This window comes from Lycium barbarum, chromosome 6 (genome assembly GCF_019175385.1).
Source record: "Lycium barbarum isolate Lr01 chromosome 6, ASM1917538v2, whole genome shotgun sequence".
Lineage (NCBI taxonomy): Eukaryota > Viridiplantae > Streptophyta > Magnoliopsida > Solanales > Solanaceae > Lycium > Lycium barbarum.
This window is the reverse complement of record NC_083342.1, coordinates 107,776,544-107,846,329: the sequence shown is the minus strand read 5'-3', so window position 1 is coordinate 107,846,329 and position 69,786 is coordinate 107,776,544. Positions and strand designations below refer to the sequence as shown.

General features: G+C 35.4%; 3 protein-coding genes across 8 annotated transcripts; 2 read left to right on the top strand and 1 right to left on the bottom strand.

Annotated features, from left to right (window-relative positions):
- Positions 1–13,688: 13,688 nt before the first annotated feature.
- Positions 13,689–30,993, top strand: LOC132645323 (protein RBL). 6 transcript variants are annotated; one of them, XM_060362248.1, is made up of 6 exons: positions 13,692–14,068; positions 14,677–14,775; positions 15,384–16,471; positions 16,569–16,830; positions 24,540–24,647; positions 30,470–30,993. In XM_060362248.1, the coding sequence occupies exons 1-6, from the start codon at positions 14,050–14,052 to the stop codon at positions 30,472–30,474; spliced, it is 1,581 nt and encodes a 526-aa protein (XP_060218231.1). In that variant the 5' UTR covers positions 13,692–14,049; the 3' UTR covers positions 30,475–30,993. The 6 variants fall into 6 exon arrangements, with proteins under 6 accessions (XP_060218229.1, XP_060218235.1, XP_060218234.1 ...); XM_060362249.1 differs by having other exon boundaries at positions 13,694–14,068; positions 16,569–16,827; XM_060362250.1 differs by lacking the exon at positions 13,692–14,068 and adding an exon at positions 14,129–14,477.
- On the bottom strand, positions 30,932–32,647 carry LOC132645324 (inactive protein RESTRICTED TEV MOVEMENT 2). The gene is made up of 2 exons (XM_060362253.1): positions 32,324–32,647; positions 30,932–31,934 (listed from the first exon to the last, which is right to left on the bottom strand). Exons 1-2 carry the CDS (start codon positions 32,478–32,480, stop codon positions 31,096–31,098), a joined length of 996 nt encoding a protein of 331 aa, XP_060218236.1. The 5' UTR covers positions 32,481–32,647; the 3' UTR covers positions 30,932–31,095.
- Positions 32,648–63,711: 31,064 nt separating this feature from the next.
- LOC132645322 (vacuolar protein sorting-associated protein 9A-like) lies at positions 63,712–69,151 on the top strand. Its single transcript, XM_060362245.1, has 5 exons — positions 63,712–63,919; positions 64,668–64,815; positions 65,589–65,759; positions 66,580–66,753; positions 68,051–69,151. The coding sequence occupies exons 1-5, from the start codon at positions 63,810–63,812 to the stop codon at positions 68,879–68,881; spliced, it is 1,434 nt and encodes a 477-aa protein (XP_060218228.1). The 5' UTR covers positions 63,712–63,809; the 3' UTR covers positions 68,882–69,151.
- The last annotated feature ends 635 nt before the right edge of the window (positions 69,152–69,786 follow it).

The following is a 69,786-nucleotide window of genomic DNA, read 5'->3' as shown; positions in this document are numbered from 1 at the left end:
ACGTAACATATTTTCTATTAAAAAATAAACATATTATTATTTTTCAGACCAAAAAAAAGTGAGAAGTACTAATAAGTATATAAGTTAATGACGTTCTATAATGAAATAAATGAGCAGAATAAAATAAATTAATTTTATTTATAGTAATCAAAACTCTAATATCGATTTATACAAGTGAAAATTATAACCGGTAATAATAACTCTAAACACATTTCAATGCAGGTAATACAAAAACAATCAATAGAAGTAGAGATATAATCTATAACAAAATCCTAACAGATTATCTATTTATATTGTAAATGAATTAAATCATAATTTCTTAAAATATTGTATTATCACACAAAACTGGTTTTTATATATAGAGACAATAGAAAATAAGAGAGAATTGAAATATGCACCTATATACCTATAACATACTCAATACATGTAATATTAAAATAACATAAGAAGTAGCATTAATTTTTGTGACGAATTCATAAAAAGGATTATTTACTTATAGATTAAATAAAAATATATAAATACTTAGGTTGAGACAAATAAATATTATGTATAACATAAAAAAATAATACATAGATGGAGAATTGAAATATAAGGGTAAAATAAATATTGCATAAGATAAGAGGGAAGAATATCTATTGTTCATAATTGAGGGGAGAAGTTGATTTTTAAAATAAAGTTGGGTAGGGTAAATGATTTTCACCCATCAATTTAGTTAAAATACAAATCATGCATGGGAGGCGAAGTCACGAGAAAACTACGCAATGTTGCTTTTTTCTTTATTTCCTACAAAGTCTTCCATATTTGCTTTTGGCCCAGACAAATTAGAACTCACGTGTCCCTTTTTTGTTTAAAAAGTTACTCCAAAAATGTTTTCAAGGGACTAAAAGTGTTTCTGCAAGAAGAATATATTTAATTTTCAGAAATCAAATCCGAATGTGAAAATTAGGTGGCATGATCGACTAGTTTTTGAGTCGACAATAAAATTTAGTCATTATTTCAAATGTAATTGAACATTAGTTTTTTTTTTTTATGCAAAAATAAATTCTAGCTAATATTAGTCACTTTCTAATGCAAAAATAAAATCTAGATAACATTACTCTTGGCTAAAACAAGGGAAAAAATTCCAAGCATGATTCGTGAAGTTCAAGCTTCAAAAACGATTCATGGAATCTAACTTTTATTATCTTAGTATAAAAATTTACTGAAGTTTCAAACTCCATGAACAATTCATAGAGTTCAAATCCGAAGAATGATTCCTAGAGTTTTTTTGGTGCTTAATTGTGGATATTTTTGTTAAAAATTTATTTTTGCATTATAAAGTAGCTAAAGACCGAAGAGGTTTGAAACGTAGTCTAAAACATAACTAACTGTATAAAAATGTCTATTTACCTATTTCGTTCATCTGAAATACTATTTTGCCGAAATGAAAAATGACCCCTATGGGCTATGGCTATGGTAAATTTGTTTTTCCCTTTCTTTCTATTTTTTTTATCTTTGTTTTTTAACAATTGTTTTCTGTGTTGATGTGTGGAGAGGAAAACATGAGGTGTACGTTCAGCAATAAAAAGCCTATCAAGAAAGGGGAGTCCTATCATTGAGGCCATGTCACATTTTTCGTCAGTATCTGAAAAAGGAACATTAGGAAAGTGACTATAAGAAAATCTCGAATGAGAACAAACACGTCATACACCAAAACACTGTTCCTTTAATTGATGGTTTCCACATAATAGAGGGACCTCTTTTTTCCTTATACTGCAATTTTTTGTTTTCTTAAAAAAGATATTTTTAACAAATTCATCTATTCTGGAAAATACGTCTGTAATAAATATAGATTTTTTTCTGGCTTTTAATCTGTTATTACCTTTTCTTTTGTTTTTGACTGCTTAACAATTTTCCAAATGTGCACGTTTAGTGGTCAAATTTTTCATTACCAGACCAACTCTTATATATGAATGGATTTATTTCAATACACTAGCTACATCTGAATGCTTCCACGATCAATTATATAATCTTGAACCACTCATGGTGTTATTCTCCGTAAAATTTACTCACGAATAACAACCTCTAAGTTTTTAGCATGCAATGTGATTCTTAATTAGGCCTGAAAAACGAGATAGAGAGTCTAATGTACTTTAAATTACTTTTCGAAATATTTGATCCTATATTCAAGAAGACTCGGAAACGATCGTAAACACCAATTTTATATCAATAAAATCGCACAATCTCACTTTCTCTCCATTTACTTTTTGCTAATCAATCCACAGTTCAATTTAGATTACTTTTGCTACTAGTGCCCCATTCCCAATCCCTTCGTGAATTATATATAGCATTTTTACATTGTTTTTCAAAAACTAAGATTAATACCAGAACAAATTTAATCACATATTTGGGGTTTTGATATATTAGCTTGATGACTTGAATGATATCTACTTCAACAAGTATCAAATACTGTACCATTGTATACATCTACTATTCACATGCCGACATTTGTTTAATTGGACCAAATATATATAGACAGAACACTGGTGGAGAAAGAGGGCAGAGACCAATATTGTGATAATGTCCAAAGTAGTGTCACAAAAAAAAGTACCCGTTTGGTCAAGGGAGATACAACTTGATGATTGAGAGCAATATCATAGTTGTCTTTTTCTCTCTGTTGAAGAAGTTATATCAGACACAAGAGTCACGGATGTGCTAGTGAGTTGTGAATATCAGTGAAAACCTAACATTCTAATATAATATTATAGAAGACACATTATTAGCCACATGTTGTCCCTTCATCAAGATTTCAAGTGAAAATCAACAATACAAAGTATAATTTAATACTATTATTCTGAGTGAATAGAATTGTTTGGGTTGTTGTGATGCTTTCCTTTTGGAAAAATAAAAAACAATTCACATAACATGCTGCTTTTCACCCGAAAATAAACATAAAAACAATAATAAGATGTGATACATTCCATGGACATATGAACTTGGGGTTGTGGTTGTGGTAGGGTAGCAGGTACTTGATCCAGCACTTGGATAGGCCCAATAATATTGATCATCCATACATGAAGCAGAATAGATCGTAGCTGACATTCTAGCAAATTATAGACGTACAATGAGGGTGTCTTCGGTATGGACTATGGAGAAAATGTTTTTCATCTTCGGTTTGGTCAAATTTTTGAAAAATATTTTCTCCACGAAAACAAGTTCCTTAGAAATGAGAAAAATGACTTTCGTAGTGAAAGTAGGAAAACAAGTTTCACAAGTGACATTTCATATCGTTTGTGTCTTCCCCACCCTCCAACACACCTCATCTTCAACCCCCCTCCCCCCCCCCCCCCCCCACAATCCCCATAGCAGCCATCCCCACCAACCCACACCCGAGCTCTCATAGTATTTGTCTAGATTATATACAAATGCTTCTAAGATAATATTTTTTGTTCACGTACCGAATACAAAAAAAAAATGCACTTATTTTCCTGAAAAACATTCTTCATATAAAATATTTTCCATTCATACCGAACACACCATGAATGTTACTGTACTTTAATCATATATGTTTTATCTTTCGTACCAAATAAATTATGAACTTGAGTTTAGTTTCACATATATACTACAATAACAAAATTCTTTTTACACTAATAATCGCTGTTAAAACCAAACATGCGCATATATAATTCTATATTAAACTTGAGTTGATAACTGTAAATAATGTGTTACAACTTAAAGCCAATTAATTATGATGATAGAGTTAAGAAACTATACTATTGATACATAGGAATTAAAATCCCAATCACGATGAATAGCAGGTTTTGGGGTTGCATATATATTTGCTTCCAGCTTTGGGTTTGCATGTATGACTTCGGTACATTTGAATGGAGGTTGATTTCGGTAGGAACGGGATATTCTTATGCCCAATGGCCAACAAAATTTTGTCTAGCGAATTTTCTATAGTAGAGGCTATTCTTAAAAAAATCATTAAGGGGGCCAAAAAATCAAGAGCACCCCTTAATCCTTATAGGGGTCATTTGTGAACTTAACCCATTAGAGAATTTGTGGAACTTAATATAATCAGGGCAATTTGCAGGATTGCCCTTCGTGGGGGGTGGTCTTTAACTTTTGGCCTTAAGGCAAAATTTGCAAATTTACATGGACGGTTTTGCAAATTTTGTCCATGTAAATTGGCCTTAAGGCAAAATTTTGCCTTGTGAAATTCTATTTTGAGATTTTTTTTTTACTGAGCTGAGATTCGAACCCACAACCTCGAGGTATTAGTCGAAGGATAAAAATTAAAGACCACCCCAAATGAAGGACAATCCGCGCAAAAAACACGATATAATCACTTTGTTGGACCTTTTACTAAACCAACAAAGTGATGTTATTTGGCCCAGCACAAAAGGGCAATACATTGAAGTTCTTTCACATGAGCTAGCTCAAGTGGATCCAAGAACCAACAAAAGGACTCTTGACAACATTTCTACTTCTACTATATTAGAAGAGTGGGTTTAGTCGTCAACCACCCACTCTTCTAATATAATTAATATTAATTAAAATAATTTTTTAAAAAAAATAATAAGGTAGGGTCCACGTGAAGAATTATGAGACAATTAGAAAAAGAAAAAAAAAATAAGGTGAGGTCCACGTGAAGAAGTACGAGATAATTGCAAAAAAAAAAAGGACATTTAAATAATGATAATAAGTTCAGAAAATGGTAAAAGTACGCTTAGAGAAATTTAGGAAAAAATAAATAACGATTTAAATTGAACACAAAAACTGCTAAGAAGTCATAAAACCAAAAGATTTAAAACTTATACCTTTGGGTAAGGATATCTTAAAACTTAGACACATCCGTCTCACACAAATAATGAGGAATAATATCAAGAAAACGAAATATAAACGGTCAAGAAACGTATACACATATTTTCTTAAAATTATGAAGTTGGTCTATACTTAAAATTTTAAGACTACAATATATGCTAACACATGAAAGCGCTTTTTAGTGTTGTTGAATAGAAAGAGATGATGGCATGAAACTCGGTAGGAGAAGGTGTATTTCAAATCTTTCAATTGGAGAACAAACCAGGAAAGTCATCTATGGGAGAAGCGGACTACGTAAATAATTTATTGTTATTTTCAATTAATTGAATTATAATACTTTCTATAATAAAAATTTCATAATTATATTACTAAAAGGTACTCTCTCTGTCCCAATTTATGTGATATAGTTTGACTAGGCACGAAGTTTAAAAAAAAATATCTTTGAAACTTGTGGGCTAAAACAAGTCATAGATATTTGTGTGAATTTAAATCATTTCATTAAAGGTAAAAGGAGAAGTTTCAAGTTAAATGATTTCTAATTATAAAAATATATCATTCTTTTTTAGAAGGACTAAAAGAAAAGTGATACTATTCTTTGTGTTGGGCCCGTGCTAGCACGGGCTTTCATCATCTAGTATCATTTAAATCAAGAGAATTCTTGTTAGACAAATTTTTACTGCTGAAAAGATTCTAGTCCTATAAGGGGGCAAAAAAACATGGACAAATTACGCTAGGACTTGAAATCAACTAGAAGGAGCACACATTATATCTTCACCAGAAGCTTCTTGCCAGTAGTTTGAACAAATAATAATTTGATTCTGCATTGTTTCTACATATTTAAAAAGAAAAAACCAAAAGCCAAAATATCAAACACTTGTATTCAAATATCCCCATAAATTGGGTTCAAATTCAATGTAGAAAAAACTGTATGATCCAAAAGAGATAATAGAATGAAAAAAATAAATAGAAAAGTGAAGCTTAGATTGATCCATAAAGAGTAGAATTTATTGTCCCTAAGTGAAAAACTCTAAGAATTAGGATATGTAGTTAATAACAAACATAGGCTCAATAATTCCAAATTGGAATATGTTCGTTGAATAGCCTACCTAAAGGAGAATATCCCTCGACTTCTATGATGCCGGGATTATGTCTAAAAAACTTTGCAAAAATGCTTGTATGATGCCGGGATTATGTCTAAAAAACTTTGCAAAAATGCTTGTATAATATAGCTAGGTTTTCATTAGGCTGCCATAAAAAGGCATTGTGCAATTATAATGTAATAACTAGGCCCCTCATCTTAAGTGTTTTCCTTTTTAGATGGTCTTTTGAACATGTCATATTGTTGATATAACTATTTGGCGATATGTATAGACGATTTGGATAGAGTTTTGAGGAGTTCCTACGCTTTTTGGATAATGTTGAAGTTAGAAAATCTATTGCTAGAATCTACTGTTCAATATGGAAAATCTGGTATAGGTTTTGCATGAATGGGAACTTTTTTTAGTTATCGTAGGATGTGTATGAACTCGTGATCGAGGCTCTTGCAGAATGCTTTGGTTTTGGTTTAGCTTACATGTAACGAGTCTTAATTATATTGATTAAAAAAAAAAAAAAATTCGTAACCAAGTCAAATGGAGGGCAAAGTTATTCTATTTCTACGAGTTGAGGGGCAAATCTGAGCCAATTCACCGATAATAAGAGCATATTTGGGACCAAGTTCATATAAGGGCAAATTTGCTCTATTTGAGTATTTCCCACAGTTGAGGGGCATTTTTGGCCTTTATCTCATAAATTTATTATTAAAAAATACAATTTTATGTGACATGACATGCCAACTAGGTGAGTTTTGTGTATTGAGTATATTCTGAGGAAAATAGTTGTAATAGCCCAGCCCATTAGTGATATTGTCCGCTTTGGGCCTAGGTTTGCACGGCTTTAAAACGCGTCACTAGGCTGTAAGGTCTGTTTACTTATATTCCCAGCATCTCTCTTGTGTTTTGCCAATGTGAGACTTTCCTCTTAAGCTGGGGTGTCACAATAGTGATAGTTGGTGATATTTTAGTTCTAAAAAAAATGATATTTATAGGAAAATCTCAATACATGAAAGACCTTTTAGGGAATTTACTCTTTTTCCTTTAACAATCGTGTTAAATGAATTTGGAATGGGCACTAATAGTTTTAAAATATAATTTAACTACTATGTATATGTAGGGATGAGCATGTTCTTGAATATATGATGGTTTTATAATCTTTTTGAGGTATATAATTGTTTTAACACTTTTAGGCCCCATTTGGACGTGGTTTCAAACCATGGTTGGACATGCAATTTGGATATTTTGAGTTGTATTTTCTCTTATAGACATAAAAACCCCACAAATTGTGAAAACTATCAAAACATTCGCAATTCTTATACAATCTTACCAAATTAGCAAGTCATAGTTCATAACAAAATTAGTACATTACTAAAAGGCCTTTCTAAAAAATACAACATCAATTAATAAACTTTAGTTCAATAAAAATAAAAATTTACCATGAATAGTAATGTAACTACTCTTTAATATAATCCTCCCACATAAATTAAAGGTTGGTGGAAGCTAATGAGATTGGTAAATGATTGATGGGGGTAATTGTTAAAAATATCTACCAACTTATGGTATTTTTTTACAAAAATAAACTTATGGGTTAAATTTTATATTTAAAAAAATTGAAACATGGTTTGAAACCATGAGTGAAAACGCATGTCCAAATGCTGGTTTGGGGTCATGGTTTGAAAACGCATGGCCAAACGCCTACTTATATCATTTTCTGCAAAGATATATGACTTGATTTTGATACTAGTTGTGTTTTACTACATAAACTATTTCGATTATTTACATTAGATATGAGCAAATTAAATGAAGATGCATGAAGTATAACACGTGATATAGTCCCTTAAGTAAGCACTTAAAAGTTTTGGTCCTTTAAGTTCGTCAAAAGTTAATACTTTTAGTCTCCGATAAAATATTCATCGAACTATTTTGTTAGATTGACGGCAATTATGAAAAAAGGGGAAATGTCACATTTAGAGCTACACATTATTAAAGAAAAGGCCAAATACCTTTGGACAAAACCGACGGACGTCACTCGGTTAAAGGAAAAAATCGAGAAAAAACCGACAGAGTTGATAATGTCAGAAAATAATGTCTCGGAACACAGAAATCGAGGGACTCCCTCGGTTAAACCGACATAGTTCATCGGCTAAGTAAAATACACCAGACTTTAGAAATAGCAGAAACTATAAAGATTGTCACTATTAAAAACAATGAAAAATCGTTGAACGAAAACTGATGAATAAAATCGAGGGACACTATCAGAAAGCCAATGTTTTGTTTTTACTTTTTAATTCTTATTTTTTTTAATGAAAATTGACGGACGTCGGTTGGTTATTTTCGGGCAAAAATGCGCCGAATCTATATATTTTTTAAAATCACTACATTGGAAGTATTTAATTTTATGCCGCGTTTTCAATAAAAAGTGAGTTTAGTGTATTTTACCTAACTGATGGACTCCCTCGGTTTAACTGACAGAGTCTGTCGGTTTTGTTCTGAGGCACTGTTTTCTGACATTATCAAGTCTGTTGGCTTTTTCTTAGTTTTGCACTATAACCGATGGACGTCCGTCGAATTTGTCCCGAGGTATTTGACCCTTTTTTAGTAGTGCGTACTACTAGATGTGAGTTCTCGCTAATTTTCTTGCTTTCTTCATAGTTTCCATCAAATCTAATGAACAAAGTTCGATGAATATTTTGCCGGAGACTAAAAGTGTTTAATTTTAGCGAACTTAAAGGACCAAAACCATTAAGTGCATGCTTAAAGGACTATTTTTAACCGGGTCATTCACACAAATTCCCTATTTTTGGGGGTGGTCTTTAATTTTTGTCCCTCAAATACCTGGTCTTTAATTTTTGACCCTTGGCACTTTAAGTAATAAAAAAGTGGCCCAAAATACCCCTGACATTCTGGGTTTGAACCCTTGCAAAGCACCAAAAAAAAAAAAAAAAAAAAACGCAAGGCAAGATTTTCATAGAAATTATGCCTATTTGGGCAAAGTTATGCTTTAAGGCATGATTTTGTAGTATGCCTTTCCCGGCATAGTTTTGTAGTATAACTTAATTTCTACAAAACTATGACGGACAAGGCATAATTCCTTGTCCGACATAGTTCTGTAGAAATTAAATTACATAGAAATCATGTCTTGTCACGGCATAGTTCTGTAGAAATTAAGTTATCTTAGGATACTAAAGAAGTATGCCTTAAGGCATAACTTTGCCCCGAATGGGTATATTTCTATGAAAATCCTGCCATGTGAATTGTTCTTTTTTATTCTGCTGGGGTTCGAACCCAAATCTCTGATTTCATAGACCAGCGAATAAGGGTATTTGGCCCACAAATTTTCATTAAATGAGCAGTAGGGGCAAAAATTAAAGACCAGCGATTTGAGGGGTAAAAATTAAAGACTAGTCCATATGAAGGACAATCCACGCAATTTTTTGTTTTTAACTTACCCTCATAATTAAGCGACCATTTTTGTTAACTTGTGGCAAACTTAAAGGACCAAAACTGTTAATTGCATAGTTAACGGACTATTTTGAACCTACCATCATAGTTAAGGGGCCAATAATGTTATTTTCTCACTAACGATACAAACGAGGTTCGAACTTATACATTGTAGTTATGCGTTTAGGTCCTCGAGTATATATTCATTACTTACGATACTTTCAATGCTAATTCAAGCTCAAAGCTTTTGAAGAAGTGAATTTCACTGGGATTGTCGTTGGCTATATTTACTTGATTGATAAAATCGACGTCTCTTTCTGTTCTTGCAAACGGTATATCAAGTTTCATCTATAAATAGAATAGATTGTTATCAATGGCTCGATTTTTTGGTCAGTGATTTTTAGTTACATTGTTATTTTTAGATCTGGTCGATACTACTTCTATTTGTTTATGAATTTCCTTTTCTTTTATATCATCACATAAATAAAGGGGGGAAGTCAGTGATTTCAAATAGACAAGTTTGCTCAAATTTATGAGAAGGTTAAAATGAATATAATTGATGAACATATCATACCCCAATTCATTTTGTCGAATCAAATTGATAAGGCTAAAGGAATATCTAGAATTTAACTAATTCCACCAGTGATGCACGATTTGAAATTCGATGAATAAGGAACTTGTCCCTTTACTCTTTACAAAGAGAAAGTGGATGACCACAATTTAATTCCATTGGATTATTCCTCAACTCAATTAAACTAACCCCAACTAGAATGAATTGATCCTTCAACTGATCTTCCCAATTTCGGGGTTAACACCTATCAATCCTTTTATCTAGATTTTTTGTTAAAAAGTCATCACCAACATAGTCAATGGTTTATGTATAGGGTATATTAATGAATACTGCATTAAAAAAAATGAAAAATGATCTAAATGTCCTTAACGTATTGAAAATGACTTAAAATCACACTTCTTCAACCCATTAGGTCCTAATTGCCCTTAACATTAAATTTAAGTCTAAAAAGCGCCTTCTTTTACCAAAAGTTGATGTGAAATATATAGTTTTTACATATAATATGTGAGTAGATTTATTGGTTCACATGTAATTAGACTCATTTCAATCACAACCTGATCCCTTAAACATATTCTCTAAATATCTCAAACACTCCATCTTCTTCATTCATAATTATGGATGCAAGTGCCTATACGAAATTGCTAGATTCGAATAGAAACATCTGCAAGCGATTCGTTTGGTTAGCAACTGCTTCCATTACCTTAGGATGACAATGTCCACAAAATACTGTAGCAACCCCTCCAAATGGATCAAGATATCTCTGTCCGTTTTTGTCAAAGAAACACTACATCAACTTTCTGTCAACCAAATTCAACTGATCACAAAGACAAAAAATGAAAACGAAAATTACAAAACACACAAACTCAAAAAAAAAAAAAAAAAAGAAAAGAAAAGGAATGAACTGAATTAAACTCAAATATTCTTATTGCAGAATAGTATAAACAATCTTGATTTTACAGTAACTGATATAAGTAATATAGATGACAAGCTAATTAAAGAAGAGACATATTTGTTTATTTGATCATGCGTCTAATTACATGAATGAAAAGAATAAAGTGTTGGGAGTCTTTAAAAAAATGGTAGAGTTAAAGGATTGGATTGTCTATGCGTTGAGCCTAGTTATATGCGGATTAATAAATTAATGTCACATTTTTCATTATAAGAATCTCTTATTATTCAAATCAGTTTCGATTAAAAGAAAGACACTTTCCGGCTTAGGTTAACATTAAGTAATTAGGATTCAATAGGTAGATAAAGGACAAATTTAAGCCATTTCTAATACACTAAGACATTTATGACCCTTTCATGTTATTTCTTTAATCTTCAAGATAATAAAATTGTCAAAGTAGTAGCTAAAGTATGTCATGTATTTCAATTTAATTCTCAATGTTGGACACTAATTTGCAATTGTTTTATTGTTTCACAGACACTAATTGAATGTGTGATTTTTAACCTATTAAATTTTGATCATAAATATCTAAAAACTTTTAGAATCAATGAATGTTGATTGGACTAGAATATATAACATGATTTCCTAGCTATTATGATAATTAATTATTTAGACCGTTGTGTCTTGAATAAACAATCTCTTTAAAGATAAAACTTTTTATGCATATCACAATAGGTTGCATAAGTCTCTCTTTTATTCTTTGTCATTATACTTTTCCCTATAATCACTAAGATAAGGGGGAAAAAAAGGTACCTTTGGGCAAATATTTCTCTAACAAATACATAAATAATTCTCTACTTTGCTAATATTGTTCAAAGTCAGATCAATTATTTAATTTTGATAAGGAAGCATTAGTAGAATATCATTACTTTTGATTCCAAGTTAAATGTTTTCCTTTCAAATTGGACTATGATGAGAGAAAATTTGAAATTCAAAATTATTATTTGAAGGAAAATACGAGACATGTATTAAACTTTTGTTCATGCTAAATAAATACAACAAATATACTGGATTGAGATGTTGGGTGTGGTAGATATCTAGGAGCTCAATTGGTTGACTACCTGAACTTTCACCTTGTTAGTGAAGGTTTGAATCCCCACATTGTAATCCCCTCCCCATTTACCCTTCCCTACCCCCTATGTATTAAAAACAATTTTTTTAAAAGACGTTAGGTGTGCGAACAAAGTACCACATTGGTAGTTGGAAAGAAAAATGAGCTACTTATAAGAAGTTGAATATTCTTAATGATGTGAGGCCTTTTGGGGAAAACCGTGCGGACTAATCCCAAAGCGGACAATATCACATCATGTTAAGAGTATCTTTGGGCCGTTTTAGCCCAACAACTAGTATCAGAACTAATGGTTTAGCGGGACGAGTATGAAGATGACAGAGTGTGGCGTGGGGCCCGACTTAGTGTCTTTGCCCGTCTATGGGCCGGTTTATAACCTTTACCCATAGTTTTGAAGACCCATACATAGCCTTTGGGCTTCGGTGACCGTAAATAATCTGACGATATGGGTGGCACACAGACATGCTGAATCTCTGACCCATGAGTTATGGTAATGAGCCATGTGGAACTTAGTTCAAGGGGGAGATTGTTAGGCGTGAAAAAAGAGTTACTTATAAGGAGTTGAATATTCTTAATGATGTGAGGCCTTTTAGCGAAAATCGTGCGGGCTTGGCCCAAAGCGAATAATATCACATCATGTTAAGAATATCTTTGGGCTGTTTAGCCCAACATTGAAAAACATAGAAATTCATAACAAACAATATTTTAGAAGTCTAACATGATCAAATATTTCTTCTTGAAAAATATTTTGTTGGAGGAATTACAAAAGAATGTGAACTTTCAAATTAGGACGTATAGATTGCAAATTTTAGTATTGGTAACGAGTACATCCTCTTACTTTCTTAAACCCATGGTTGGGTCCGAAATTTGTCAGCTATTATAGAGAATGACTATTATACACCTATAATAGCATTGACATTTAAATAATACTTTGCTGTTATAGGCAAAAAAGATGCATAAAATTTAATTTTCATTTTTAATTGTCAAATTCTAAGCTTAATCACACTTTGTATAACGAAGGAAAATCGTTTAATGATGAAAATATATATATTCATATGATATTTTTTTTTATCATAAATAGTGTATTAAATGATCAAATATTTGGTCAAAATTTCTACTCTTATTATTGGTAATTATGAATATTCTATTTTTATAAAGATGATTAATTATTATATTACCAAAAAAAGAAGATAGCTGTTATATGGGAGCTAATTTTATAAAGAGCGTACTGCTATAAAGTTGGTTGTTGCTGTTATAGGTGAAATGCTATTATAGAGAAGTAAAATATAACATAAAAAATCGGTTCCAAAAAATCTTAGTTGTTATAGAAATGTACTGTTATATGCGGGTGTCGTTATAGAACTGTAGTTAAAACCTGTCTATGTTATTTATTGGAAGAAAATATTTACGCCACCTAGCTCATTTTTGAGTTTGTTAGTCGATTTAGCTCATATTTGTTAGGCATAATGTTTTCCCCAAAATATAACATATAATATTGTATATTGGGATACACGGCATGATATTTTATGTTTGAGCTGTGTACTTTTGAAAATTTTGACAAAAAATTCAGTTCCTCACTAATGGAATTTTGTCCAGATATTACTTATTATTATTATTATATATATATATATATATATATATATATATATATATATTTTTTTTTTTTTTTTTAGTTTTTCATCCTGTGTCCGGTATACTCGTATTGAAGCCCGACTATATTCAAATTCGCGCTGCTTAGAATCCCATTCGGGAGAAAACGCTCATATCAAGAATTTTTTCATACTCAAAACTTAAACCCGAAATTTTTAATTAAGCGGAGCAACCCACCTGCTGCTGCACCACATACTTTCAGATATTACCATTATTTAGTACTATGAAACTATCCCAAAAATTGAAAAGAAAAGGAAAAGACAAGAGTGATGTGTTTTAAAACCCTGGTCATAGTCTGAGAATCCCACTTCACTTGTATTCTCTCTTCCCTCTCTTTCTCCGCTCGCTCCTGTTTTGCGGTGGCGTACAGCTTCACAAGCTCAGTGTACCAACATTTGTTACATAAACCCCTTTTACCCAAAAGCCTGAATTTTTCTATAAAGAAATCAATTTTCAGCTGTTTAGCATCATGAATGCTCCTATAATTGGTAATCTTTTGCCTCTTGACATCCCCTTCTATAAAGATTATATTTTTATTTGTAATTCTCTTGTTTTTTTGGCTTCTTTTTTTTCCTCATGAAAGAACTGTTAAGTATAAGAATGTATTCTATTTTGATGACTTGTTTCGTAGAGAAAAGAGTGAATCTTCTTGGCAGAAAATAAAAGAAAAAACCCATTAATTTTTAGTGCAGCTTCAGCATTTTTAACATTTTTTTTTTACACAAAGCTCCTATTTTTTTTTTTTTTTTTTTTGGCTTCTTGATGATCCTTTTTCCTTTGGGTTTAAGTTTTTGCTATATGCTAACCAAAAGAGCTAAATTGCTTTCTTTAAAAAATAAATAGAAGGAAAACCCCTTAGCAGCAATGTTAGCTTCAACTAATTGTATCTGAGAACAAGTACTCCTTTATTTTTCTTTTCATATTATCTTTTAAGTTTTTTTTTTGGTTGAATTTTGGTTATGAATGAACATAGGTGTACATACATAGGGATAAATTTGAATTATTTTCTTCTGTTTAATTTTTGCTGCTATGTACTTAAAGCTGATCATGTGCTTACTATTTGCTTTTGTTTTTTGGCTTCTTTTCTGGGATTAAGATCCATTGCAGGGGGATTTCCCTGAAGTTATAGAAGAGTATTTGGATCATGGGATCATGAAATGCATTGCCTTTAATCGTCGCGGAACCCTTCTTGCAGGTACTGTGAATAATTCTTAACTGAACTGTTTTCCCCTTTAATTGTGCTTTTCACACAACTAACATGAAGTATGAAGTCTTGGGGTTCTTCATTTGATACTGGTTCTGTTAAAAAGATCAGTTTTTTTTTTTTTGCCACATTATTATGAAGTGTGTTTGCTTCGTGAGGGTTAGGATATTCAGAGGCAGAGGGTACAAACTAATAGCTGAAAAAGACTTTTAAGAGAAGAATTTTGTAGTACAAGTGTAATGTAGCTCTTTTTGGCATTGCGAAAGACCAATTTTGATGCTTCGTCTAATCAAAGGCTTCAGTTTAACCAATCATTCTTCCATCAGATCCTACTGAATATTCTTTCCTATTATTCTGTTCATTCATGTAGCTCTTTTTCTTTCATTCTGGTTTCTTGTTTCTTGAAGCATCGTGCTGAATGAGATAAAGATAGTCAATTGGTATCTCGAAGCCACTCGATATCTAGATGTTGCAAAAGAGATTATAACTTTCTGGTTGTTGTTTAGATTAATAACTTTTAGGAAAGATATACCAATAAAAAAACTTGTAAGAAAGATATGCTTGCTTTGTAAAAACCTAAAATGCCTTCGATTTTTCAGCTGGATGCGCTGATGGAAGTTGCCTTATCTGGGATTTTGAGACAAGAGGTATTGCAAAAGAATTCAAGGACGACGAATGTGTTGCCTCAATTACAAGTGTTTGTTGGTCAAAGTACGGTCACCGTATACTTGTCTCCGCTGCTGATAAGTCCTTGACACTCTGGGATGTTGTCAAAGGAGAGAAGATAACTCGGATCATGCTACAGCAAACCCCTTTACAAGCTCGCCTACATCCTGGGTCCTCTACTCCATCTATTTGCTTGGTGTGTCCCCTTTCATCTGCTCCCATGATTGTTGACTTGGATACAGGAAGCGTGACTGTGCTCCCTGTCTCGCCTACTGAAGGAGGAAATGGACTTGCTCCTACTTCAAAAAATAAACTTTCAGATGGATCTGCCCCATTTAGTCCTACTGCAGCTTGCTTTAACAAGTATGGAGATCTGGTTTATGTGGGAAACTCCAAAGGGGAAATATTAATCATCGACCATAAAAGAGTTCAAGTGCGTGGTATAGTTCTTGTTCCAGGCTGTGCTGTTATAAAGAATATCGTGTTTAGCAGAAATGGACAGTATCTCTTAACAAATTCAAATGATCGTACAATAAGGATATACGAGAACCTTCTTCCAATAAAAGGTGCACTTATGGGTCTAGATGAAGCAACCAATGGCCTGAATGATCTGGAAGGGGTCGAGAAGCTGAAAGCTATTGGAGCGCAATGTTTAGCCCTGTTTCGGGAGTTTCAGGATTCTGTCACCAGGGTGCACTGGAAAGCTCCATGTTTTAGTGGTGATGGTGAGTGGGTTGTTGGTGGTTCCGCCAACAAAGGAGAGCACAAGATCTACATTTGGGATCGGGCCGGTCATCTTGTGAAAATTCTTGAAGGACCGAAGGAAGCGATAATAGATCTAGCTTGGCATCCTGTCCACCCTATTGTAGTCTCTGTTTCGCTAGCTGGGTTAGTCTATATTTGGGCAAAAGACTACACCGAGAATTGGAGTGCATTTGCTCCTGATTTCAAAGAACTTGAAGAAAATGAGGAGTATGTTGAAAGGGAAGATGAGTTTGATCTCAATCCTGATGTGGAGAAGGTGATACTTGTTGGACTTCTTGAATAAGAAAGAAGTGTAGATAAGGTGTTCTTCCTACTTTTCTTTTTCTGTTTTTGATATGAACATGCTGCTGCAGGTTAAAGAGTCAGATGTCAACGAGGATGAAGATGTTGACATCGTTGGTGTGGAGAAAGATTCGACTTTCAGCGATTCAGACATGTCAGGAGATGAAATTTGCTTTTTGCCTGCTGATCCAATTCCTGATGTTCCAGAGCAGCAGGACAAGTGTGTTGGTAGTTCCTCAAAGCTAGGAGAGAGCAACCAATCTGGATCCCCTCTTTCAGAGGATGCTGGACAAAATGGGCTAGTGAATCATGAGTCCAGTCCATTTGAAGGTGGTAAGCCATTTCCAATTACTCCCTCCATTCCATATTAAGTGACCTTTTAGGCTTTTTATTTTGTTTAAAAATAAGTGACGCTTTAGAATTTCAAGAATACTTTGGATAGATTCTTCCAAAAGTGCCCTTGTTTAAATAATCAAGATTCATTAATTACTACTCAATACCCAATGTTAACTTAAAATATAGTTAGGGGTAAGTTGGTAAAAATACTCCTAATTTTCTAGGAGTGAGCAATTTCTTAAGGGGTGTGCATGAGCTAAAAGAGTCACTTATTATAGAATGGAGGGAGTATATTTTAAATAAATCAAACTATTATGAATCCTGTGATTCAAGTATTATATCCATGGTGAGTGTAAACTCCTTGTTATGTTATGTGCAAGAAAATCGTGATTAAATCTATATCCAGTTGACAGTCCTAAGTGACATCCTCCTAAGGTTACTAGCTCAAAGTTTAATGCTTAAATTTCAATATTCAGAATTTGTTTCAGAACTTTTTCTTGGATATCAATCAACTACACCTCGATCCCAATTTCAATATTCAGAATTTGTTTGATGAAATGCTATTAGGTGATTCAAGGCTCTATATTGGCTTGGGATTTGCCGTTGTTCTGTCTTTTGTTATGTTTTTGATTTATTTGTTCTTTTGGGAGTATTCTATCCTTCCCTATATTCCTTTTCTGTATGTTTATTGTGCATGTTTGTTGTGCCTGAGAGACACTGTCCTCAAACATTACACAAATAACATATTTAATTCAAAATAGAGAAATAATTCGGCTTTGTTTGTATGGCAGAGATTTCCCAATAAGTTATATTCCATAGGAGGGAGAACAGAAGATGTCTGTTCCAGAAAACATATGCAGCAAACTTGATTTTTGTTTTGTGCACATGAATGAACATCCGCTGTTCAATTTTGATTGGACTGTAAGAATGAACAAGGGATTTTGGCTTCATATGTAGCAAATATGTATTCTTGATTGCTGGTTGTTGCTCCCAAACGCACACGCAAGTATACGGGGTGGCCAAGTAATATAGTGACTTGTAAAAGTCGGATATCGTACCCAGTGAACCCACAGAGACTTGTGATCAACGATTAAACAAGAATTTACTATTACTACTAATTATGCAAATATGAATTTAGAATGGTTGATTGTTTTTGTAAACTAATGCAGAAATTAAGTAACTAGTTAATTACACTAACAATTTGGCACGAATGTTTGGTTAAGACTTGAGTTTATCACAGAGAGAAGACTATTCCAGGGTTACAACACTTTCGTAATCATGTTGCACATTCACTTTAACCTTTATTCTTTATCGAGACAGGGCTGATATTATGACTACGAATCTCTCGAGTTCTCTAGTCACCTATTCGTATTACTTTCATGCCTATATCTCTATGGTCATGAACATTCACACAAATGCATTTATATTTCCTCTATATCAACCAAGTAAGGCGAACTAGGTATATCTCTATCCTAGACGCTTATCCGCTCCTCGATGCCCAGGGTTAAGATCCCACTCTACTTAATCTTCGTTCTATCTTAGTATTCCTCTCTCGAGTTCAATCTAAGAATCAAATATATATCCTATTGGTAACAGTAAAATAGTCGAGCACAAGATTAAGTAAATAACTCATATGATAAATATAGAAAATGTCAACTCAAGTTCATACGTTGGCCATAACCCCAGAACAAGGGAATTTAGCCGCTCATTTGGATACAACAAGTAGTTTTCATGTTCAATCTAAAAGAAGATGAAACAATGAAGGTAAAAGAAATAACCCTACGATGAAAAACCTTACTCCTTGCTCTCTACGAAATAAAACGTCCGAACCCTTCAAAAACGACCGAAAGAACTATTCATGGTGTTGAGAAAATAACCCTCCAAGGCCCATCCAAAACGGGTTAGGACTTAGAAAATATCTCCCGTCAGCATACATAGCTCCCTGAGCAAGCCTTGGAGCGAGATGGGACCTCGCCCTGGCCTTCGCTCAGCGAGCTCATGGGTCTCATTTTGTACCTGGCGAAATTTCTTGCAATCTTCAATTTCGAGCAGTGCAGCTCACTGGGCGAGCATTAGAGCGAGCATACACCTCGCTTTCACCTTCGCTGAGCGAGCTATCCATGTCATTCCACACTTTTCCAATTTTCGTGAACTAATCTTTTTGCATAGCCCATTTCGTTGAGCGAGGTGGAGGTCGAGATGTGTCCTCGCTCCAGCCTTAGCTCAGCGAGGTCACTCCTCCAGTTTTTACTTGGCTCATTTCACGTCTTGTTCGTTTGCATACATTGTCGGCTTTTCTGAGCTAGCATCATGACTAGGTCTTATTCATTTTCGTTCAAATCGATGCTTTTTCCACTTAGAGGTCATTTGGTACGCGGAGTAAATTATCCCGAGACTAATTTATCCCATTTAGGAGGTGGAAATGTGGGATAAAATAATCCCAAGGTTAATGGGATAAGGTGGGATATCCCATCTTTAAGTTTAGGCTTCATTTTATATTTTGTTTGGTAGAAGGTATAACATGGCGGTTAGGCGTATAAATACACCTAACATCATTGTCAGACCTAAGAGCCGTTTGGACATGATTTGAAATCATGTTTGGACATGCAATTTGGATTTCTTAAGTTGTATTTTTTTTAATAGACATAAAAACCCCACAAGTTGTGAAAACCACCAAAACTTTCCCAATTCTTATACAATCTTACCAAATGAGCAAGTCATCGTTCATAACAAAATTAATATGCTACTAGAAGGCCTTTCTAAAAATACAGCATCAATTGATTAAAATTTAGTTCAATAAAAAGGAAAATGTAACATGATTACTAATGTAACTACTCTTTAATATAATTCTCCCACATGGTACGAACAATCTCTTCACGCCGAGCATGCATTTCCCGATCAGATGACCGAGAAGATGAACCAACATTGTTATATTTAAAAATTTTATGGGTCTTTTTTTACAAATATAAACTTATCAGTCAAGTTTTATATTTAACAACAACAACAACAACAACCCAGTGAAATCCCACAACGTGGGGTCTGGGGAGGGTAGAGTGTACGCAGACCTTACTCCTACCAAGGTAGGACGGCTGTTTCCGAGAGACCCTCGGCTCAATAAAAACATAAAAAGAGGTCAGATACGGCTAAGAGATTCAAAGCGATATGGAAATGAAGTAATGCAAGTGACACAGATAACATAGAATAATCAAAGCACAGGAAATAACAGATAATAGCATAATAGCATAAATTAGAGCACAAAAAATTATACTACGATAATGCGACTATTAATAAGGCAGGGTAATGAGACTATCTACTAGCCTTCTACCCTAATATGGGTCCTCCAAACCCTCCTATCTAAGGTCATGTCCTCGGTAAGCTGTAACTGCGCCATGTCGTGTCTAATTACCTCTCCCCAATACTTCTTTGGCCTACCCCTACCTCGTCTGAAACCATCCATGGCCAACCTCTCACACCTCCGCACTGGGGCATCCGTGTCTCTCCTCTTCACATGCCCAAACCATCTCAATCTCGCTTCTCGCATCTTGTCTTCCACCGAGGCCACTCCCACCTTGTCCCGAATATCCTCATTCCTAATCCTGTCACTCCTGGTGTGGCCACACATCCATCTCAACATTCTCATCTCAGCAACTTTCATCTTTTGAACGTGAGAAACCTTAACTGGCCAACACTCCGCCCCATACAACATAGTCGGTCTAACCACCACTTTGTAGAACTTTCCCTTAAGTTGTGGTGGCACCTTCTTGTCACATAGCACTCCGGAAGCAAGCCTCCATTTCATCCACCCTGCCCCAATACGATGTGTGACATCATCGTCAATCTCCCCGCTGCCTTGCATAATAGACCCAAGATACTTGAAACTACTTTTCTTCTGGATGACTTGGGTACCAAGCCTCGCTTCCAAGCCAGCCTCCTGAGGTGCTTCACTAAACTTACACTCTAAGTACTCTGTCTTGGTCCTACTCAGCTTAAACCCTTTAGACTCCAGAGTTTGTCTCCAATCCTCCAGCTTAGCGTTAACTTCGCTACGAGTCTCATCGATCAGGACTATGTCATCCGTGAAAAGCATACACCATGGCACCTCACCTTGAATTTGCCGCGTCAATCCATCCATCACCAAGACAAATAAGAACGGACTAAGAGCTGATCCTTGATGCAACCCCATCACAACTGGAAAGTGCTCTGAGTCTCCTCTTACTGTCCTTACCCTGGTTTTGGCTCCCTCATACATGTCCTTGATCACCCTAATGTACGCCACAGGTACACCTTTAGCCTCCAAGCATCTCCATAGGATTTCTCTTGGAACTTTGTCGTAAGCCTTTTCTAGGTCAATGAATACCATGTGTAAGTCCCTCTTCCTCTCCCTATACTGCTCCACCGGTCTCCTCACAAGATGGATGGCTTCTGTAGTTGAGCGTCCCGGCATGAATCCGAACTGATTCTCTGAAATAGACACGCCTTTCCTCACCCTCATTTCCACCACCCTTTCCCACACTTTCATAGTATGGCTTAGCAGCTTGATACCTCTATAGTTGTTGCAACTCTGGATATCTCCCTTATTCTTGTATAGAGGGACCATTACACTCGACCTCCATTCTTCAGGCATCATTGCTGTCTTAAAGATGACATTAAACAACCTAGTCAGCCACTCCAAACCTGCCGGGCCCGCACTCTTCCAAAATTCCCCAGGAATCTCGTCAGGTCCGGTCGCTCTTCCCCTGCGCATCCTACGAACAACACCCTTAACCTCCTCAACCTTAATACTCCTGCAATACCCAAAATCTTGACGCCTTCCAGTATGTTCTAGATCTCCCAACACAATGTCTCTGTCCCCTTCTTCATTTAAGAGTTTGGAGAAGTATGACTGCCATCTCCGTCTAATGAGAGTCTCCTCTACCAATACTTTGCCATGCTCGTCCTTGATGCACTTCACTTGAACCACATCACGTGCCTTTCTCTCCCTCGCCTTGGCTAGCTTGAACAATTTTTGATCCCCTCCTTTCTCTTCTAGTTCAGTATAAAGGCGTTCAAAAGCTGCCGTTTTTGCCGTCGAAACCGCCAACTTCGCCTCCTTCCTCGCCATCTTATAAAGTTCCCTATTCGTCCACTGCTCCACCTCATCCTTGCTTTCTATCAACTTCGCATACGCCACCTTCTTTGCTTCCACCTTCCCTTGAACTTCTCCATTCCACCACCAGTCCCCTCGATGCTGGCCACGACTACCTGTCGAGACCCCCAACACTTCCCTTGCTACCGCCCTAATGCAACTAGCCGTCCTATCCCACATACTTGTTGCATCCCCACTACTATCCCAGGCCCCCATAACCTTCAATTTCTCTCCCATCTCCACGGCACTAGTCGTGGTCAAACTCCCCCATCTGATCCTAGGTCGGTCATCCACGACCCTCTTCTTCCTCGGCATCTTGATCCCTAGATCCATCACCAAGAGCTTATGTCGGGTTGTAAGATAGTCGCTCGGAATGACCTTACAGTCTTTGCACAGACCTTTATCGTCCTTCCTAAGGAGTAAAAAGTCAATTTGAGTCTTAGCCACTGAACTACGGAAGGTTACCAAGTGCTCCTCCTTCTTTGGGAAACTCGAATTGGCTATCACCAACCCGAAAGCTCTTGCAAAATCCAAAAGTGAGACTCCTCCTCCATTCCTGTTCCCGAAGCCAAAGCCTCCATGCACATCATCATAACCTCCCGAAATAGGCCCGATGTGCCCATTGAAATCACTTCTCACGAATAACTTCTCAGTAGGCGGTATGCCTCCCACTAATTCGTCCAAATCCTCCCAAAAGCGCCTCTTCTCCTCTTCGCCTAAGCCCGCTTGCGGCGTATAAGCACTAATAATGTTCAAAGTGAGTCCTTCAACGACCACTTTAATCGACATCATCCTATCAGTGGCTCTCCTAACCTCTACCACCTGGTCTCTTAAATCACTATTTACTAAAATGCCCACCCCATTTCTATACTTTGACCTACCAGAGAACCACAGCTTATACCCGTCTACCTCTTTAGCTTTAGGACCTACTCATTTAGTCTCTTGGACACAAGCTATATTAATCTTCCTCTTCTTAAGAATCTTAACTAGCTCTATGGACTTTCCCGTTAACGTCCCAATGTTCCAAGACCCTACTCTCAACCTAGAGGCTCCTTTAACCCACTTACCCCTCCTAACCCTCGCCTCCGTCTCCGAACGAGAACATGACCCTAGTCTACCATCACTAACCAAAACCACGAAAATAAGTATGAACTAATAAATTATTCAAAGGTCTAAAGTCAGCAAAATATAACTACAAGTGTATAGACAAATAGTGGATATGGCAACCGGAGGTACCAACTTCAGTTGAACTGAACCTGGTTTTCGCCGGAAAACACTGTTCACGGTCGAGTACTGTTCACTGCCGGAAAAATGTTCACAAATACCTGAAAGGGAGAAGAGAATAGGAGGGAAAAAAGAAGAAAAGAAAAATAAAAGAAAAAGGGAAAAGGAGAGAGAAAGAGAGGGCTGGCCGGAAAAAGTCACCGGAAAAAGTCGCCGGCGATGGCGCAGCGGCGTACTGGCAGCGCCAGGAGCAGATTAAAAAAAGGAAAAAAAGGAGAAGAGAAGAAGAAGAGGAGAAGAAGAAAAGGAAAGAGAGAAGGAAAAGTAAATCTAGCTGGAAAAGTGGCCGGCGTTATCTGGTCGCCGGCGTCACCTGAACAGTGGTGACGTATGGTCGCCGGACGGAGTAGTGAGTGGGCAGATCTGGGAGAGAGCAGAGGAGAGAGAAAGTGCAGAGGAGAGAGAAAGTCTAAAAAGACTAAAAATCCTCGGAAAAACCCTCAAGTTTTATATTTAAAAATTTTGAAATCATGGAAATCCCAAATCATGCCTTTTTGGATGCTTTGGGATTTCATCTCATGAGATGAAATCACATGTCCAAACGCTGAGATGAAATCGCAGGTCCAAACGCCTACCTAGAATTTCCCATTGTTGGCGGAGCCCTTCCTACTATCTGTCTTGAGAAACTCTATCATGCTATTTGAACAAGTGAAGTTTCTCTTACAGATCAATTGTAAAATACCAGCTTGGTCTCTGAAGTTGTTAGGGAAGTCGCTATGTACACTGAAGCAGAAATGTTATGAGTTCAATTTGCACATTAGTTCTGCTAGGAATCCTAATACTTTTTTTTTTCTTTTTGCTTCAGAATATCCTAATAGGTATCTTTTTCTGTATGTTTCATGACAAAAAGAAGTCTGAAAACTTAATTTGACCTTGCAATGGAAGTAGAAAGTGAAATTTATGCTGATGTCTGAGCCAGATAAGGTAAAGTAGTTTCCCTTGGAACATAAAAGATAATGAAAAGGCCAATGTTCTTTCTCTGTTGCATCTCCAGTTCAGTGACAAAAGTTTTGTTGTCCTCCTTTCCTCTGCGAATTTCTAGACTAAAATATTCTGTGTTATGAAGCTGCTGATGATATATTGTTTATTGTAATTTTGTGGAGTATACAGATAATAATCTATCCCATGCATTTGTTCCATTCATCGTATCATGCACCAGTTCTGAAACTAAATTTACAAAGTTGTCTTTTATTTTAGTTAGACTTCTGTATGAATCTTGATAATTAGGTAACTCATAATTAATCTCCTCTGCTATTTTATTATTATTTTAATGCATCCATTGATAATTCTGCTGCAGAGGACACAGGCACAACATGCTTGAAAAGGAAACGAAGGCCTTCGGAGAAGGTATTGGAATTGCAAGCTGAGAAGGTTAAGAAACCCTCGCAGAAGGCAAAACCATCTGGTAAATAATCAAAACTAAAAGAATACCTGCAAAACATTTAAGATGTTTTAGATAGAAACTTCATTAATTTACAGCTATCAAGAACGTCTTCAACTTTTATTTCCTTTTTGTTGTTAAAAGACCTCATGTGGTCAACTTTCCTGTTATAATGGGTGATACATCACTCAAACCTTTATTAATGGTTATTAGAGTACCATCTTTAAGACAAGAATGACAATGAACATTCCTTGAGATGTTCCTATAAACTTGAGTTTTAATGTATGTTGTTTTTAGTTAGTTCTTGGTGCAACTCCTTTTGCTGGTCTGAAACCTTCCCCCTGCCCACTCTATCTCTCTGTCCCTTTCATGTGAAGAGAAAAGAGTTTCGTGTTACTGAACCTTAGCTATGTCTTTTGATTTCTCATTGTACACATGAACTTCACATTTTCTGCAAAGGACTAAACTAGCCCCATATTTGATGCCCATAATTCACTATATACCCTCGGACTTTAGCTTACTTTTTTGGCATTAACATATTTAGGAAACTTCCAAATTTACCAATTTCTATTAATATTTTTTGTTTATGCTATCTATTTTCTAACCATTTCTTTGTTAGAGACATCTACATCATAATGCACGAGCTTGTGAGGAAGTTTTACTAATTTTTTTCAATAAAAAGGATTAATGTTCCTCTTTAAACAGGATCCTAATTATAACTTAACTGGCTAAAGACAAGGATAGAAAATAGATCCAAAAGTCAAGAACCAACCAACTTGCCTTTGATACATCAACATAAAGTATCTTTCTTTCCTGGTTGAAATTACTAATTCAATTTTTGTCTTGATCTCCAGAGTCTTTTTTATGAGAATAATTTTTGTTGGAGATCGATATTAGCATTCTTGTTTTTTTTTTTCCTTCTTTCATTTTTAGTTTAAACCCTTCCGGGGCATTTGAGGTTGGTATGTCAAGCATCACCTTCTGATCTATAGATTTTCCTTGCTTCTAATTTAGAGATCTAAATGGGGCTGGTGTAGGAGAATCTATAGATTTTCCTTGCTTCTAATTTAGAGGTCCAAATGGGGGCTGGTGTAGGAGAAAGGGCATAACGAGAAATAAACCTTACAACTGCTCCTTTTTTTTTTTTTTTTGTTTTGGCAAACGAGATATTTGCTCTTTTCAGCTTCAAAATGAATAACGTTTCCTGTTCAAAGGAAAACTTGATGGATAATGGGTTTGCCCACTTCCTTACAATTGAGAAATTCTTTGTTTTTTCAGCTTCGAAAGTTGGTGGATAATGTGTGTCCTGGTTTACCTATCTCCACTTAATTATTAGACAACCATAGCATATATCCCTGCACTCTACTTCCTTCGCCATTGAACCAAAGCCCTAGGGGAGATTTTTGTAGCAACTCTTCCGGTGAGTTAGAGCTGTTATTTTAGCTAATTTGTTGTTAAAATCAGCTGTTTTGGGCAAAAAACAAATTGTTATCCGTTCAGCTACCTATTTACACGTGATTTTGAATAACAGTTTTGATTTTATTATAAGGTACACATAATATGGTTTTTGTAGTAGAAATGCTTAGAAGTATAAACATTTAACTTCTAGTATCATTAAGGAGTAAAAGTAAATTCTTTTATTCACTCAGATAAGAATTGGAACGACTTACAAGTGTCTGAAAACAAAGAAACAAACTAATTGGATCAGTTGAGGGAATAAAACCTGATTTAATAAATTGCTAAAGTTATGGAGTATTTTACCTGTAAAATGCATGTTACGTAGAGAACTGGAAATATATGTTAATCTTATTGTATAAAGGGAAACACAATAAATTTGTGAGTCAAATGATTGATTTCCTATGTAGATATTTCACCTATAAAAATATGTTTTCTAGAGAATTGTAAATATAACTCAACCTTAATATTTGTTTTATGGATACGGGTGCAAGTATCCAACACGGTTGTGGATTTAGAGTTCCGATTCGTTATCACATAAATTTTAGGATTTGCAGTACGGATTGGAATACGGATACAACCGTACAAGTGTTGCGATACAACCAATAAATATATATGAGAATTAACAAAAATTTTTTTTGATAAGAGATAAGAGTAATATATATCTCCTTATTAAAAAAAAAAGATAAGAGTAATATATATGAATATTAGTTGTTAACATTTTAAATATACAACATGTTAGCTTCACAAAGAAAAAAATTAGTTGTAAGACTGATGAAAATTAAATTAGATTATGTTACCATTGTCAAAAAAAAAATAAAAAAAATTAGATTATTAGTCAAGAATGTAACTTAACTCGATTTCTATTTAGGTAAGTTAAATAAATGACCAATGATTATTTTGCAATTGTGACCTTTTATTTTTTATTAAATAAATATCCATGGTTTCACTAGTAACTACTCAGTTCATTGACGAGTGCTGGGATACAACTTTCATTTTTGAAGGACCTGTACTAATGCGGCAACATTATTGGAGGATCCGAGCAACATGTGTAAAAGAGGGAAACAACAAAACAACACAATTTAAAACCACTGATTTCATAAAAACTAAGGACAAACTGACTTGGATGTCGATATTATTGACTTACTAAATTGATAACATATGAATTATTTGTAGCTAAAATAAGCATACAAGCTAATTTGATCGGAACAACTGTCAATAGCAAATAAAGTTTGAACTGACTGGAGTAATTTTACAAGGAACTTCACACAATTGAATCAGTCTTTTCTGTAGTAGAAAACTAAACTAAACACTGCGCGGATCAATTTATGGAAATCTAAATGATTTACTTTATGGAATTAAGGAAATGAATACGGATTACAGGTATCCAAAAATAAGGACATGAACTTATTCAATTGAATTTGATTGTCATAGGGAAGAAATATCTATTGAGCAAATTGTTATATGTATGTGTATTATATTATTATAGATACTGATAGTAAATAGCTTAACTAATCAAATTGATTATTGATAGTCATAAAGAAGTAAAATCCTTATTAGTAAGTAACTAACTGTGTTGAGGAATAGGTAAATTATTACCATTTCAAAATATGTTGAAGTATAGGTGTATGTATAATCTTACGCACCACATAAGGAAAGAATTAATTTTAGAGTAAATAAAATAAATTGATTTCCTAAAAACTACAACAACAACATACCCAGTGTAATCCACAATTGGGGTCTGGATAAGAAAAGGCTTGACGTCGGCTGAGAGATTCAAACTCTAGCGGGGAAACCCCATGTACTTAGCAGGTATGCGTCTTAACCACTTGGCCAAAGCGACTTTTGATAGGTTTCCTAAAAACTAAAGGATATTTGAATGATTTGGTCTCTACTAAATTAAGTAAATTAGTTATAGGTGTTTAAATGACTAGATTGGAATTGATATCTTTAAGGAAACAAAACTTTATTTGACAAAAGAATATCTATCTCGCTTCACAAAATAAGGTAACAGAATAACTTCAAAGTAGTAAATATATATGGTTTTGATTAAGAATGTAAAGAATAATGTTTGATTTATTCCACGCTATAGTGTTTGACTGAACATTGCATTTAAGAAAGAAAAAAAGGGGACTTCTGACACAACCGAAATACATATGTAACAATACTTCAGTATGTTGTTTAGGCAAAATGAGAATGCTAAGATTAAAAAAAATACCAAATGGAATGGACCAAAAAGGGAAGCTTGTCATATAAGATGGAAAAAAGGGAGTATAACAGAAGTATATTATATTGAGCAAATTGAAAGATAAGAATTCTGTCCGTGCCTATGTAGAGACTTAGCAGTATATGATATGATCAGATCTTTTTTTTAATTTCTGTTGCTAAAAGCGTTGTGTTTATTCACATTTCTGGTGTTGCTTAAAGTGTTGTGTTTATTCACATTTCTGAAGTCACAGGTTGATGCTTCATTATCTTTTACAAAGTTATGGTCTAGTCAGCTAAAAACCTCTAGATAATCATCTATATATTGTACATCAGTTTGGTTGCACCACAAAGGCATTCCTTAGACAACAACTTTTCAGCTTTAAAGTGGAACTGGTCTGCTCTTCTAAACACTTTATATTTCTCTATTTCTATATCCCCATTTCTGATTATGACTTCTCCATGTCAAACATGTCTCCACAATTGCTTGATATTTATCAGAGCTAAAAGCATATCCAATACCTTGCTGGCAATAGCAAAGTGTAAAAAGAGGAAGTTAAACTGTTTGCCCTCTTTTTAACGCATGGAATAGCTATTGCACATTCCCGGCTTTCTTCTTTAGATTTTGCACTTTTGAGATTGCTTCCTGGCACAAAATGCAGCCAAAAGTAGCCACTTTTAAAGGTTCATTAGCTTTCCAAGGGTATGGTGCATCATTTTCTTAATACTCCACCAGATTTTATGGGAAGACTTGTGGCTAGTCAATCATGGTAGGTGAGCAATATGCAAGGAGTTTTAGAGAGTATGAACAGACTCCCCTAAACAGTTAATTTATGTGGGAATAATTATAAGAACATATTGATTTTGTGATTCAGTTTGCTCTTCTTAAAATTAAATTGCTGGTATTTCATTTCTGCAATTTGGAAAAATTAGGCAGCTCATTGGATGGATGCTTAATAAAAAGCTATGGCGAAAGGAAAAACAACATTATTTGCACAAACTAGAACCCTATGATTCACGAAGTTGTGGATTAGAGCACTTGTAAGTCAGGGAGTTAAGTAAACGTGTGAGGATGTAGATGTCTCATTGGAAATTTAGACAATGAACCATCCTCTCAAAAGTTGATGGGTGGCATCACTGAGTTATATTTTCAGGGAGTTTACTGTATTTTGTATTGTATTTTCAATTACTAAGCCAGAGGACATGCAATTGGAGAAGCTCGAAATGCAAGCGCGTTTCATTTGTTCTTTTCCGCTGTATATACTGCAACTCTGTTACTTAGTCAAGTGTTGTTTGTCATGATTTAGCTTGTCATGTTAAGTTTCTGGTAGCAAATATTAAGAGGATGAATTTTAACATTTAGATTTTCTAGATTAGGGTCTCGTCTCCCGTGTGTCTTGGCGATCACAAAAAATTTCTTTAAACCATTTATAGATCCAATTGCGTTTAACCTTTGATTTTAATGCAATAGTTTCTTCCTCCATGTTAAAACTAGTAGCTCTTGTAACAACTCATTAAGGTTCTCTTTTGTGTATCTTTTCCCTCTCAAAGTGCAATCAAATGCTTTTGCTCAGTACATTTTTAGCTTTACAAGGCAGAGGCATATGCAGTGGTATCTTAATTGTAAATCTTAACGGATAATTCTGTTAGAGATTTCTCAAGTAGAAAATTCATAATTGAGAAAGGATGGGGTCCTATGACGGATGATATGCCCCTTTCATGATATAGGCAGTGCATATCCTTATAAAAATAAAAAATAAAAAATGATATAGGCAGTGCATGCCTGCTTCAGTAAGGGTAAGGGTGTTGATCAGGGACACGTCGACTATGTCCGTGCTAGAAACATTTATAAGCCAATATTCGTCTATAAAAGTTATTCACATATAACTAACACTATTTTCTTTGGGTGCGACAAAATAACTTACGAGATTGATTCTCTTCATTGTTACGAGTATTTGGAGTTGAGTATTCAATTATATCTGTCTTGAGGTAGGGGGAGGATCTGGGACGTGAAAGCTGTTCAAGTGTATCCTGTTTCCTCTTCAATTTTCTCTTTTTGTTTTTCCTTGCGCTGATATTTTTCTCATCTCTGAGAATACCTTGTTATTTTGAATCATTCCATATTATGATGAACCTTCTCAACTATGGTTTCTAAGCTTTTTACTGCATGTTGTGACATTTTGCAGGCTAATATCTGACATAGGCGAAGCAGATTAAGAAATTGCTTCAATGGAGGTCATGTCAATTTACACAACACTAAGCTGTGTATTAAGTGTAAACAAGCTAATGATTCCATCTATAAATGGTTTGTGGAGCGTATTTGATGCTGCGGCTTCTGAAGTTGTCCAGACTTGCACTCCTGAACATATATTTTTAGCTGAGTGGTAGCAGTCAATCCAGACTCTTAGAGGGACGACTAACTGTTTAACATGAACTGACATATAACATTGCATTAGATTTATTCCCTGCTGACAGAAACAACAGTTGAATGGATGGCGTCCGAAGAACTGGATTGCTTTCTGTTGTGGAGTTTGTTTGCTGCTTGTATATACGGTATGTAATGAGAAATCTGAACTGCGAGTTTAGACGGTGAGGGAGGTTTCACCAGTGGCATTGGCTAGGAGGGAGATGCACAGAGTTTCCATGTAACTGACTGAATTAAATTTTTTATTAACTTAGACTTGAAAGAATGATTTGTTCCTACATTTTTCACATATGCCCTCGTCAACCCCATTTGCTTTTATTTGCACAAATTAAAAGCATCACAATCAAGGTAAATTTGTACATTTTTACATAATTTAAGTGTTGTTATTTACTTAGCTCTCCCTGATCCAATGGAGTGGTAAACATAAGCCCCTAGTGCCATAATCACCAGCACAGCAGCTCCAGCATTAACAAGCAGTTGTCTCTCTTCATTTTGTCCCAAAAAGCTTTTCTTCAAGTTGTCAATACTGAATTCACTGCCATGATAAGAAGAGGTACCAGCAGCTAAATTACTTGCACTTTGCTTTTCTTTTGGTCCTTTCTGCTCAACCTTTTCTTGAATTTCTCCTATTAGTTCTTTACTCTTTTCAGCAACCTTCTTTCCTCCTTCCAAGATTTTCTTCTCATCTTTTGTTTTTTCCCTCTCACCACTGGTTTTTCCTACTGGGGTTTTTCCAAGAGCTGGAAAGTCTATAATTTCATCACCCTTTTGAGACTTTGATGTTTCAGCACTTTTCAATGGGTCATCAAAGATTTTCTCCTCTTCTCTTTGTTTTTCCTGTACTCTAGAAACTTGATCTTTGTCAGCATTTTGAGGCTTTGGCAATTGAGCTGTGGGTTTTAAAGGGGTTGGTTTTCTTGGGGTTTCAATAGGTGGATAACTTGTTTTGGGAGGAACATCATCATCCTTGTGAGGGGGTGGTGGGGTTGTTAGAGGGGGTTGTTTTGTGTGTTCATCTAATAATTGCTTGGGCATTTTGCAAGGCATAGTGATGATGAGGATACCATTCTCAAATTTGGCATGGATGCCTCTCATGTTACAGTTCTCAGGTGCTTGATAATCTTCTTGGAAGCGATTCCATTTGTTGCCTTCTACAAACTGTTCTCCACGTACCCTGACTGTGTTCTTGCCTTCTGTACTTACTCTAAGGCTTTCCTTAAAGAATCCTGCAGGCAAATCAAGACAATTTTAAATTCTATTGAAATATATATATATATTATAGAAGTTTCACTGTATGATGATATGATGAAAATTTCATATTTTCCTGTTTTCACGAAGTTACAAAATCTTGAGTTTTGCAAATTGTTATGATCCTTTTAGTTCTTGCTCATAAAAAAGCTAAAAACAGTTGACATGTATATTTAAACCCGATACATAGAACACATGAATACAGATCATTTTTACGTAATCTTTTATCATTAATTACTTGTAAGTTACATGAAAATCTATCAACTTCAAATATTAAAATAGAACACTTTAATATTCATAGCAACGGTTAATGGTCAAGGGAAAACAAAGAGATTAATATTGCAGAATATAGAGAAAATAAACACACCAGGAAGAAATATAAGTAGTTTTTCAGCTCCTTCCTCTTGATGCCGCTCAAAAACAGGCCTAAAATCTTCATAAACTGGGCGAACTCCAGGTCGCGGCGCCCTATGAGGGCGAGTACCAGGTCCACCTCTACCACCACCTCTTGGTCTCATTGCCATTTGAATTCAAATTGACAGAAAGAAGTGCAATTTTTTTGTTAAATTCTCTTGTTTTGTTTTCTTGACAATGTTTTGAGACTTTGAATGCTTTGATGAATATTATGTGGTTTACAATAACTTCCATTTTTATATGTGTGTTTGCATGAGAAATCAAGGACTTTGAGAATTGCAAGTTTTGATTTTGTTTGGTTTTCTTAGAGATGAAACTATTCCAATTTCATGGCTTCAAAGTTGTGCTTCTGCGCCTTTGAGGTTTTGTCCAATTGGACAAGGTAAAGCAACAAAGCTTCCTTTTTTGTGCTCTACACTTTCCAAACCAGGACAGAGAATTTCAAGAAAAAATTAGCAGGAATGGTCAGTTTTTGAGTCAATGATTAAGTTTAGCCATCATTTGAAATTTATTGAGACATAGTCACTTTTAATATCAAGACAAAAGTTACCCCAAGCTAAAGCATGGAATACCTGGAGTTCGAAACTTTGACAAGTGAAATGTGTTGGAGTTCGAAAAATTCATAGAATTTGAACTTATCTAGGATTTTTTTCATTGGGTTTGACACACATATCATGAGTAACTAACGATAAAGTTTTAAAATACATACCATGAGTGAAATAATAGTGATATAAAATTTAAATATGTATCACGAGTGAAACAATAATAAAATATAGTGAAGAGTTAGCATAGGCATGAGTGAATTCAAAATGAACTTATGCTTAGCGGGGCATAACTTCAATAAAGGCTCGGGGCATAACTTGTGTGATATTATGATGCGAAATATATAAACTTATGTCCCTGCGAAAAGTTGTTTGTCTTGAAGGCCAAAAATTAAAGAGCAGCAGAAAATAGGGCCAAAATTGCAAATGACCCAATTTCAAGAGTTATGGGCCATAAATAGGTTGTGACGGCCCAATTGAAAACCCAATTTCACTCCATTTTTTTGTGCGGATTGGGGGCAATTGGCGCAAATGCCCCTCTTTTGGGTTGGTCTTTAGATTTTGCCCCTCAAAATGGTGGTCTTTAATTATTGTCCTTCCGAGCAAAAGTAACATAGTAAAAAGACAGTACTACATTTAACCGTTACATATAAAAACAAATATCGTTATTCTCAAATCCTTCTCTTCTTTCATATCGTTAACCCGGCCCAACTTCGTTCTCAATTTTTCACATTATTCAAATCGTTGTTTCAAGCCAGATTTCTCAATTGATTTTGCTGCTACAACATCAGTAAAAGGTACAAATCTTAATTCAACTCAATTTAACGATTTTAGTGAGTTTAGATTGTTAATATTTGAAAAAAATCATCTTCTACGACCTGATTATGAAGAAATAGATGACATACAGCTCAGATTTAACATTGCGCATGATAAAATTAATCAGCAAAATAGAATTGATTGGATTTATTGCTTTGTTCTGATTTTAATTATTTTATACCTTAATAAAATTAGTATACAATGCTTATTTACTTGAAATTGTAATTATAGTAAATTCAATTTAAATCAGGCAATGCTTATTGATTTAAACTTGAATTAAGGCAAAATGTGTACAAATTTAGAACAAGTATGTCGGAGGAGGCAAAAGTTCAATTTACAAAAGAGTAGAATATGCCGTTACCGGCAATGTTCTGAACCAATTTCATAACAAGTATGCCGGAGAAGGCAAAAGTTCTGGTTTATATAGAAGTATAAATTAGTCCAGTTGCGTTAATCCTCTAATTGGAATAACTGTTGCAGGCATTTGATTTAAATTGGATGAGGGTAGAGGAGGTTTTCATTTTTTTTTATTTTTTTAAACCAAAAACAGTTACTGCATTATCATCAGCAAAACAAAAAGTGCTTATGCCGGAGGAGGCAAAAGTTCAATTTACAAAAGAGTAGAGTATGTCGTTACCGGCAATGTTCTGAACCAATTTCATAACAAGTATGCCGGAGAGGGCAAAAGTTCTGGTTTATATAGAAGTATAAATTAGTCCAGTTGCGTCAATCCTCTAATTGGAATAACTGTTGCAGGCATTTGATTTAAATTGGATGAAGGTAGAGGAGGTTTTCATTTTTTTTTTAACCAAAAACAGTTACTGCATTATCATCAACAAAACAAAAAATGCTTATGCCGGAGGAGACAAAAGTTCAATTTACAAAAGAGTATAGTATGCCGTTACCGGCAATGTTCTGACCCAATTTCATAACAAGTATGCCGGAGAAGGCAAAAGTTCTGGTTTATATAGAAGTATAAATTAGTCCAGTTGCGTCAATCCTCTAATTGGAATAACTGTTGCAGACATTTGATTTAAATTGGATGAAGGTAGAGGAGGTTTTCATTTTTTTTTAAACCAAAAACAGTTACTGCATTATGTTAAGCAAAACAAAATGTACTTATGCCGGAGGAGGCAAAAGTACAATTTAAAAAGTAGTAGAGTATGCCGTTACAGGCAAAGTTCTGAACAAACTTCTAAACAAGTATGCCGGAGAAGGCAATACTTCTGTTTAGAAGCCATTAACGTAAAATTCTACAAACCTAAAGAAACTTACACTTCATTAACATACATTTAAATATATATATGTCCACAAAAAAAACCTAAAGAAACTTACACTTCATTAACATACATTTAAATATATATATGTCCACAAAACATAAAATCCTAACTTCATAAGTACCAAACTACGATCATCAGTTCTAATTTCATGTGTACCCATTCCAAATTGCCCCATCGTCAATTTGGCTAGTGTGTTGGAATAACCTCTGCCTTACAAATCGTAATTCTCTTCGCAGATCATCATTTTCTCTACTTAGAGCACCGTAAAGAGCCCTCAGAAAATCTATGTCTCTTTTGATATCAGCAATTTCATGAGTAATTTCCAAATTTGCAATATTAGGATGGATTTGGTTATGAAGATGGGCATGTTCATGTGCTTGCTCGTGGCCACCATTAACATGTACAATATGTTGATTTTGGTTCATTTTGTATGTGATTATATATTGTTTTCAGAAGTAAAGTGTTTTTTTCCCCTTCTTCCAAAAGTTGTGTTGGTTTATATAGAAATATAAATTAGTGCATTTTAAATTGGAATAGCTGTTGCATGGATTTGATTTAAATTGGATAAAGACAAAGGAGGTTTTTCAGTTTCATGAAAATAACTGTTGCAATTTCATTGGAATAACTGTTGCAGAAACAGTTACTCCGTTTTTTAAGAATGCTGGTAGCGGCAGAACTTCTGTTTACAAAATGGTAGAGTATGCCGTTTCAGGCATACTTCATGACTTTACATACAAAGTCTGCTGGGAAGGGCAGAACTTAAATTTTCAAAACTAACAACTTAAATACATTTCATTTTGGTTTTTTCTCAAGTGAATCTCTCTTTATGCAGGAAGTTTAACAACAAAAAATGACACCAAGATGCATCTACGTAGCCTTCAACGGCAAATGGGACGCCGCCTACAATTATGTTAATCATGAAACCAAGCTAATACTTGTCAATGATGGTGTAAATTTTCAACAATTCCCCAACAGATATTTGCGGGCATACACAAGATACTCAGCAAAAAGAGGCCAACATATGGTTTGACACCAGTGAGAAAACATCCAAAGGGATGCGTGTAACAAACGACATTGATCTTCACACTTGCTTGTACCTGCTCAACAACAATGACAACTTCAGAAATTCCCGTTTCATATTAGAGTTCAATTCAGCTGATGCGGAGAACAGCCCATTACAAGAACATCATAATGACTCTATCCTAATGACAGAAGGACAAACCATAGAGGAAATTGACAGACAACTCTGCATTGCTTATGAAGAAGATATGTCTGATGTTAGATTGGATGACGAACAACACAACCTTATTGGACATAACCTTGGGATTCCACATGAGAAGAGCGAGATAGTAACTCCTAACCAGACACCTCAGTAGCTACAATGGCAATCGCCAAACATTGAGCAAGTTGTAAACAATGAGCTTTCTCAGCATCCAACTTCAATGAATGTTGTATCACTTACTCCGAGCATGACAGTTGAAGAGACACAAACACAACCATGCAACAAAAGAAAGACACTAAAGAGGAAGAGGATACAAAATGATACACAAATTTTGACACCTAGTGCATCGATTGATCAAATAGAAGTTGGCATTTTATTCAAAGACAACGATACCGTGAAAAAGTGCATGAATAACATTGCAATTACTCGTCATCAACAGTAAAAGGTAGAAAAGTCATGCACACAACGATATTACATCAGATGTGTTGACCCAACCTGCATTTGGCGTTTCCACAGTTCAAGGTTCAGAGGATCAAAACTTTTCAAAGTAGTTAACTTTGAAAAGAGACATAGTTGTTCAATAAATTTCATCACCTCTGACATGAGTAATGCAACTTCAAAAGTCATAGCGGAATACATTACAAACCTAGTACTCCATACACTACAAGAGATAACACCCAAATTTGTCATTGAGGAAATGAGAAGCAGATATGGCTTGCACATTGGTTACCACAAAGCATGGCGTTCCCTCCAACACGCTTATAATGTCATAAGAGGAAGCCCAGAAGATAACTACACACTTCTACCGCAATATCTTCACATGATGAAATTAAGAAATCCTGGAACAGTTGCTAACATTGTTGACACCTAATTTTGGCTCGACATGCTTAAAATTAACGTTTTGGGGGGCCCTGATTCGTTAAAGAGCACGAAATACATTTTTACATATTTTTGACAATTTATTGATGATTATCCTTATTTTAGGAAAATTTTCAATTTATTGTCATTTTACAAGAATCATTATTTTGCACATGTACAGCGTAATATGACCATTTTTTTTGTGCAATTAATTGTTTCTTAATTTTATAGCAATACATTTTTTTTATCCTATACATTACTATTTATATTTTTATACTTACATTATTATTTATATATGTATTAATCAACTATATTTTAGTACAGCCCGACAGTATAAAAAAAAATCGGAGTAATTAATTTTTAAACGCAGAGTAAAATTTGATAAAGTCAAGGTCTCATCATTTAAAAAAAAAAAAAAGTTAATTGAGGTGATAGGTTGGGGACAAAGGGGTATGGCTTCATCATTATTTTTTGGACAAAAAGGAGGGTTTGTTCACATTTTAAGGAAAAGTGGGGGTTGATTTAATCTTGGGATCCAACGCACACTTCCACACACACACACTTAATTTTTTTCAGATTTTTTGCTTCCCCCTCTCTCTTCTAAAAAAAAAACAAAACCCTAAACATTTTTCTCCCTCCCTCCTCTTTCTACAGCCGCCGCCACCTTCTACGCCGGAGCTCGGAGCTCCGGCGAACTCCGCCACATCTCTCTCTCATCAGCCAGCAACCAACTACACCACCATCTTCCTCCCATCGCACAGCCCCCCTTCGTCTCCCTCTCTCCCTCACCCACTGCCCGCTCCGGCGAACTCACGACGCCGGAGCTCAAAAACCGTAGATCTCCACCGGTGATTATTTCTTCAATGAAGAAAGAAACTGACGACATCGAGGTCTTGTGCATAACGAAGAACTAACAAGAAATTTCTCTGTAAATGATTCTAGAGATTTAGCAAAGAGCATAACAAAATTTGTGGCATGACGCAAGTAGTGTAAAATTTTGGTCGGAGGTAGATGACCAGACTTTACTTTATGTACTGCCAGTTTAATAGCTTCTGTTTCTAGATTTTTCAATCTCAGTGGTATCAATGGTACTTACTTTTAAGCCTCTGTATTGCAAAAACAAAAGGATTGATCGGGTTAAGAATTTACTATGGATAGATATCTATTTTGTAAGATTGCACTTAGAATCCTGGGTTTATGGATGAGCTATGTGTTGCTTACTGTTCTATATCCTGCATTTACAATGAATAATTTTACTGCTTACATGGCCGATGAAGAAATTTCCGTCGATTTCCAAGGCCTTCCATGTACAAAGACGGATTTTTATTTTAAGTTTATTCATTATTTTTTAATTTATCCGATAATTATTTATTCTTTTACTAACATTTTTTATTAAGTCTCACGCAGGTATCCGAAGTTATTTTTTTTGAAGATGGCACTCAAAAGAAGTTCAAATAGCTTCTTAAATTCTTTGTTTATATTTTTTGCATTCTTAAATTATGCAAGCATAAAATATAGTGAAACTTTACTTTTTAGGGTGTACGTTAGTGGTATTTATTTATGATCTGCTTAGGTGATTTAAATTTTATGTGTTTTAGACAAATTAATATTAGACAGTTATTATTTTTGTAGCTAATATTCTTATAGTTATCATGTTTTGCTAGAGTTTTAATTCAATAGCTTAGCACACTTAAGTAAATAAATAAGGTGATTTGCCTCAATATTTAGGCTTTAGAATATACTCTCATAATTAATTGATTAGGCGTACATACTTAGTTAGTTAAATTAGTTAACTCACTTTGAGTGTAAAATAATTTCATGCCCATTTTTTTATACCTTTGTCACATACCAAGCTTCTAAATTGCACATAACTTTTTTGTTTTAATAATTATTATATCACATATGTATAAAATACGTATTGCATGATTATTTATGTGAATATTGATATCATTCTTTAGTCTAAATTCTATTATTTTTTGTAAATAATAAAGCCTTTTTACACATCCCTCGTATAGTTAAATTGGTCCAGCCGGGAACCACATTTGTGGATTCTAAAGGATGCCTAACACCTTCCCTTCGGAATAATTTGAACCCTTACCTAGAATCTCACTTATTTTCGTAGACCATGTTAAGCTGCATATATTAATAATTTATAGGTGCCCTAGTATACCTTAAATGCTAGGTGGCGACTCTGTACATAATTAATTATTTTAGAGCTCCATAAGTTGTGCTTTGTTTAGCCTTTGGTAAAAATAGGGTGCAACAACATGGCGACTCTGCTGGGGACACTTAGGTTCTAACCATATGGATTCAATTTGTTATTCGAGGTATGTTATCTTTATTTGAGTTTTTGTTTATTATTTTACTTGCCTGTATTTATTCGTCATGTATATCCTTCCCCTTGTTCCCTTATTTGTTTGCGTACATATCTGCTTTTAATTTCATACACTGTATTATTGCCTTTTTTTTTACTAACAAGTTTTATTTACCATACTCATTTTTTTTTTATTGTAAATTATGCATCTTGCTTTTACTGTTTCTCTTTAATTGCTATCTTTTTGTGGTTTTATATTAATATTCATATGTGTTATCGGTTTATATAAAATGGCATTCCGTTCATATTTTCTCCACTCCTGGAAAATTCACATAAATTCACACACTTAAAGCGGTTTCGCGGTTCGCGGCCGTACACTACTAAATTACCCTTTTAGTTGGATCGATCTTGTGGATTTAGTCGATCGGCGGTGCAGTCGACGGCCACGGACTTTCCACTCCCAAGTTGTCCGCTTGGGGGAGCCTTGTGTCATAGGAAAACCAACTCTTAGAATTCCTAGGTTACTGTACATTCCATTTTGCAGTTGTTTTTAGCTAGGTTGAATTTTATCCTTTATTTCGAACATTCTTTTCATTTTTCACATACTCTTTATTTGTTACATGTTTTGTTTTTAAATAAATATTGTGTTATTTGATTTGCACTACTTTAGCACTTTATCTAATTATTTTTAGTTGACTTGTGTTGAACCCTGCATTTTGGAAAATGTTTTTTTTCTTCAATCATGCATTTTATAACCTATTTGCAAGAACTACGCACACCTGATTCTCTTCTTTGATGAGATACGTAGGCAGCCCTTTTGGGTTCGGTATTCATTATTCATTATTCAAAAAATCACAAAAAAAAAAATCCTTTATTTTGAAAAATCACAAAAATATTTTATTTCTTTCTATCCTATTTGCAAGAACTACGCACACCTGATTCTCTTCTTTGATGAGATACGTAGGCAGCCCTTTTGGGTTCGGTATTCATTATTCAAAAAATCACAAAAAAAATTCATTATTCGAAAAATCACAAAAAAAATCATTATTCAAAAAATCACAAAAAAATTCATTATTCAAAAAATCACAAAAAAAATCATTATTCAAAAAATCACAAAAAAATTCATTATTCAAAAAATCACAAAAAAAAAAAACTTTATTGTTGAAAAATCACAAAAATATTTTATTTCTTTCTTTCTATCTTATCTGAACGAACTACGCGCACCTGATTCTCATCTAAGATGAGATACTTAGGCAACCCTTTTTCGGTTTGGTACCCCTATTCAAAAAATACAAAAATATTTTTTTAGATTCATATCTTTAACTTGGTTGGTACCAACACAGTTAGGATTGTGCATACGAAAGAAACAAGTGATAATCAATATGATAGAGAGGACTGACTTCATGATAAACCATAGATTCTTTTGGTATCTCTCATTCACACCTTAAATGACACTTGAAAAATTCTCTTGCATGCTTGTAAGACAAGAACAAAACCAACCTCATTGTTTCATGTGCATTGTGTGGTGAGCTTTAGATAGCGTTCAATTGCATTGCATTGTGATCTAGAACTTGGCCTGAATGTCTGTTGAGGCGAAATTATGAGTAACACTCAGCATAGAAAAGGATCGTAGGCCTTCTTTGACCAGTTTGAGCCTTTCTAGCCTACCAAATAACATTATCCCTAGCATTTCCCCTTTGAGCCTAGAGCCTTTTCTTTGACCACCACATCATAAGCCTATACCATTTCTGAGTGCTTATATGCACTATCTCTCTCTTGGCCCAACCTCCCTGAGCGCACTAAAAATGTGCAATCGCGGATAGAGATCTGAGCTGAAGTTTCCAAAAAAAAAAATGATTCGACCGTCCCAGAAAAACAAAGGCTAAGAACGACTTCCAAAGCAAGAAGGAGCCCACAAACAAAAAAAAAAAACCTCAGTCATTCGGGATCTCGGACATACAACCCGTTATTTCTTTTATTTTTCACACTCAGGCATACAACCCGGAATTAGTATCAAGACCTCGGGCATACAACCCAGGTCAATTCTCTTAATCCCCACAGAGTCTCGGGCATGCAACCCTAAACTCAAAAAAAAAAAAAAAAAGGGCTTTAACTTGCAAAAGAGGTCGCACAAGTACAAAAGAAAGGGACAATAAAACAAAGTAGATCAGCGTCAGAGCACACAAATACTAAGCATAGACATAGTGCAACGCTTAGGGAAGGATTAGTCACTCCTTACCCAAATAATATCCTACCCTTTTCCCAAGCCTACATTACAACCCCATAACAAGCCCTACGTGATTCTATGCTAAGGTTTCTCTTATTAGTGGATACTTACATGACGGCCAAGCTTATGGTATTACAATTGCAAGCATTGAACATCTTTCTGAGTTTGAGTGTACTTCTCTAGATGTCCCAAAGTTCAAAAATACTGAATATGTGTGAAAAGGGATTTTCTTTCTGGTGAGGGCACTTGAAACATGAGGGTAGGTATAGTTCAGAGTATTTGTTTGAAACAAAATGAACCGATCTTGTCGATCCTTAGGTATGTCTGAGGTACCACTTGAAGCTGTAGAAATTATCAATAAGTCGATCTTGGTTTGTTGGACGATAAACAATGGTGAATTCTTATGCACAATACTAATTGTTGGTACCAACTGAAGTCGAGGCATGTTATATCAGTCATTGTGATTATTTAAAAAAAAAAAAAAAATTTTGCTAGATTTTGCTTTCGTGATTTTGTTATTTTTCTTAATTTTTTATTATTGCTCAGTAAATATAGTTCAATGTTGTTGTGTTGTTACTAACTCTATGAGGTATCCACATCTGGTCTTACCATGAAAGATCCTCGTATTTCTCCGCTGAAGCATGAAATTGGGAGAACATTTTTGAGTAGCTTAAAAAATAAAATAATAACAAAAAAAAAAAAAAACCGCAAGTGAACATCGCATTTCGCGGGAAGTATGCAAATTTTTGTTTGTTTTCTAAACTGGGACAAAATTTTTGAGGGGGCCCTCAAAAATTCCACCAATGGCGCATTTCAAGAGAAAAGGCACGGGCTCGACCAGCCCCACAGTAGGACACTGCATTGGCTCGTCCAGCCCCACAGTAGGACACTGCATTGGCTCGTCCAGCCCCACAACAGGACACCGAGGGCGTCATAGTCTAAAGGCATCATTCTCATCGCCTAAAGGCACCATTTCATGGCCCAAGGACCTTACCTTCTACACTGCATTCGCGCCGAAGCAAAGGCGTTATCTTCCACACCTGCATTACATTATCACTTTCAAATGCCATGCAGAGGCAACATCATTGTTCGCAAAAGTACCGCATTTTAGGCTTGTCCGCCTTTAATTAGACATTTTAGGCTAGACCGCCTTTGATAGGACATTTTAGGCGCACTGCCTTTCATATGATGCATGGGATGCGCACCGCCCTTTGCATCGCTTTCACATGTTACATGGGCCATGCACCGCCCTTTGTAATTTCTGCATAAGGCTGAGCACCGCCTTTCATGTTGCATGGGCTGCGCACCGCCCATTTAAATTTCTGCATAAGGCTGAGCACCGCCTTTCATATGTTACATGGGCCATGCACCGCCCTTTGTAATTTCTGCATAAGGCTGAGCACCGCCTTTCATGTTGCATGGGCTGCGCACCGCCCATTTAAATTTCTGCATAAGGCTGAGCACCGCCTTTCATATGATGCATGGGCTGCGCACCGCCCCTTTGCATCGCTTTCATATATTACATGGGCCATGCACCGCCCTTTGTAATTTCTGCATAAGGCTGAGCACCGCCTTTCATATGATGCTTGGGCTGCGCACTGCCCTTTGCGTCGCTTTCATATATTACATGGGCCATGCACCGCCCTTTATAATTTCTGCATAAGGCTGAGCACCGCCTTTCATTGATGCATGGGCTGCGCACCGCCCTTTGCGTCGCTTTCATATATTACATGGGCCATGCACCGCCCTTTGTAATTTTTGCATAAGGCTGAGCACCGCCTTTCATTGATGCATGGGCTGCGCACCGCCCTTTGCGTCTCTTTCATATATTACATGGGCCATGCACCGCCCTTTGTAATTTCTGCATAAGGCTGAGCACCGCCTTTCATTGATGCATGGGCTGCGCACCGCCCTTTGCGTCGCTTTCATATATTACATGGGCCATGCACCGCCCTTTGTAATTTCTGCATAAGGCTGAGCACCGCCTTTCATATGATGCATGGGCTGCGCACCGCCCTTTGCATCGCTTTCATATATTGCTTGGGCCATGCACCGCCCTTTTAATTTTCTTCATAAGGCTGTGCACCGCCTTTCATATGATGCATGGGCTGCGCACCGCCCTTTGCATCGCTTTCATATGTTACATGGGCCATGCACCGCCCTTTGTAATTTCTGCATAAGGCTGAGCACCGCCTTTCATATATTGCATGGGCTGTGCACCGCCCTTTTATAATTTTTTGCATGGGCTGCGCACTGCCCTTTTGTAATTTCTGCATAAGGCTGAGCACCGCCTTTCATATGATGCATGGGCTGCGCACCGCCCTTTGCATCGCTTTCATATGTTACATGGGTCATGCACCGCCCTTTGTAATTTCTGCATAAGGCTGAGCACCGCCTTTCATGTCGCATGGGCTGCGCACCGCCCTTTTGTAATTTCTGCATAAGGCTGAGCACCGCCTTTCATATGTTGCCTGGGCTGCGCACCGCCCTTTCAATTTTCTGCATAAGGCTGCGCACCGCCCTTTTGTAATTTCTGCATAAGGCTGAGCACCGCCTTTCATATGTTGCACGGGCCGCGCACCACCCTTTGAAAATTTCTGCATAAGACATCGCACCGCATCTGCCTTGTTTTATTATTGTTTTCTTAATGCCCCTGCGTATGCTCGCAGCCGCATTGCACCGCACCTGCATTTCTTTATTGTTTTCAAATGCCCCTGCATATGCTCGCAGCCGCATTGTACTGCACCTGTATTGTTTTATTGTTTTCAAATGCCCCTGCGTATGCTCGCAGACGCATTGCACCGTACCTGCATTTGTTTGTTTTAAATGCCCTGCGTATGCTCGCAGACGCACTGCACATACATTGCATCATTACTTTGCGAATGCTCGCAAATGCACTGCACATACATTGCGAATGCTCGCAAACACACTGCACATGCATTGCATTATCACTTTCAGATACCCTTCAAACGCATTGCATCATGCCTTAAAAAAAAAAAGTCCATTAGTTATCACCTTTCGAACTACATTGACCTGATTCTCGTGATTGACGAGATATGTAGGAAGCTCTATGCAGAGTTCGGTCACATCGGGACGAGAATCATTCTTTCCCCAGCAGGTATACAATCCTTCCCTTTTATCATTTTTTTTATCGCAACCCTGCCGACAAACTGAGAATATTGTCAAAGCTCTACTAACGTCTGGCCTCTTTCTCCGTACATATCCTTTTAGCAATTCTTTGTCGAGCCAAAATAGGTTACATGTCAACGTCTTCGTCCGAAAACTCTTTCATCGTCTCCGGTCGAAGAGGGACAAGTTGTTGACACCTAATTTTGGCTCGACATGCTTAAAATTAACGTTTTGGGGGGCCCTGATTCGTTAAAGAGCACGAAATACATTTTTACATATTTTTGACAATTTATTGATGATTATCCTTATTTTAGGAAAATTTTCAATTTATTGTCATTTTACAAGAATCATTATTTTGCACATGTACAGCGTAATATGACCATTTTTTTTGTGCAATTAATTGTTTCTTAATTTTATAGCAATACATTTTTTTTTATCCTATACATTACTATTTATATTTTTATACTTACATTATTATTTATATATGTATTAATCAACTATATTTTAGTACAGCCCGACAGTATAAAAAAAAATCGGAGTAATTAATTTTTAAACGCAGAGTAAAATTTGATAAAGTCAAGGTCTCATCATTTAAAAAAAAAAAAAAGAAGTTAATTGAGGTGATAGGTTGGGGACAAAGGGGTATGGCTTCATCATTATTTTTTGGACAAAAAGGAGGGTTTGTTCACATTTTAAGGAAAAGTGGGGGTTGATTTAATCTTGGGATCCAACGCACAGTTCCACACACACACACTTAATTTTTTTCAGATTTTTTGCTTCCCCCTCTCTCTTCTAAAAAAAAAACAAAACCCTAAACATTTTTCTCCCTCCCTCCTCTTTCTACAGCCGCCGCCACCTTCTACGCCGGAGCTCCGAGCTCCGGCGAACTCCGCCACATCTCTCTCTCATCAGCCAGCAACCAACTACACCACCATCTTCCTCCCATCGCACAGCCCCCCTTCGTCTCCCTCTCTCCCTCACCCACTGCCCGCTCCGGCGAACTCACGACGCCGGAGCTCAAAAACCGTAGATCTCCACCGGTGATTATTTCTTCAATGAAGAAAGAAACTGACGACATCGAGGTCTTGTGCATAACGAAGAACTAACAAGAAATTTCTCTGTAAATGATTCTAGAGATTTAGCAAAGAGCATAACAAAATTTGTGGCATGACGCAAGTAGTGTAAAATTTTGGTCGGAGGCAGATGACCAGAATTTACTTTATGTACTGCCAGTTTAATAGCTTCTGTTTCTAGATTTTTCAATCTCAGTGGTATCAATGGTACTTACTTTTAAGCCTCTGTATTGCAAAAACAAAAGGATTGATCGGGTTAAGAATTTACTATGGATAGATATCTATTTTGTAAGATTGCACTTAGAATCCTGGGTTTATGGATGAGCTATGTGTTGCTTACTGTTCTATATCCTGCATTTACAATGAATAATTTTACTGCTTACATGGCCGATGAAGAAATTTCCGTCGATTTCCAAGGCCTTCCATGTACAAAGACGGATTTTTATTTTAAGTTTATTCATTATTTTTTAATTTATCCGATAATTATTTATTCTTTTACTAACATTTTTTATTAAGTCTCACGCAGGTATCCGAAGTTATTTTTTTTGAAGATGGCACTCAAAAGAAGTTCAAATAGCTTCTTAAATTCTTTGTTTATATTTTTTGCATTCTTAAATTATGCAAGCATAAAATATAGTGAAACTTTACTTTTTAGGGTGTACGTTAGTGGTATTTATTTATGATCTGCTTAGGTGATTTAAATTTTATGTGTTTTAGACAAATTAATATTAGACAGTTATTATTTTTGTAGCTAATATTCTTATAGTTATCATGTTTTGCTAGAGTTTTAATTCAATAGCTTAGCACACTTAAGTAAATAAATAGGGTGATTTGCCTCAATATTTAGGCTTTAGAATATACTCTCATAATTAATTGATTAGGCGTACATACTTAGTTAGTTAAATTAGTTAACTCACTTTGAGTGTAAAATAATTTCATGCCCATTTTTTTATACCTTTGTCACATACCCAAGCTTCTAAATTGCACATAACTTTTTTTTTTTAATAATTATTATATCACATATGTATAAAATACGTATTACATGATTATTTATGTGAATATTCATATCATTCTTTAGTCTAAATTCTATTATTTTTTGTAAATAATAAAGCCTTTTTACACATCCCTCGTATAGTTAAATTGGTCCAGCCGGGAACCACATTTGTGGATTCTGAAGGATGCCTAACACCTTCCCTTCGGAATAATTTGAACCCTTACCTAGAATCTCACTTATTTTCGTAGACCATGTTAAGCTGCATATATTAATAATTTATAGGTACCCTAGTATACTTTAAATGCTAGGTGGCGACTCTGTACATAATTAATTATTTTAGAGCTCCATAAGTTGTGCTTTGTTTAGCCTTTGGTAAAAATTGGGTGCAACAAACATCAAATGGACCGCTGACAATAAGTTTAAATATGCTTTTTTCGCTTATGGAGCATCAATTGAGGGTTGGAAACACTGCAGACCAGTAATGATGGTGGATGCAACCTTCTTGAAATCAAAATACCGTGGTGTGCTCATGATAGCAGTAGAAAAATATGGAAACAACAACATATTTCCTCTCGCATTTGGTATTGCAGACTCTGAGAATAATGAATCCTACAGGTGGTTCTTCAGACACGTGAAAAAGGTGTTTGGCACGCGCAAAGACCTATCAATTCTTTTCGATCGCCACGCATCAATTGCAACTGCAATCAAAGAACTGTATCCAAATACACAACATGGAATATGCATCTACCACATGGAGAAGAACTTGCAGAAATATTTCCCATCCGAAGCGATCCTATCACTGTTCTACAATGCAACAACTACCTACAAACAGGCAGAGTTTCGTACCTATATGTCACAGATACAACAAATCGACCCAAAAGCTGCAGAATACATAGAAGAAGAACCACCGAAAAGATGGGCACGTTCATTCCACACCAATAGACGTTACAACATGCTCACAACAAACAATGTCGAGACAATGAATTCTGTATTGAGGAAAGCAAGAGAGTTGTCAATAATGGCATGTATTGATACATCCAGAACAAGCTGCAAAATTGGTTTTACCAGAGAAAATTGGATGCAACAGGACCGTCCCATGACCTGACATGTTGGGCTGAAAAGATTCTCCTTGAAAAGATAAGTAGAGGCTTCACAATGAATGTAAGTACATTTTACAAACACACACTTCAATATTAGTTTGGTGAGAAATGCATAGTTTAATTTTAACCAAACACAAAAGTTATGCTGGATAAAGGAAGAACTATGACCCTATTTTTATACTTCGTTCTGCCGGAAGGGGCAGACTCTTATTTTAACTAGCACGGAATTATGCCGGTAAGGGCATAACTATGACACTGTTTTTATGCTCACAATGAAAGTAAGTAGATTTTACCAACACACACTTCAATCTTAGTTTTATGAGCAATGTATATTTTAAAATTAACCAAACACAAAAGTTATGCTGGACAAAGGAACAACTATGACCCTATTTTATACTTTGTTCTGCCGGAAGGGGCAGACTCTTATTTTCACTGTACAGGAAGTATGCCGGAAAGGGCATAACTCTCACATAATCTGAAAATTGCCACAAAAAATATCACTCAATTATATTGTCAATTTCCACAGGTAGAAAACATAACTCCCGTCAAATTTGTTGTAAAAGATGAAAGATATCAATACAATGTAGACCTGAAGGATATGACTTGTGAGTGCTTGGAGTTCCAAACTGACGAGTTACCGTGCACACATGCCATGGCAGTTATAGACAAAAGAAGTTTGCCAAAATCTACATACTGTGCGGACTGGTTCAAGAAACAAGCCTGCCAAGAGACATACAAAGGCGAAATACTATCAGTTGAAAATCAAGACTCATGGATTATTCCACAAAACATTATGGATATTAAAATAACGCCGCCTGATGTTAAAATAAGACCTGGAAGAAAACAAACAAAAAGATATCGCCCAAGAAGAGAATCGACAAAGTACACATACAGATGTGGTAGATGCAAGTTCTTTGGACACACTAGGGCAACCTGTAACCACAGTCCAGCTCTCAATCCATATTCAAGAAGATACAGGAAGAGGAAATTGTCATCCTAACATCACACTCTTATACATGGTTTATATGAATTTATCTTATGATTCTTGATGCATAATGCACACTCTGCCTAAAAGAAATGGCAAAACTTTGGTATTACTAAGACTGAGACTTCAAGCATCTTATCACACATTTATTCTTCTGTCCATTCTTTCTTTTATTATTTTCTTTTACTAAGTTGTTATCTTCTTGTTGCTGATAATAAAAAACTATATAATAGCAAGAGATAAATGTCCCTACATGAAATATACAATTCTCTCCCATAAAACATTGAGGAAAAAGAAAAAAAAAATCATCAACTTTTATTATCCAGATTTATAATTTATGCCTCCTGTGGCAGGTATAACAGTTTTTGCCGGGAAAACAAAATTGGTATCTCAAAGACTACATCCTGGTAAGTTTAATAGATGTATGCCTTGGGACATAACAATAATGTTTCTCTCTATTGTTTTCATGTTTTACATTTATGCCGGAACCGACAGGTCTTCCTTTTACAAAATAAATAAGTATGCCGTTAGGGGCATATTTATGTGCTTTGTTGTTTATAAAATATTTTAAAATGCTGGAAAATTGGATAAAACATTTAGCACAATACAATTAACACTAAGTAAAATATTTCATTCATTCATAGCAAAAATTCATTCATACAAATATTGGAGAGGAAAAAAAAAAGAAAAAAAGAAAACAACAACAACATAGACTAAAAAAAAAATTCATTCACACTAAAACAACAATTATGGCGTCTCAACTAATCCCAATAAAATGCGTTCTGACTGTTCAAAAAAGTTAAAAGGTTTTGTCTTTGTTGCTGGTTGTAGCAACTTCTCTGAACTTAATTTTTGCCGGAAAGGGTGGAACTTCTGTTCATAAAATGAGAAACTATGCCTACCCCGAAAAACTCCTATTAAATAACCACCATAAATTTGGTTTTCAACAAAATAACAGCTTTCCGTCAAAAATAATCCCAATAAATGCATTTTGGCTGGTCAATAACATCAAAGGGTTTGTCTTTGTTGCTGGTTATGGCAAGTTTTCTGAACTTAAATTCTGCCGGAATGGGCAGAACTTCTATTTACAAAATGAGAAACTATGCCGACCCCGGTAAACTTCTATTACATAACAACCATGAAGTTGTCATGGAAAGGGTATAACTTGGATTTTCAACAAAATAACAGCTTTTATGAACAGAGAAGTTAAGATTAAAAATGAACACCATCAAATTACAAAGAGGCTTAAAGTTGAAATTTATAACACAAACAAACTGTACAATCTTATACCATTTACAAAAAACACAAGGGCGCACGAAAAAAAAAATACATAGTGCAAAAATAACTAAGACAAAACTATTTTTTTCCTTTCTTCACAGATCTTGCTCAACTAAAACAAACTATTTTTTTGCTTTCTTTACAGATCTTGCTTTCTTTTTCATGTCATACTCACACTCCATATCGTTATGCTCATGATAATCACTTCCAGCTGTATCTGGTGACGTGTCATAACCCTTTTTCAGCTTATCTTTCCCATGACAAACCAAATTGATTGACCACTCTTTCATGTAGTCCATCAAACCAGAACCATCCCAATCAGCAATATTTTGACCGCTAATCAGCTTATCAGCAAACTTGATCAAAAAACGACCACAATTATAATCTCTGAAAGTCATAAAAGAGAGATGTTTTAGAACAACAGAAAAGCAAAAACAATAAAAAAAAATAAAAATCAACAAAAAACAAGGGAAAAAGCTAAAAAGTATAAGAATGAAACGTACGATCCTTGCTTTGGACAGGCAGCCCAGGTACATGTCAGATTACTGATGTTATTGTATGATGGCCTGAATAATTGAAAATCATTGACCATCAACAACTTAGGGATCATACCACAGTAGGCCTCGACAATGCGAACCAAATGATCATCATTATGATTGAGTGAGTTATAAACTACCAATTTACGCTCATCAATCATGAAAACGACAAGTACATAGTGAGAAATTGCTTTAGGATCATCATATCCTGGGCGAATAGGAATTAATACCCTGTCGACATTCTCCCATGATATACAACATTTTCCTCTTCGCCCATACGCAATATTACTCAGCAAAAATGAATCTTCACTGCCGCCAGCAAACCAGTGGTAATTAACCGGGTCTTCGTGGTATCTATTGATGTCAAATTGCACAAGCTGATCAAACATCATATCTACGGTTGTGTACTTAACAACATTGACAGCTGGAGGATGATACATCATTTTCTTCCTCAAATAATATAGCATCACATCAATATGTTGTGTTAAGGAAAAAAAAAATAGCGATTCAGCGATAAACAAAAAAAAAAAAAAAAGGAAGCAAGAAGTAATAACTAATAGAAAAATAAGAAAAGAAAAAGTAAAAGACAATCACGAACCTCATCATTAAGCGCATAGACATCATGGTACATCTCCAAAAAAACATCCTATATTTTGGAATAAAATCACCCAACTGGTAAACTTCACTCGGTTGGTTCAATTTGCCAGGATACATTACCTCGTCTTCAGCCCTAATTAAAGAAAAGGGAACAAAAATTACAAAAATACAGGCAGAAGTTTGGTTCACAAAAAGGGAAATTTATGAACAAGTTTTGAACAATATGCTGGAAGGGGCAAACCTTATGCTTGAAAAAGGGAAAAGTATGCCGGAATGGGCAAAAATACAGAGATTGTACTTAAAAGACTAAAAAGAAAAAAAAAACATAAACCCAAAATAAGGAAGAAAAATGCAAGAAAGCACACACATAACTAACAACTTACCCAGTAGGTCGAAAGTTACTTGGTGGAAGATTTCGAGGATTGATAAATTTTTTCCAAAAGTTCACAACAACTTTGCTTTTGATGTAATGGAATGGGCGCATCCTTCTGTACTCTTCATTCCAGTCACTTTCGTTTTTCCGTGACCCAAAAGGAAGATCATTATGTGCAGAATATAGCATCCATCTGGGCACCGGGGTATCACCCATTGCTTTCCTTTTCCTCTGGCGCCTTGTCTTCAAGGAAGATAGCACTTCCGCCACTTCAACAATAGGTTCTTCTTCAGCAGGAGGATGGGTTTGAATAACAGTACTCTCTTTGGCAGCGAAAGAAGCGAAATTTGCAATATCTTCAAAGGACACATATCGAAAATTATCCTCCATTCCTTGAGAGTTATCACCCTTTCCATCAACAACAGCAGACTCCCTTGGAGTACTGACTTGAACCGGGTCTGCATTGGCTGGTTCACTCCTCAATGGCTCAACCACTTTAATAGGCTCGGGCATAACACCAATATGAGGAACAACAACTCGTTCATCACCCTCGTTAGAAACTTGAGCTTCAGGTGTTTCGCGTCTTATATGCTCAAGATTTTCAAGTGTTGTTTGCTCAAGATTTTCAGGCATGTGTCCTTTCGGTGGAGATACGTTGGATTCTTCACGATTGGCGTCACGAAACTCTTCACCGCCCAATTGTTCCTCCACAACAACCTACATAAGTAACAAATTAGGAAGCACAACATCCATCATCGAAGCAAAAATATTAAAATAAAAAAATAACAAATTCTGCAAGTGGTAAAAGATTGAAAATTATGTCAAAACAAGCAGAAGTTAGGTCACAAAAAGGAAAATTTATGAACAAGTTTTGAACAATATGCCGGAAGGGGCAAACCTTATGCTTGAAAAAGGGAAAAGTATACAGGAAGGGGCAAGATTTAAGTTTCAAAAAGTAAAAGTATGCCAGAGTGGGCAGAAAATAACTTTTCAAAAGAGATGAGTATGCCGGAGGAGGAAGAACATGAGTTTGCATATAAAATGTGAAAGTATGTCGGAAGGGGCAAGAGCTAAGTTTCAAAAAGTAGAAGTATGCAGTGTAGGCAGAAATATAACTTTGCGAAAAAGGTAGTATGCCGGAGTAGGCAGAACATGGTTTTGCAATAAAAGGGGGGATTATGCTAGGAGGGGCAAAACTATCATTTGTATAAGCAAAACAAAAAAGAGCACACAAAGTGTCAACTACCAGAAAAGTGTGCCAGGAAACTTAGGTTTAGAAAACAACAAAGTATAAATGTAAAATTACCGAAGGCAATTCAGCCTCAACATTTTCGGTTGCATTTCCCTCAGTTTGAGATACAATGGATTCATCATCATGAGGCGACACCAACGTATCACCTTCTTCTGTCCTATCATCTCTGGCAGGAGATAAATCTCGTTCGAGATGATCAGCAACCACCGCAGCTTCATCTTGAGTTTGCCTTAGATTTTGAAGCATATCTCCTTTTGGTGGTGATACGTTGGATTCTTCATGATTGGCGTCAAGAAGCTGTTCACCGCCCAATTGTTCCTCTAAAACAACCTACATAAAGTAAAAAAATTAAGAAACACAACATCCATCGATCGAAGCAAAAATATTAACATAAAAAATTAATAAATTCTGCAAGTGGTAAAAGATTGAAAATTATGTCAAAACAGGCCGAAGTTAGGTTCACAAAAAGGAAAATTTATCAACAAGTTTTGAAAAATATGTCGGAAGGGGCAAACCTTATGCTTGAAAAAGGGAAAAGTATGCCGGAAGTGGCAAGATTTAAGTTTCAAAAAGTAAAAGTATGCCGGAGTGGGCAGAAAATAACTTTCCAAAAGAGATGAGTATGCCGGAGGAGGCAGAACATGAATTTGCAAAATAAAATGTGAAAGTATGCCGGAAGGGGCAAGAGCTAAGTTTCAAAAAGTAAAATTATGCCTGTGTAGGCAAAAATGTAACTTTGCGAAAAAGGTAGTATGCCGGAGTAGGCAGAACATGGGTTTGCAATAAAAGGGGGGATTATGCTAGGAGGGGAAAAACTATCATTTGTATAAGCAAAACAAAAAAAAGCACACAAAGTGTCAACTACCAGAAAAGTGTGCCAGGCAACTTAGGTTTAGAAAACAACAAAGTATAAATGTAAATTTATCGAAGGCAATTCAGCCTCAACATTTTCGGTTGCATTTCCCTCAGCTTGAGATACAATGGATTCATCATCATGAGGCGACACCAACGTATCACCTTCTTCTGTCCTATCATCTCTGGCAGGAGATAAATCTCGTTCGAGATGATCAGCAAGCACCGCAGCATCATCTTGAGTTTGCTCTAGATTTTGAGGCATATCTCCTTTTGGTGGTGATACGTTAATTTCTTCATGATTGGCGTCACAAAGCTGTTCACCGCCTAATTATTCCTCCAAAACAACCTACATAAAGTAAAAAATTAAGAAACACAACATCCATCGATCGAAGCAAAAATATTAACATAAAAAATTAACAAATTCTGCAAGTGGTAAAAGATTGAAAATTATGTCAAAACAGGCCGAAGTTAGGTTCACAAAAAGGAAAATTTATCAACAAGTTTTGAAAAATATGTCGGAAGGGGCAAACCTTATGCTTGAAAAAGGGAAAAGTATGCCGGAAGGGGCAAGATTTAAGTTTCAAAAAGTAAAAGTATGCCGGAGTGGGCAGAAAATAACTTTCCAAAAGAGTTGAGTATGCCGGAGGAGGCAGAACATAAGTTTACAAAATAAAAATGTGGAAGTATGCCGGAAGGGGCAAGAGTTAAGTTTCAAAAAGTAAAATTATGTCGGTGTAGGCAGAAACGTAACTTTGCAAAAAAGGTAGTATGCTGGAGTAGGCAGAACATGAGTTTGAAATAAAAAGGGGGATTATGCCAGGAGGGGCAAAACTATCATTTGCATAAGCAAAACAAAAAAAGAGCACACAAAGTGTTAACTGCCAGAAAAGTGTGCCAGGCAACTTAGGTTTAGAAAACAACAAAGTATAAATGTAAAATTACCGAAGGCAATTCAGCCTCAACGTTTTCAGTTGCATTTAGAGATTGAACTTGTTCAACATCTGTTTCCATAGGACATGTCACATTTGCTTGGCCTTCTCCAAAAACATGTTCAAATGCATTGTCCCTATCAGCTGCCACATTTGTAGATTGAGGACCATCTGGAAGCCATAGATTAGGAGAAGCATCTACATCTTGTATTGTCTTGTGTAATTTTCTTCTCTCGTAAAACCGGATTTTACCTCCCAACTCTGTCTCATCAAAGGTTTTTTCACTAGAAACGGCTTGCACATCTTCCATCTGAATTTCTTGATTACTTTCAGCCTCAACATTAGACAAATCAACACCAAACGAGTTGCCCTCCTCGTCTCCGGTGGCAGTTTCAGCATCCCAAAATGCATGTTCAATATCAGCAATATCTTCACCAACATGAGACTGCACCGATCTTCTTCGTTGCCCAACGGAAGATTGCTCAACATTTTTACGAGACTTGGCTTGTTTAGTTTTCCTTTTAGCAGCAGCACTTTTACGAACAGATCTTGTACTCTTGCGCCTACCCTTTTCAACATGAAGAGGAGAATCAACATGTCGACGAACATTTTCAGCATCACAAGCAGTTTGAGATTCAAAATTTAACCTTGCTTTTTGCAGAGCAGAAATCAGCTGATCCATTCGGGCCTTCTCCTGATGTTGATTATTCAAAATCCTATCCAATTTAACATCACAAACATTTTTCAGGAACTGTGAAAATAAACAAATACAGCAAAGTGTTAAACTCAAGAAAAAAAAGAACAAAACTTTTAGAGCAAAAACACACAGGAATGATGAGAAATACCTCAATGCGACGCTCTAGAGAAGAGCTTTCAGTGGATTTGCCAGCAATATTCGCATCTTCAGATTCGCTTCCATAATCACTTGAATTGTCCGGAGATTCATCAACCACCCCTTTACCTCGCTATTGAAATAAAATCCATACAATAATAAAATAAATAATGACATCAAAACAGAAAGAGAAAAACCACATTAAAAGTTGACATGAAAAGTAAAGGGCAATAAACACCATTACCTTTCCACTCGTGTACTCTTCGGATACAAGCAATTTCTTGACATCATTGAAATGTGGAGATTTATTGCTGACATACGACAACATTAGAGGTTCACGACAATCGCCAATAATTTCAACATATTGTTTGCGATAGTCACTGAACCTAGACCAAACCCAAACACTAAAGCCATAAACAAAACCAACAACACCATAATCAATGGTATGTTTGTTTATCCCTTGCTTATATATTGATTTGAAACACCTCAGGAGTTCAGCAAAACACAAAGACCCCCAATTAAACTGCTCAAACAATTCACTGCCCTCTACGTATATAATATGCTGCCACAATACCTTCTTATCAATTCTACCGCCCAATAAAACACGACCAATAATGTATACCTCTGCTAGTATCACTGCATCAAGGTCATCTTCAAAATCTACATTTTCAGCACTCATCACATTCTTCAAATCCCTCATTTCCAAATTCCTTTTACCATCTTCAACACCAAAATATCTTCTCAAAAGACGACTGCCATTGGTTTTGTTATATTTAGCATAGAAAGATCTAGGAGGTTCAGTAATTGATAACCCGTGACTCTCTTAAATGATTGGTCTGTAAATGTCACAAGTTTATTTTGTATATTAAAATGCATGTCATTTGTTTCAGAACACTGAACTTCCGACAACAACATAAAATTCACCAAGATACCCGACATTTTTATATTATGTAATTCTATAAATTTCCCAAAAGGACGATTCTTCAAAATTACCAACTGTTCATTTGTAAGAAATTTCTCAACAAATTTAACAAACTTTTCATCCCCTCGCCATACAGCACTGATGCGTGTGTCTGTCCACTCTTCCGGAGGAATATAATAGTCAGCAACTTGTCCAAATTGACGTCCCATGATTTAGCACACTGACATGAGCAAAAACATAAAATTCAATCAGGAAAAAAAAACTAGTACACAAATACCTGCATAATAGAAGAAAGAACCAAAACATATAAGATTGCATAAAAAGAAGAACCAAAACACATAAGATTGCATAAAAAGTCAACATTATTAACAAAACAACACAAAAAACACATAAGATTGCATAAAAACCAAAATTATTAATAAGACAACACCAAAAAATCAAGACACACATAAACCGGAACCGGCATAACTTCAATTTCAAAAACCAAGAACTCTGCCGGACCCGGCATATGTAGCCTTAGACAAAAAGTCTTCATAAAAACGCAGGTTACTAAACAAAAAAAACACCAAAAATCTTAAACTAAAGTTTATAATCAGGAAAACATATAAACTTTCATAAAAACCAACATTATTAACAAAAAAAAAAAACACCAAAAAATCAAAACACATACAAACTAACTTAAATCACGAAATTATGCCGGAATAGGCATAAATTCAGTTTCAAAAAACATAAAATTCAATCAGGAAAAAAAACACAAAAAAAAAATTACCAACAAAAATACATTACGAAAAACGTAAAAGAAAAAAAAAAGAAAAAAGAAAACCCTATTCAAATAAAATATAGACACAAACAATTGAAGGAAATAACTTATCAACAAGTAATAAAATAGTAACTAATAACTTACAGATGAAATTGAAACCCCACTAAGGGAAATCAATGAAAAAACTGATAAAGATGATATAGAAACGTGACAAAGCAACTGCCTTCTTCAGCTTTAAAGTGAACAAATGAAAATAAAAAGTAAATTACAGGAAGAGCGGGCAAATATATATTGAACAAAAATAATAATTTAAAACTACACACGTGCTAACCACGTGACAAAACTTATGCCGAAAGAGGCATAATGTAAGTGTGCTAAGAATAAAAGTTTGCCGTTGTGGGCATAACTGTGTGGCTTTATATAGAAGTTCAAATTAGTCGATTTTAAATTGAAATAACTGTTGAAACGATTGGATTTCAATTGAATACGGATACAGGGAGTTTTGCAGTTTTTTCTAAAAAAAAAAACCAAAACAGTTAGTGAAATTTGAATTGAAGTAACTGTTGCAATTATTAACAAAAATATAAAGAGTTTTTCAGTTTTTTTTTTCTTTTTTTTTTTAAAAAGAATTAATACATTTTCAATTGGAAGTAAATGTAGCAATACCTATTAGAGATATTGGGAATAAGATTCACTTTTTCATTATCTTTTTTTATTTCTAGTGAAAAAAATAAATTGTTACTACGAATTTAGAAGTATGCCGGAAGGGGCAGAACTTCTGTTACCAACGGACAAACTTATGCCGGAGGCGGCAAGATTATTTGGCTTGACTTTTGCATATTAAGCTCTTTGGATTTCAATTGGATGAGGATACATCAAGTTTTGCAGTTTTTTTTTTTAAAACCAAAAACAGTTACTCAAATTTAAATTGGAGTAACTGTCGCAACTATTGACAAAAATACAAAGAATTTTTCAGTTTTTCTTTCCATTTTTTTTAAAACAAAACAATTAATACATTAATTGGAAGTAACTGTCACACTTATTCGAGATGTTTTGGAACAAGAGTCACTTTTTAATTATCTTTTTTATTTTTAGGAAAAACAGTTACTTCCATCTTAGAAGTATGCCGGAAGGGGTAGAACATCTATTCACAAAAATGACAAAAGTATGCCGGTTAAGGCAGACTACAATAGAGCACAATTTGAAAAAGTGAAACTTCATTATATGTACAGAAATGAAAGACCAATTTACATATACATCATTCGAAAAAGGGGGAAACACAATAACATAACACTTGCCGTAAATAACAACAAAAAAATCAATTCACTTTCCTAACTCTTCTGCAGTACAATATATATCTTCAACAGCAGAACTCAACCGTTTCTGAATTGGAGTACTGCTTGGTGTAAGCAAATACCAATTAGGATAACCATCATCTTCTTTGTTTCCATCTTCGCATCTCGGACGTTTTCTACTATCTTCAACAGTAGCTGCTACTTCATTTACATTTTGTGATGCTTCATTAGAAGAAAACACATAATCTCTGCATTGAAAAGCATTATTAATTGCAGCAATATCTTTAAGTGCTTCTTTTTTTGCGCGGTCTTCATTTTCTTTCACAAATTCCTTTTCAAACTGAGAAAGAGTTTGAGTTTTATCAGACAGTTGACTTGATGAAGAAACAACAGCATCACAGAGTATATCGAGCATGGGAGACATCTCATTTTTTGTAGACCTTGCTTTACAAAGCATATTCTCCATACATTCCTGCAAATCTTTTCCAAGATGTGCATCTAACTTCACCTCATCATTCACTGAATAACCCAAATCAGGTTGTCTTTTACCAGATGCACAAGCTTTACAAGATTTGTTTTCGCTATGCAGTCGAACTAAACTTTCAACACAATGCATCACATAATCAAATTTACTTTCCAAACTGTCAAGTCTACTTTCTAAACAAGTTCTTTTAGCACTTTCAGAAGCTGCTACACATGACTTTGTTTCATCATGTACACAAACTAAGCTATCCACAACATTAATCGCACCAACAAAATTTTTATCCAATTCTTCGAAACGGCTATCCAAAGACTACAAAACAACAACAACAAAAAATTAAACAAAGAAGAAAAGAAAATGAGAATAAACAAAAACAACGAATGCAACATGCAAAGTATACATATCATATTAACAAACTCAAAAATAAAAAAATAAAAAGCCATACCTTTACTTGATTGACAATTGTAGATCGTTCATCATCAAGTTGCTTCTTCACACTAGACAAAACACCCTGTATAACATATCAATAAAACAACACATTACTTTTGATGTCATTAAATTAATGTTGAAAAAGTATGCTGGACCCGGCAGAACTGAAGTCTAAAAATGAAAACAGTTTACCGGTAGGGGCAGAATTCAAATATGAAAGGAGAAATGTATGCCAGAAGGGGCAGATTTTAAGTTTGCAAAACCAAAAAATATGCCTCAAGGGGCATAAACTTTAATTTCCATAACCAAAACAGAAAAGACTACAAAAATGTCTCCTACTAAAATACTCTACCACAAGGCCTCTAACTCAGAATTCAGTTAAACAACCAAAAACACAAAAGGCAAAGTACAACTTACATCAACTATCTGAGAAGTAACTTGAGAAGGCAAAACCGCACGGGAAGAACAAGGGCCTGAATCATCAGGAAATTTAAGTGCAACTGGATAATCCAGCATCTCTTGTTTCGTACCAACAACAACAACATGAACAATAAATTTCTTGAATCTCTATAACACAATATAAACACATCAATTAGACAAAAACACAAAAAATAACAAGAGGGGAAAAGAACCAAGAAAAAGAAGCATCAACAAAAGGGGAACACATACTTTTTCAGCATGGAAGAAATTATCAGTAATAACTTTATAATCAACTTGCTTTGAAGGACCCCAAGACAACATACGAGGAGACTTCAGACCATGAAAACTTGAAAACCCTCGAAAGATAGGGAAAACCTCCAACAGCCACACATTTAAAGCGTAAGGGAAACCACTAATCATATAACGTGTAGATGGCATGCTCTTGAAAGTCTTCACACAACCACGAATCGACCGTACCAACCAATTAAAACTAAGAGAACCCCAAGGATAAGACACTCGAAGACTGTTATCATCAATTATCTTCATTAGATGACCTTTAACAACACATTTCTCGTTACGACCCAACAAAACCCTCTCCATTATATAGACCTCAGCAAGTCTAACAGGATCACTAGATCTTTCCCAAAAACCACCAGTACGATTACTTGACTTGATCTGTAAGAAACTCTTGAGATCACATAACCTTATTCTATCCTGATTTGGAAAATAAAGTCTCAACAATCTATTTAGTCTGCTAGACACAACACTAAAATCGCCAACACAAGAATCCAAACCAGTAATAAGACGAAAAGACTCGGAATCAAATACACACACACGATCAAATATCTTAAACTTTAACGCACTATCATTACTAGATGAAAGTTGCGATAAGATCAAGCAATAGAAAATACTATCACTCATGTGGACATCAATCAAATCCATAAACTGTCCAAACACACCCTTTTTCAACAAGTCCAATTGAGAGACACTCAAAAAGGACAAAATCAAACTCCGAAAATGAAAATCACCACTCCACATGCCACCTCCTTCAACCCAGTGTTCAAACTTAACTAAGGGATGTTCCTCCTATAAAAGAAAAATTAATGTCAACAGAAACCTAGAATTTACATAAGAATAAACCAAAAATGAGAATGAAAATAATTAACATATACCATAATAAAAAATCAGCCCTTAGACTGGTACACAAATATCTGCATAATAGAAGAAAGAACCAAAACACATAAGATTGCATAAAAAGCCAACATTATTAACAAAACAACACCAAAAACACATAAGATTGCATAAAAACCAAAATTATTAACAAGACAACACCAAAAAATCAAGACACACATAAATTAACTTTATTCATGAAGTTATGCCGGAATAAGCATAAATTTATGCTGGAACCGGCATAACTTCAGTTTCAAAAACCAAGAAGTCTGCCGGACCCGACATATGTTGCCTCAGACAAACTCAGTCTTCATGAAAACACAGGTTACTAAACAAAAACAAAACACCAAAAAGTCAAAACACATACAAACTAACTTAAATCACGAAATTATGCCGGAATAGGCATAAATTCAATTTCAAAAAACAAAAATTCTGCCGGAACAAGCATATGCCGCCTCGCACAAACACATTCTTCACAAAAACCAGATTATTAAACAAAAACAACAGCAACAACATAAAACAGTTGTTCATAGGCAAAGCTTCAAAGATTCAACAAAGAGAAAACCAAAACGCATATCAGAATCAACTAAAACATATTACGACATTCATAATACGACATTCAAAAAACCAAAATATATACATGGGGAACGGACCTAAAGTTCAAAAAATAAAAAAGGATCAATTAAATATAAAAAACGACGAAGACAAAGATATCAATTCAACAAACAACAATTTAACATAAAAACAAATATTGAAACGAGCAAAAGATCCAAATTCGTATCTAAATTTTAGAACAGATAAGACAGACACAAAACAGGGGAGGAACGAAGAAGCAAAAAAAAGAAAAGAAAAGGGCAAATGACGAAATAGAAAGGGTTTTAATGGGGTAAGGGTAATTTCGTCAAAAAACTTTCATTAAACAGGCGGCAGGGGAAAAAATTAAAGAAGGCATAAATGAGGGGCAAAATATAAAGACCAGCCCAAAAGAAGGGCACTCCGCGCAAAAAAAAAAGATTGGCCTTCAAAGGCACTGGTCTTTAATTTTCGTCCCTCAAATTGGTGGTCTTTAATTCTTGTCCTTTGCTTAATACCCCGAGGTTCTGGGTTTGAACCCCAGCTCAGTAAAAAAAAAAAATCACAAAGTAGAGGTTTAGATTCGCAAGACAAAGTTTTCCAAGGTAGAAATTTGAAACTCTGCCTGAGTTATGAGTTTTGCATCCTTGCGAATCCAAAAATTTACCTTGAGATTTTTTTAAATTTTTTTTTGACTGAGCAGGTATTCGAATGCGAAACCAAGGGATTTTTAGCTAAGGACAAAGATTAAAGATCACCAAGACATAGCAAACATATAGTGGGTATTAACATTTAGTAGCTATAGTTTAACTTAATTACTTCTCATAGCAAACATTTGTGTATTAATAACATTTAGTAACCATATATATACACACACAAAATATAATATTCATCACATTATTCACTCCCAACCCATTCCTCCCATCTCTCTTCCCCCTCTTCTCGACACTGCTCCGCCGCCGGCCACCGCCGCCGCTGGAGCTCCAGCGATTGCCGTGCCCCTTCACCACCGTCACTTATATTTTCTATTTAAAGCCCAAATAAAAAAAATGACTGTTACTGCTACTAGTCTGGAAATAGGATACACAACAACCGAAGTTATCAGTTCCTTTGGTCTTATTAAAGAGAAGAATATTTATCTGAAACTGGATTGAGAAAAGAAGGAAGATCTTTCAGGAACAGAAAGAAGTATCAAAAGGTTCTGTACTTTTATTAATCATAATGACAATGAGATCTTTTAGGGTTGACAGGTTCCTATTTGCAATTTTGAATTCTTCGTGGTGGCGACGGCGGAGATTGGAGGGACTTCGTCGGAGCTTCGCCGACCAGCGGATCCGTCATAGATCTGGGTACGCCGGAAGAGAACCTCAGATCTATGTCGGAGAAGAAGAAAAAACTCAGATCTACGTCGAAAAAAAAAATGTCGTCGTTGTATTCGTTGGAATTTTTTTCCGGTCAGATCTGGAAAAAGTCTAGATTTTTGTTGTATATTTACCGTGTATACATTTTTTTTCGTTTGTATTTGTTGTATACATACCGAAAAATATGACGTTTTTGTTAATTCTTTGGCGTATCTATGTTGTATACAGTATTTTCCGCCTGTATTTGTTGTATACATACCGAAAAATATGGCATATTTGTTGATTTTTTGGTGTATGAATGTTTTATAATGTATTTTTCGTCTATATCTATTGTATAAATATAGAAAAATATGATGTATTTGTGTAATTATTGGTGTATATGTATTCAGTTTTTACTCGTTGTATTCATGAATACAACAAGCCAATTTATGAATACAGATCGTTATTTTTTAATACAGTGGAAAAAAAATTATTGTATTCATGAATACAGCTAAAAAAATAAAATTGAATACACATGTGGGAGCTGGGCTAATTTGCTACAGAACGTAAATATGATTAAATCCCAAATGTTTGCTATTTATGTAAAATGCCCTTTAAAGATCAGTGCCTTTGAAGTAAAATCGTACAAATGACCCATGACTCGGCCCAAGCAAATGAATTGTAAGCCCAACTACCAATTGATTTCGGGGGCCCAATTTCATGTTCACAGAGCTTAGCTTCTGTCGTCATTGTCGTCTTCTTCATAGAGTGAGTAGTGGACTTGAGGTACATTATATACACAATTCACAGTTTGTTGATAGTATAGTATAGAGAGAGTCTCCACCGTCGATCTTCAAATGGAGAACAACGACGTCCTAGGAACGTCAACTGCACCATTGACGTGGCATGATTTCCTTCAACGCATGCGTGATCCTGCTGCCGCTGATTTCGTCAAATCCATCAAAAGGTATCTATCAATTTCACTATTATATTACTTAATTTTATAGTTTAATTGATGATTTGAGTGCCTCAGGCAATTCAGGAAAATTTACATAGATTAAATTAGGCACCTATTTAGGATAATAGGATTTCGATGATTTTGATTGCCCAAGTCAACTTAGGCCAGTTAACTGGGGAAAACAAGACTAGTTACTTATGCTCTTTTACTTATTTTGTTCACTGTTTGATAGTGACTTATTTCTTATGTTTGCTTAAAGTACATGTTTGAAGATAGATCTTGGGACTTGAATTGCAATGACAAAAAGTATATATGATGATAGTGATATGAACTCAGTAGAGTAGCTCAGAATCATAATTGAAGAATGCTTTGTTTTATGAAGTGGCTGCTTGGGTTTTATCCTAGTACAATAACTACGCCTTAGTCCCAAATAAGTACCTCAAGGATTTGATGGAGAGTTTTCTACTCAAAATGGAGATTGACTATAAATAATGAATATATTGGGATAGGCGGATAGCAATGGAATGGTTGTCTTAGTAATGTGAAACTTGTAATCAGCTTGTCATCTTAGCATAATATCTCTCCACACACTTTTGTGATTATAAAGCACTTAGGTGGATGTATTCATGGACTTTGGGTTTCTACTAACTAACCTAAAATCATATATATACTACTGCAAATTGGATATTTGCATATCTGATCAGTTCAAATTTTCCATTCGAGGAGAAGTGTTACTACTAACTGGAATCTTTTGCAGTTTTATTGTATCATTTCTGAACAATGCTCCAGAAGCAGAGAGGGATAGTGCAGCTGTGCAGGAGTTCCTCGGAAATATGGAAACAGCATTCAGAGCTCATTCACTTTGGGCTGGATGTTCTGAGGAGGAGTTGGAGAGTGCTGGTGAAGTGAGTAAACCTATATGCTGAATAAGGCTTTAGCATGAATGTTATCAGTCTGTTTTTTCATTTGTATTTCAAATCCTTCTCGCATCAACCTACCAGCCTCCCTTCCAACACCACAAATCAACTCATAACCCCACAAGCCCCTAGGGCTTTGGTTCAATAGTAAGGACACAACTGGGGATGTGCCGCTAGGATGCACGTCACAAGTTCGAACACTGCTGCTAACAAGAAGCCTGAAATTTAAGTGGAACATGTTAGAGAAATGGGCCTATACTCAACCGAGTTTCAAACCTATGATATCTGCATGCTGATGTTTAATTGACTGAAGGTTCAGGCTGCTCCATGATAATGATAAATATCAAATCTTAAAAGCGTAAGTAACAGAAGGAAGTTCCACATATATCCTTCAAAAAGAAAAAAACATCCACTGATATCTCAACATTGAAGGAACAAAAAACTTAGGATTTCTTGAATGTATTCTTTCCTGTCTTAATTAAAGTTGCTATTGGTAATGTGCCAAGAACGACCAACTCTGATTCTCTCATTTTTCCTTTTATCTCAACGTGCTTACATATGTCATACATTTTCAGTAAAAGGCTCAGGTAAATTTACTCCAACATATTGAATCAATGTATTGTGTCTTATTCATGGATATCACATTCTCTATACTCATGCTTTTTTATGGTTGTAGGCTGCATCTCGACTAATTATAAGTTTAGTTGTTGCTGAGCTGTTTGTACTTTGTTTGCTCATATTCATATTATTTCAAACAACAGGGACTTGAGAAGTATGTCATGACAAAGCTATTTACACATACATTTGCTTCAATTCCTGAAGATGTGAAAGTTGATGAACAGCTTCATGAGAAAATTGCTTTGATTCAACAATTTGTTAGGCCTGAGAATTTGGATATCAAGCCAGTATTTCAAAATGAATCATCATGGTTGGTAAGTGAACCCTGTAAAAAGTACATTTCTGGTGAATCCATTAATTGATTCTGTTCTGATATTATGAAATGGATTCAACATAGTGTATGTGCATGCGCGTGTGTCTTAGTGGGTGTATGTGTTGCTGATGAAAGAAACAATTTTTTTCTCCCAACCGGTGCTTGAAACTTTGGAAGAATACACATTTCTGGTTCTGCTCAACAGTTGTAGTTTTCAAATAAATAGTCTTTTGCACAGCTATTTTATTATACTAATAACTGATAAAAGAAAAAGGGTATACTCACAAAAATAACCAAGGAAGAGCTAACCTTCTTGTCTTTGTGCATATATTACACCTTGACAAGATTGACACTGTTTGCTCTGGCAATTACTTCGGGTATTGATATCTATAAAAAATTGTATTACTTTCATATTTTTCATCTAACTTGGTAGCTTGTTGATGAAATTTGGACCCAGATTTTCAGAGGTTTGCTGCAGAAGTTTGTAAACTGGGTTTTTAATGGGTATGGTTGTCAGTTTACAGTAACATATCAACGTTTGCATTATGCAAATTCAGAGAATATTTTCATAGTACCAAAGGACACTTCTTCCTTTATGGAAATGTCTTCTTAGTCTGTTCTTTTGAGTTGTGATGTTGAGATATCTAAATAAGCATAGATCTTTCTTGAATGTTATAAATAAGCATTCTGCAATGAGATATCTAACTTGTCATAAATAAGCATAGATCTTTCACCCTGTCATAAATAAGCATAGATCTTTCTTGAATGTCATTCTGAAATGAGATATCTAACTCTTTTACTACATGCTACATTTTTTACAGCTCGCGCAGAAGGAGCTACAAAAGATAAATATGTACAGGGCACCAAGGGACAAACTTGTGTGCATTCTTAATTGTTGCAAGGTTATCAATAACCTCTTGACTTCTGTTTCAGCAAAGGAAAACCCTCCAGGAGCAGATGATTTTCTTCCAGTTCTCATATATGTCACCATAAAGGTAAGCCGGCTCATTTGCATTGATCTGATATATTAGTCTTCAGAACTGACAAATCCTTTAGGTGATGAATTGTGGTGTTCTACTATGCGCCCACGAAATTCGTGTAGATGAACTTAAGTGAACCATGAAATAAATTTCAAACAGTGGTCGGCCTTTTCATCACCAATGATCTACAGAAAACATGACTATATTGCAGTATTTGCTTCTGCCTTTGTGAAACAAAACAAGTGGTATTAATTCTTTTCCTGCAACGAGGGGACGTCCGAGGAGTATTATCTTCAATCCTACTCAGAACTCTTAAGACTTCAATGCAGCTCGTGCTTAATGTTTTTGCTTGGGAGTATTATCAGAATCTATATATTATATTCGCTCGAGTTCTTTTCAGTTTTGGACAAAGTTATTGCCTTTTCTATCACGATTATCAGACTGGGGATTTCCCAACTGCATATAATTCCTTAACTCTTTGCTCATCTTCTGTGGCTTCTATGGGCTACTCTACTGTATTGATTTCCCTGTAGGGCAATTAATTTCAGCACTAGAGATCTAATAACACCGAACAATATTTGCCTGGATAGTAGTCCAACTCTGGTACATGAATTAGGGAAGGGATTGCTGGTACAACTGATTAGTCTTGGATTATTTTGCCCAAGCTGACTAACAGGAGAGATTTTATTTCTTTTCTAAGGAATGAAAAAGAAGAAACATTCTTATTTTTTTTATGTTGGCATTCGTGAACACTGAATGCATCCGAAAGGGAGACATCCAGGTAAGTGGCCAAAGAATCCATTATTGAACTTTTCTCTTTCCGAGCATCGTCTCATCACCCACTTTAAACCCCCTAATATCTTGAACTTTTCATCCCCCAATTATCTTGCATATTACTTTTGAATTGGGCTAACATTATATGAACTATAACATTATAATTGTCCCACAGAAACAAAAAAGAAGTGAACTTTAATCTCAGTTAGATTCTCAACAAAATCCTTGATTTGATGAACATGTGTGGAATATTCTCAACTCCTCGCACGCACCGTCCTTCCAAATCCCTGCAGCATAATCCGATCCATAGTCCTCCATTTATTAATCTGATGCGATTTTTCTTTTATCCCATCTCTATACCCATGACTACTAGTACTGTAAACCTTTATTTGTTTTGTAGATGAAATTGTTTAAATGGAGAACTAGAAGCTTGTTTTAGTTCCTTGTTCTTTTCAATACTGAAGAATGATCGAAATTCTTTCTGCTCCCGTATTCTAATTTTACACATTTCTCGTGTGTTATTTTGTGTCACAATCAGGCTAACCCCCCCCAGCTGCACTCAAATCTATTGTATATACAAAGGTTTAGGCGGCAAACTCGTTTGGTTTCTGAAGCGGCATACTTCTTCACAAACATTCTTTCTGCAGAATCTTTCATTTTGAATATTGATGCACAAGCTCTCTCTATGGATGAGACTGAGTTTGAAACAAATATGGAGTCTGCTCGAGCACTGCTTTCTGATCTTTCAGCCGACAACAATGTACTGGACCAGAGTGATCAGAACGCTGGACCTGTTCCCGGTGCAGACACTTCTGAGGGCAAACTAAGTTTTAGGTCAAATAGGCCTCCAAGCACCGCCACACAGCCAAATTTCTCGGTTGCATCAACAGAAACAAAACCCAAGAATGAGGATCAGTATGTGAAAAGTCAGTCAACAATCGAAAAGATTCCTTCACTCTCGGATCTAGAAAACAGAGGGGCTAGTATGCTCATGAAGGAGGATAGCGTCAGCCAAGTGTTTCAAAGTTTCCCCTACCTATATTCCCAGGCTGGTGACCTAACAGTGGGTGATATCGAAGAACTACTAACCAATTACAAGCGCCTAGTTATCAAGTATGTTTGCCTTGCTAAAGGATCAGACATTGACAATCCATCTCCACCGTTGCCCAATTATCAAGGACAAGTTCAACAACCTGAATTTGAATTCAATACCGAATCCAAAGCTGCCTCAGCAGGAGAGCCAATCGATGAGAAGCAGAAAGACGGTCCGGAGGACTCAAGTTCAGTACTTTCACAGTCTCTTGAGTGTGATGAATCGAAGTTAAAGGAAAATGAAGAAGTTTCAAGTAGGGGTGAAGAAGGAAGTTAGGTTTTGCAAATAGATTCAGGGCAAAACTTATGTACAATCATGTGATGTTTTAAGTTGTTTCTGTATGCTTAACAACAAAATGAGGATCCACTTGATTCTTTCTGGACAGTAGAATAACAAATACTATATCTTACCAGTAGTTTGGTTACTAACCATGTAGACAATGATTACTTGGAATCTGCTGTTCTCTCTGTGTGTCTTTGTGTGTGTGTGTGAGACTTTTCAGAGAGAATTATAAACCTTGAGGGGTGATATTTTAGTTTGGGTAAATTTCAACTGTTATTTCATATTTTACTTTTTATGAATAGTCACATGAACCTAAGGTAAGGTTAAAGAAGAGATCCGAGTTTTCTTAATAGCCAAACAACTCTAATTATTCATTAAATACAAACAACCAAAAAAAGGCTCAATTTTGGGGTGCTTGCCACAAAAAAAAAAAAAAAAAAAAGAGAGAGCCCAAGGAGGGGTAAGTACAATACTAGTTCGACAGAACAAGCAATTCCACTCTCTACCCCCAATTTAGGTGAAGGAGTTCGGTGCAGAAGAGTCAAAATACACAATTTCTAACGTGAATTTGAGTATACATTCTTCAAGTTTTTCAAAAATAATTAATCCAAATATAAAAAGAGAAACCATAATCAAAAGCAAAAATTATTTGACTCCCAAAATATTAACACTCACAAATCTGGACCGAGAAAATTAACTGAAGTCTATTGCTTTATATTCCTTACAAATCTTAATTGCATTTCTCTTTCTTTTTTCTGAAAAAAGCAAATTATTAAAATATATATGCATAATCTACCTTTTTTTTTCTTTTTTCTTTTTTCTTTAACAAAGAACATACTTTTGGTTCAACTGAATGGTTACCACAAGCTAGTCCGTACAAAGCTTTAAATGCCACATGA

What these genes read in the sequence shown, in the direction of transcription:
- LOC132645323 (XM_060362246.1), top strand. An exon ending in TCAATCCTGATGTGGAGAAG is followed by an intron (nt 16,472 to 16,568) that starts GTGATACTTGTT and finishes ATGCTGCTGCAG; the next exon opens with GTTAAAGAGTCAGATGTCAA. An exon ending in GTCCAGTCCATTTGAAGGTG is followed by an intron (nt 16,831 to 24,539) that starts GTAAGCCATTTC and finishes ATTCTGCTGCAG; the next exon opens with AGGACACAGGCACAACATGC.
- LOC132645324 (XM_060362253.1), bottom strand. Translation starts at nt 32,480, where the DNA reads ATGGCAATGAGACCAAGAGGTGGTGGTAGAGGTGGACCTGGTACTCGC. An exon ending in ACTACTTATATTTCTTCCTG is followed by an intron (nt 31,935 to 32,323) that starts GTGTGTTTATTT and finishes ATTTGCCTGCAG; the next exon opens with GATTCTTTAAGGAAAGCCTT.
- LOC132645322 (XM_060362245.1), top strand. Translation starts at nt 63,810, where the DNA reads ATGGAGAACAACGACGTCCTAGGAACGTCAACTGCACCATTGACGTGG. An exon ending in TTCGTCAAATCCATCAAAAG is followed by an intron (nt 63,920 to 64,667) that starts GTATCTATCAAT and finishes AATCTTTTGCAG; the next exon opens with TTTTATTGTATCATTTCTGA. An exon ending in TCATATATGTCACCATAAAG is followed by an intron (nt 66,754 to 68,050) that starts GTAAGCCGGCTC and finishes TGTCACAATCAG; the next exon opens with GCTAACCCCCCCCAGCTGCA.